This window comes from Papaver somniferum, chromosome 11, assembly GCF_003573695.1.
Source record: "Papaver somniferum cultivar HN1 chromosome 11, ASM357369v1, whole genome shotgun sequence".
NCBI classification, from domain to species: Eukaryota; Viridiplantae; Streptophyta; class Magnoliopsida; order Ranunculales; family Papaveraceae; genus Papaver; species Papaver somniferum.
The window spans coordinates 18,629,077-18,701,165 of NC_039368.1; the positions used below are offsets into that span (position 1 = coordinate 18,629,077).

At 40.2% G+C, this 72,089-nt stretch overlaps 2 protein-coding genes and 1 long non-coding RNA gene across 3 annotated transcripts; 2 read left to right on the forward strand and 1 right to left on the reverse strand.

The window, feature by feature from the left end:
- The first annotated feature begins 34,971 nt into the window (after window positions 1-34,971).
- Window positions 34,972-36,165, forward strand: LOC113325405. The gene is made up of 2 exons (XM_026573599.1): window positions 34,972-35,278; window positions 35,380-36,165. Exons 1-2 carry the CDS (start codon window positions 35,114-35,116, stop codon window positions 35,866-35,868), a joined length of 654 nt encoding a protein of 217 aa, XP_026429384.1. The 5' UTR covers window positions 34,972-35,113; the 3' UTR covers window positions 35,869-36,165.
- A 1,191-nt stretch (window positions 36,166-37,356) lies between these two features.
- Window positions 37,357-40,544, forward strand: LOC113325406. The gene is made up of 4 exons (XR_003348027.1): window positions 37,357-37,380; window positions 37,634-37,801; window positions 38,258-38,358; window positions 39,269-40,544. It is a non-coding gene; the product is annotated as an uncharacterized LOC113325406 (long non-coding RNA).
- Window positions 40,545-42,092: 1,548 nt separating this feature from the next.
- LOC113322609 (trans-cinnamate 4-monooxygenase) lies at window positions 42,093-45,097 on the reverse strand. The gene is made up of 3 exons (XM_026570737.1): window positions 44,227-45,097; window positions 44,012-44,139; window positions 42,093-42,914 (listed from the first exon to the last, which is right to left on the reverse strand). Exons 1-3 carry the CDS (start codon window positions 45,009-45,011, stop codon window positions 42,319-42,321), a joined length of 1,509 nt encoding a protein of 502 aa, XP_026426522.1. The 5' UTR covers window positions 45,012-45,097; the 3' UTR covers window positions 42,093-42,318.
- Between the last annotated feature and the right edge of the window lie 26,992 nt (window positions 45,098-72,089).

A 72,089-nucleotide genomic window follows, 5' to 3' on the forward strand; every position in this document is an offset into this window, starting at 1 on the left:
GATACTGCGCACTTGATTCCCTTAGCTGATCTCACCCACAACTAAGAGTTGCTACAACCCAAAATCACAATCTTTGATAATAAACAAGTCTGTCTCACACAGAGAAGTCTATCAAAGGATAAATCTGTCTCCCACAGATAAACCCTAGGTTTTGTTCCGTCTTATGATATGAAATCAAGGTGAACAGGAACCAATTTATAATTCGGTCTTATATTCCCGAAGAAAATCCTAGATTAGTCAATCACCTCACAACAAACTTAATCGACTAGCGAAAGAAGATGTTGCGGAATCACAAACGATGAGACGAAGGCGTTTGTGATTACTTTTATATCTTGCCTATCGGAGAAATCTCACGATATCAAGCCAATCAATATGATTGTACTCGTACGATAGAAGATGCAAGATCATATCACACAACTACGATAAAATTAGTATCGGTCTGGCTTCACAATCCCAATGAAGTCTTTAAGTCGTTAACCTGGTTTTAGAAGAAGAAAACCAAAGGTTAAAGGAGAATCGACTCTAGCGAGCGTACTAGTATCACACAGACGTGTGGGGATTAGTTTTGCTCAATGCTAGATGTTTCCTTTATATAGTCTTCAAATCAGGGTTTTTCCTTAGTTACAAAGCAATCCATATTCACCGTTAGATGAAAACCTGATTTAGATTCAAGCTAATATTTCTCAACCGTTACATCGAAAACTTAGCTTGTCACACACACTTAAGGTATACGTTTACTGGGTTCGTGAAAACCATGCCCAAATGTGTACGTGTATGTTGGTTCAACATAGCAACCCAAAAGGTTAACCATATGAGCTTTTCATATTAACCTTGTTCTTTTTAACCATAACTAGTTCAATTGACTTCAAATGAACTAGTTAGAGAGTTGTTCAATTGCTATGAGATCTTATGTAACTACACAAGACACAATTGAAATAAAGATGATTCGATTCGATTGAATCAGCTCATGAACTTTAGCCACGGTTTGCATAAAGCATTCCTTAGTGATTTAAGTTTCATGTTCAGATCATATCTTTAGATCATAACCACTTAAGTTCACAAACAAGTTTGTGGACTTAAGATAACCGGCAGACTTTTCCAAACACAGCAGAAATTCTCGGGTTGAGAACTTCCTCCAGGTCGCGGACTTAACACACAAACGAGTTTTTGGAAATCCCGGCAGAAATTATCGGTACAAGGACTTCCGTCAGTTCGCGGACTGAGTTCACAAACTGAGTTCGCGGACTTGGCAAAGCCAATTCCTCCGGATTCTCTCAATCAACAAAGTTTGAAAAACTTCGGATTAAGAAATAGTACTTATGCACATATGTGTTACCACACAATGCTTATATCCATCATTGGTTATATATACCTAAAATGAAACATTCTTAAAGGACGTTAAATAGTTGTTACACTATTTCTCGTCAAAGCGATTTTCAAAGTGATTGAAATATTATGACTTTCGTCACTAGGTGAAGATAAACCCGATCAAAACGAAACGCTTTACCAACACACGATTTAGAGAAAAAGATAAGTAGAGTATACTCAGCTCGAAATATCAAATGTGTATGATCCAGTCTATATAACATACTACTTTTGTCTCATAAGAAGTAGGAGATAGAATAGATAGACTTTTGAGTGATAGATAAGTTCAAGTCTCCACGTACCTTTTTGTTGATAAATAGAGTATACTCAGCTCGAAATGTATTGTTACTCTTATTACTTGAATAGATCTTCGTCGTTGTATGATGAATCGCCATGAAGTCCTTGAGCTCAAGTACACTTTTCTATCCTAGTCTGAGACTTAGCTATAATAGACTAGAAATCAAGTCTCATAGTTTTGTTCACTAACATTGACAAACATACTTGATATAACAACGCATGCGAGGTTGACCGATCTATGCTCTAACAGAATGAACCCGAAACTCAAAAAACATGTTTTGGATCCGACTCCAATCTTTAGTGAAAAATCGTCTGAAAAGAGACTAGTCTACCGAAGTTCTGGTTTTCGTTAAATGTTAGAAATATTTTCCAAACATGTAGAAAACTATTCAGAAAAGGAAAAACCATTGACAGTCTAGATGATGTCCTAGAACTTATTGTTCGACTGATGTAAGAATTTGTGAAGGAAAGCGAGAAACACTCAGTCTTCAAAATAATCTGGCAGATTATTTGGGACAAAAATTGGCTCTATGCAACGAAGTTCATCAACAGACTACAGAGTGTGAAATTCTTACTCAATCGCTGAAGTATTCAGATCCTTATTGAAGATCTTCTTACAGAGACATGTCGAAGGGTATATCTAGACAAGTGTTTAGAAAAAAAATCCAACAAGGAATGGATACCTTAAGAGAACATATATAATGTCTTGAACAAAAGAGATCAACAATTTTGTCTGTTGGCAGATCTAGACCACACGGGTTCAAGTTCAAGGAACATACCATCCTGGGCACAAGATGTAATCAAGGATATATCATCTCGTAATATTCCTAATGAAGAGGATGGATTCAAAACCTACACAAGGGATCATGATAATGTCCTTAAAAGTAAGGAGGAAGAAGTTCCTCAAAAGGAATCTAGTGAGGAAGATCCCCACCTCAACGTTTAATTACGTTGGAATGTGCATCCTTATAATGCCAATCTATTGATGTAAGCAAGCACACATATCTGGGCAATCTGTATCCTGTCAATAATATCTTATTCAACATAGAGAGTTTACGCAATCTACCTGAAGATGCTTAATCTGTCTCCATGTGTAGAAAAGTTGTCTTATAAACAACTTGTGTAAACATGATAAGTTTCCCTATCTAAAGAATTTTTAGATACGTGATCTAAAAGTTTGATTCGTCAACAGAAACTTTGTGATTTTCTAACACATTAGATGCGAAAATATTTTCAAATATAGTCAGAAATATTTAATTAAGGCTGACTCCTATGTTTGGAATGTGTTAAATGTTTCTCGAATATATGAACTCATATTATTTGAGAACCTATGGTAGCAGGATGTATCCTCAAACCAGATATCAAGCAATACTTCTGAATGCCTTGAGTGGAATGACTTCTAAGGAAACTGTTCATCTTGATGTTACCTTCAAGAAATATGGTTGTGAAGATATAGATGTTAGAGCACTTCTCGGTCGAACTCGCATGCGTTGCATTCTCAAGCATGTTTGTCAATGTTAGTGACCAAAACTATAAGTCTTGATTTCTAGCCTATTTATAGATGTCTCGGACTAGGACATAGATAGTGTAGTTGAGTTTAGATTTCACAGAGTTCATCATTTGAAGACAAAGAACTACTAAGGGGAGCTTGTGTAACTTCTTCGACAAAAGGTATGTGGAGACTTGAACTCATATATCACTTGGAAAGTGTATTTCCACTATTTCCTATATTGAGACATAATTCGTGTTAGATATAGTTTTCTCTATACACATTTGATATTTCGAGTTGAGTATATCTCGCTTACATATTTCTCGAAATATGTGTTGGTAAGCTTTCGTTTCGACCAATTTTATCTTATATCATTAGAAAGTTTCCGAGTAACATTTTACATGGTTTCTTTGATACAATCATTTAATGTAGGCTTGGAATGTTTCGATAATGATTATTTCAATATCTTGAAAATTGCTTTGATGCTAATAGTGTGTGAAAACGGCTATTGTCATTAAGAAGAATGTTTCAATGATTGAAATAAAGAGTTGAGAATGTAACCATGTTTGGATATAAGCATTATAGAGTGTTCGCACATTAGTGTATAAATCCACAAACCGGGAACCAAGTGTATGCATATGTGTGTATACCAAATTGGTGAAGGATACAAGATAAGTATACGTACCCGTCAGCATACTGGCGGAAGTTTTCGAACCAAAAGTATCTGTTGAGTTTGGGAATTACAAACTCCCAAAGTAGTCACCTTAAGTATGCGTACCCGTATGCATAATGACGGAAGTTTTCGAACCAAAAATTTCTGCTGAGTTTGGAAACTTAACAAACTCAAATCCGGTTGCTTAAGTACGCATACCCATACGTATACTTAAGCTGGTTACTTTGTCAAATCGGTCAGTTCATGGACTTAAACATTTAAATCATAAGGAATGCAATCTTTGCAAACTGTGGCTATAATGTTCATGATTGATTCAAGTGAATCAAAACAATTTGATTTTAATTGTGTTTTCTATAACAATTGAACAACTCTTTAACTAGTTTCATTTGAGTCATTTGAACTAGTTATGGTTGAGATGAATAAGGTTGATATGAGAGTAATCATATGGCTAACCTCGGTTAACTATTTGTGAACCAACATGGTGTACACGTTTAGGTACGGCTACATAAACCTAAATAAGGGTACATTAAACAAGCTAAGTTCGATCTAACGGTTGAAATATATTAGCTTGGTTGAATCAGGTTTTTCATCTGACGGTGATTATTGAATGATTTTTTACCAATGTAACTTGGATTGCAAACCATGATTTGAAAACTACATACTGGAAAACTCTAGCAACTGGGAAACCTAATCCCCACACATCTTGTGTGTTACTAGTTGCATAACTAGAATCGATTCTTCTGTAACCTTAGGTTTCTTCTCGAGACCCTGTAGGTTAACGACTTGAAGACTTCATTGGGATTCTGAAGCCATACCCAACTATTATCTTTGTAATTGTGTGATCTGATCTTGCTGTTTCTATCGTATTGAGTACAATTGAAATAATTGGCTCGAGATTTTATATCTCTGATAGGCAAGATAGAAAGGTAATCACAAACACCTTCATCCCATTATTTGTGAATCCACAATAACTCGTTTCCCTAGTCGATTAAGTTTATTGTGAGGTGATTGATAATACTAGGCTGTTCTTCAGGAATATAAGTCCGGTTTATCAATTGGTTCATGTTCACCTTGATTTATCAAAAGACGGAACAAAAACTCTTGGGTATTTCTGTGGGAGACAGATTTATTCAATCCTATAGACTTTTCTTTGTGAGACAGATTTTTCTATCAAGTCTTCGACTTTGGGTCGTAGCAACTCTTGGTTGTGGGTGAGATCAACTAAGGGAATCATGTGCGTAGTATCCTGCTGGGATCAGAGACGTAAGGAGCGCAACTGTACCTTAAATCAGTGTGAGATTGATTAGGGTTCAACTACAGTCCAGTCCGAAGCTAATTGGTAGTAGGCTAGTGTCTGTAGCGGCTTAATAGAGTGTGGTGTTCAATCTGGACTAGGTCCCGGGGTTTTTCTGCATTTGCGGTTTCCTCGTTAACAAAATCCTGGTGTCTGTGTTATTTATTTTCCGCATTATATTTTGTTATATAATTGAACTATCACAGGTTGTGTGTTAAGATCAATCAATTAGAATATCCAACCTTGGGTTGTTGATTTACATTGATTGACATTTGAACATTGGTCTTTGGTACCGTTCAAGTACTTCCTCTTATATTCAATCGGGTTGCAAATTTCTATTTGCTGATTGCAGATTGAATTAACAGTTAGAGATATTAAACTCTTTGATATACTTTACTCTATATTGAGTCTGACTGTCTAGTTGATTCTCTAGAAAGAATATTGGAGTAAGTCCTCTCAGATTACTAAACGAATTGTTGGGTGTGGTTGTTAGACCCCCGCATTCTCAATTGGTATCAGAGCAGACAAACATATTAAATACCTTACAGGATCCCAGCCGATCAAGGTTTGTGCACTAAATTCTCAAGATACGAAAACTAATAAGAAAATCTTTTTCGTCTTCAAATCTTCAATTTCCTTCTCAATAACCTGCACAACACAACCTGAAACCTCTTGTGATCAGACACACACAAAACATAGCTTATTAACAATGGATTATCACAAGATGTATTTAGATCCTAAAATTGTTCTAAAGATCCCGTCAATACTTTGATCTAGTTTAAGTGACCCTTATGTCAGAAGAGAATGCTCTTAAGAATAATTAAACTAGGTGCAATCAAATTTTCAACAAATGTTAGTCAATTAAATCAATGATCGAAAACTAAAATAACAATTCAATTATCTAGTTTCCCACCAACGGTAATCATAGAGCTTCTTGATCCCACAGAAGTCTTTAAACGAGCGGTTGTAAGAGATTTCGCCTAATTAGGGTACTTTCCTCTCCGGATAGACGACTCCACCAGAAACAACACGAATGAAGTTTACCTGGTTATTAGGATAGTTTGCAAGGAATGTAAACTCAAGTATTTATAGACCAAGCTTATTTGGACAATGATGAGCGCCAAATAGTGCATATTTCTACACCTTTTTATTGGCATTTAACTCATCTTTTGCGCGTTAAAATCATATATTATCCCAAATTCTGTATTTTCTCTGTTTTCAAGAATAAATACTTGTACTAATTAATTTTGTGTTTATAGGTACTAAATAAAGCTTGGTTGAATTGTGAAGCCAAAACAGCAGAGAATTGGTGATAACGGAAGGGACGCAACAAAGACTCACGCTAGACGACAGTGAAGAATGTTGTTTGCACCTCGTCCGCAAGTGAAGAATTTTGTTTGCAAGAATCAAAGACTAGAAGTGGGATTGAGATATTATCTTTGAAGAAGGTTTTGTCCTAGAAGAAGATCTTCCAAGAGATAAAACCCAAGATCCTATACCCAAACCCGTTATCAATCTGAGACGTCAGGTTCGATTCATCTGCAGAGCATCCAACGATATCTCTATACTGCGCATCAATGTTTGACACGCCTGCCTAACACCCTAGATCCCTATCTCCTTCCCTTGTACGAGCATAAGCCAAACACTCCTCTTTACTTCGTATTCTCATCTTCTCTCCAAACTCTGCAGAACCATCACCTCGCTCCATCTCTCCATCAGTCAACTTCATTACTGACAACCTCTGAGCTCATCCACCCTCTCAGCAGTCATCAATCACACTCAAGGTCCTAATTTCCATCTCTCTCAATCTTATCTTCTTCCCTATCAAAAACAGTAGCCCTAGAAGCTAGGATCGAGAGTGATATAGTTAGGGTTATCCTCAATGGCAAAAAGCAAACATCAAATCAAGAGTTCCAGGTCTGATTTGCAGAAGGGGTTTGTCGGAAAACATCTTTTGGGTGAGTGGGTATTCTCTAATTATCGAATTCTAAGTGACTTAGTGAAAATTGTGTATAAATAGAGGAAAGGTTTTGATGTAAAATTCATGCCCGGATTAGCCGGTGCACCAAGTAGTAGTTTATGTTTGTATTCTCTTCATCATGTTTTAAATTACTTTGATAGGGTTTAGATGAAACCCTAACTCTCTGTTATGTTATTCATGTTGTTTGTGTTACTCTTGAATAATTAAATTATCTTAGGATAGGTTCAATATTAGTGCTTCAATGCTTTGCTTTCACAGTGTATTCCATGTATCCGTTGTAGTCAGGATAAAACTGTGTTGATTGTGCTGCAGCTCATGCCTTAGAGACTTTTGTTAATCCCCTAACTAGTTGTGCTTAATTAGACAGTTAGTGCTCCGGATTGATACTTTAGTTGCGATTGAACTATCAATTGGTGAAACACCTTAGGTAAGTTGTAAACTTGACACTTCTCCCTTATCTATTACAAGGACAAGAGTAATATAATTAGCTGAATATGTATGGTGTGAGTTAGTGGTGGACTTGACAATCCTAGTACCTTCATTCTCAGTATTTACACCTTGTGTTATTTGCATCTTTTACTTCTATTTACTTTTCGTTGTAATCTTCACCAACATCTCGTCGTATCGACGAAACAACCCCCTCTTTTGGTTATTCGTTTGAAATCAGTAGTAGTAAGACCATAGCTTCAACTTACATCCACCTTGTCTCTGTGGGATCGACCTGTATTTGCTTTGTCTCCAATAGATGTTGTGTACTTGCAGTTTGACATAGTCGTAGGCTTGTTTATAGTCCTACCAAGTTTTTAGCGCCGCTGCCGGGGACTCGGTAGCGGTGTAGCTGAAGTTTCTATCCTTACCTCCCTGATTTTTAGTATAACCCTGTATATATGTGTTTCGATTTTTCTTTTTCATTTTTTTAGTGTAGTCTGTTTGTCTTCTGTTGTATTCTTTTGTGTCGTTATAGTATAACTTAGTAGTTAATCCATTTGTTGTATAGCCTGCATCATTGTATGTCCTGCATCTTGTTCTAGTTAAAAGCTTTCGATCATTATAATTTGTAGATGTAATGATTTAAGTCTATATATAGTTAGATTGTTCCCTGTAGTTTATTTTTTATTTTATGTATAATATGTTTAGGAACTTGTTTTTCTGTAGCTGGTATTTTATTTTTCTTTATCTTGTAGCTTTAGGCATATTTATCTTGTATCTGATATTCCATTTTTGTGGTACTAAATTTTTTTATTAGTGGTGTTTTAGGATTTGATTATTTGACTGGTGTTAATGCTTCAAGTGTTCACTGTATCTGCCGTTAGAAAGACGAATGCAATGGCAACAAATAAATAAGAAAAGGAAGACGTGTTTGTTACGCCTGCTCTATGATGTCGCCGGAGGTAAGTTTCATACCTCTTTTAGCTGAATTCTTCCCATGGTAGCTACACGGCCTGAATGGTTTTGATGTTTGGTTTGATAAAGAGATCCATATTTTTGTTAGCATACGGACTGGCAACTCGTTAGTTAACAACATTTCCATTGCTAAATCCAAGAAGACAAAGCACCCTGTACAAGTTAATTATTTGTGATTAGAGTAGCCTAGTATTAGTGATGAATACACCCTGGGTGAAATATCAGACCAGCCATTTGGCAAACATGCTTTAATAACCAAGAACACCTTTTTGTTTCATTTTTTTTTTGTGATAGGTCTGTTGTATTTTTGTAACTATTTTATCGCATCATTCTGTTTAGGATTTGTTTGTTTCATTTAGGATACTACTTGTTTCATTTTATTTTTTATTTAAAAAAAAAAATCATGACAAGATTTTGGTCTGCAACAGGGGATGAGCACAAATCCATTAGAGAACTTTCTTATGAGCATGCTTCACGTTATGAGCCTCCCACAGACCATGATGTCAATAGTTATAGGGATTGTTATGGACATTTTCATAGTCTTGAGCCTCAATACATGGACCCTAATAACTATTCACACATGTATCATCCATCACAGGGTGAAAATGAACATCTTTACAGTGCCCAACTCCCACATTCGTCACTTTGGGATCAGTTAGAAGCTCAAATTACATCTTTAGAAATGCAAATACATGAGAAATCTGTCGCATCTAATTCACCTAGGCAATCTGAAATCTATGCTTGTACCTTATGTGGTTGATTAGGCCATCCTGTTGAGAACTGCTATATTTTGCATGATTTTAGACAATCTAGAGAAGGCCATGAAAATCCAAGGTGTGAAGTGCCCACAGATTATAATGTTGGTAGTCATTGGGACTATTATCAACCTTTCGAATGTTGCGATCAGTATTTTATAGACCCTAACGACCATGCACCCATGTATCAATCAATACAATGGGAAGTTGAACAATTTTGTACTTCCCTGACCCCTTGTATGCAATCTGTGGAAATCATTGAACAAGATAATGCTAGATTTGAATTGAATGCATTTCATAATGAACCATATAAGATCACTTCTGAATTTTATTTCGGTAATGAACCTCATGCGCAACCATGTACTGAATACCAGTATGCTATGAGGATACCTACTGTTGAAAACTCTCTTTCCATTGAACAACTTAATGTATTGTTAAAAATGAATCCGCTTCGTTCACAAAGTGAGGAGAGGGAGGAATTTCATGATGAAATGACCGTTAGTCCTAAAGTAAATTTTGAAAATAGTGTCTATGTTCCTACTCAAGCTACTAATATTGAACGTGAACCTAATCTAGAGGTAAATGAGTGGCCTAGAGACACTATTATCGTGAATAGGGCATTGCATTTCTGTTACGATGATGACGATAATGATGTTATGTTAGAAGAACATGTTTATGCTGAAAATATTGTTGAACCTTTGGGTTCAGAGACATTAGGCTTCTCTTCCCCGACCTTCATGAATGATGTTTCTTCTAGTATTCCATATTCTTATACATGTGATGTTGATGCTAATCTGGGACTCGTGCAATCGTTCTGTGAAAGTGAGCATGACAGACAACTTGTGTCTGACTTAGGTAAGGTTGAATTTTCTGTTGACACTAATGTTCATATGCATGAAAATATAATTGATGTGTATGATTCTCTTCCTAAGTCACAGTATGATGTCTCATTTGATTTGCCTATGCACGAGAATATAGTTTTGAATGTTGCTGATGATTCTGAAATGTGACTTGATGAATTGTTCTTTGAATGTGAGCATGATTTACCTGTTTCTGACTTAGGGAGAGTATGTGATGGTACTAATGACCTTTTACATAACTTAGATGTGCCTACCTCCCTGCCCATGTCACAAACTGAGACTATTCCACCAACCTGTATTTGGTTTGTAACAAAATTGTAAAACCAACTTTTCTGAGAATACTGAATCTAGGATTGGAACTGTGTGCCTCTCAAGTACTCTTGGACCATTTTGCAGCTAAATATGATATATTTGATGAGCCATAGTTGGAATGCATATCTCTTTCTGTCCATGCCAAAATCCATTCCGAATTAGACCTTGTGCACGATGAACCCCTAAAACTGTTAAATTTTGTGTCCAAAAGCTTATATGTTGAAGAATCTAGGTTTGGGGGTAGCTCATTTGTTTTGACAGCCTCGCTTAAATTTCTTTCTTGTTATAATTGTGTGAGGCTACTAAAATCTTTGCATACTATCTTTTGGGTTGATCCTCAACTCTTTAGATTGTTGATTTATGGTGAATTTTTCTTGTACATAATCCAGTAGGTAATTATATTTTCTAGATCTGCTTGTATACATATGTGCTAAACCAATGTGACATCAGTTGAGTTCTCGTTGGGTTTTGGCTGTGAATAATGAAGTTATGAACTTGATTTCGCCAACATCCGGTAATCTCTTCCCTTTTCTCTAATCAACATGGTTCTCATGGTATGCTACTGTTTAAATTCTTATCATCTTGTGAAACATTGAGGACAATGTTAGATTTAGGTATGGGGGAGTATTTTACATATAAAGTTTTTAGTCTTTTCTTTTCCTTTTATTCAAAAAAAAAAAAAAAGATTGCATAAAACCTCCAACTTTTAGAGATCTTAGAGTCACTAGCATGCTTCTAGCTATGTTTACACAGAGAGTCTGGCCGAAATAACTGAACTTAGAAGTACTGGAGAACACAATCGGGTTTCTTGGTTGTTAGAGCATTAAAGTTGGATTTAACCATGCCGGTGGGCAAATTAGGTGCTGCAAAGATATTTGGTAGTAGAGTTGTGATCACCCTTAATGGAGACTACCTATTTTTACATCAAGCGAGGCACCGACCTTCAATTTTTGTGACTATTTAAAAAGTCATTTTAGAGTGTGTGTCACCATACGTAAATTCCGGGTAGGAATGGTGAGCTACCCAACTTCGCACCACTTTCAGCACTATTTTTGATCTCTTGAGTTCTAATTCCGTCAATCATGAGGATGACGTCTAAAGATGAAAACTCCTTCTTGTAGTTTGATTTGCAGTTAGCACCATTCTCTCTCTCGACAACATCAACGAATCCATAGAAACACATCATCATCAACGAGCAAAGCAACGTCATATTCTATGAAGAAAGTTGAAATAGTCCGACATTTACATGCATCAATTTAAGGAAAAGTAAAACTTATTATTCAAAGTGAAGATACAGTACAAAGAGAAGAATTCTATATACATTTGAAGAGGTATTTTACAAGATCAAAGAAAACAGAAACAGACGAGAATAAGTGAAGTTTATGAAATCAAGACAATATAGGTTATGAAGAATTAAGTGATAAAGTCCTTCATCCATGACTTTAGTAGTTTCATTATTTATTTTGTTATTTGCATTCGTTTTGTGTTAATTAAGAAAAAAAATCAATTATTGTAGTTATTTTCTTAGTTTGTTTTAATAAGCACCATGGTAAAGAAGAATTTAAGAGGAAATTTCAAACAACAAGGAAATTGAGGAGAAAAATCAGAAATTTTCAAGGTTCTACGAAGTCCAGAAGTTCATCATCAATAGTTCAAGACCGAAGACCAAATATTGAAGACGTTTCTATGGATGCTGTGAGAGTGGTGTTGATTGCCGATCAGATGTGAAGGTAAGTGACTACTCCCATCCTCCTATAATAATTGATTTTCTTTCTTAGAGATCACCAGAAAAAAATTCTTTTTGTCCACAATTTTGTGGAGTCTCCAAAAATTATTTCGTAAGGTTCTCTTTCCCATCATTTAATGTGTGCAGGATTTCTCTCTTTATTCCTATCTGCATACATGAGAGACTAAAAAAACGGTCTTTTTGAGCACAATTATCATAAAACCTTATTGGTGAGGCAGAAGTCGAGGCTTGTGATAACTCTCGAACCCGAATTCTTTCATATGGTATGGTTATTTCTTGCTCAACTCTTAAGGATTAGAATACGTTCTTTAGTATTTCTAACTTCGTGTTACTAGAATGTAGAAACTCTATGTCCTCATAGCTCCTTGGATTCTTAGGGCTCTATTACACTCTGAAGTTGGAGAAGGTTTTGTGGGTACATCTCTGGTAGGCCCTCACGAGACTACAAATCGTCCAACTAGGGACACCTAGGGGTTTAAAGGCTTAGTGCATACGCTAAATGCATTCGATAGACCAGCGATAGTGGTATAATTAGGATTTCTTAATTTCTGTTTCAATTGAGGACAAGTAAAATTCAGGTTTGGGGGTATTTGATGAGCGCCAAATAGTGCATATTTTTACACCTTTTTATTGGCATTTAACTCATCTTTTGCGCGTTAAAATCATATATTATCCTAAATTCTGTATTTTATCTGTTTTCAAGAATAAATACTTGTACTAATTAATTTTGTGTTTTTAAGTACTAAATAAAGCTTGGTTGAATTGTGAAGCCAAAAGAGCAGAAAATTGGTGATAACAGAAGAGACACAACAAAGACTCACGCTAGACGAGAGTGAAGAATGTTGTTTGCACCTCGTCTGCAAGTGAATAATTTTGTTTGCAAGACTCAAAGACTATAAGTGGGCTTGAGATATTAGCTTTGAAGAAGGTTTGGGCCTAGAAGAAGATCTTCCAAGAGATAAAACCCAAGATCCTATACCCAAACCCGTTATCAATCTGAGACGTCAGATTTGATTCATCTGCAGAGCATCCAACGATATCTCCACACTGCGCATCAATGTTTGACACACCTGCCTTACACCCTAGCTCCCTATCTCCTTCACTTGTACGAGCATAAGCCAAACACTCCTCTTCACTTCGTATTTTCATCTTCTCTCCAAACTCTGCAGAACCATCACTTCGGTCCATCCCTCCATCAGTCAACTCCATTACCGACAACCTCTGAGCTCAGCCACACTCTCAGCAGCCATCAATCACACTCAAGCTCCTAATTTCTATCTCTCTCCATCTTATCTTCTCCCCTATCAAAAACAGTAACCTAGAAGCTAGGATTGAGAGAGATATAGTTAGGGTTATCCTCAATGGAAAAAATCAAACATCAAATAAAGAGTTGCAGGTCTGATTTGCAGAAGGGGTTTGTCGGAAAACATCCCTCCATCAGTCAACTCCATTATCAACAACCTCTGAGCTCAGCCACCCTCTCAGCAGCCATCAATCACACTCAAGCTCCTAATTTCTATCTCTCTCCATCTTATCTTCTTCCCTATCAAAAACAGTAACCTAGAAGCTAGGATTGAGAGAGATATAGTTAGGGTTATCCTCAATGGCAAAAAGCAAACATCAAATAAAGAGTTGCAGGTCTGATTTGTTGAAGGGGTTTGTCGGAAAACATCTTTTGGGTGAGTGGGAATTCTCTAATTATCAAATTCTAAGCGACTGAGTGAAAATTGCGTATTAATAGAGGAAAGGTTTTGATGTAAAATTCATGCCCGGATTAGCCGGTGCACCAAGTAGTAGTTTATGTTTTTATTCTCTTCATCATGTTCTAAATTACTTTGCTAGGATTTAGATGAAACCCTAACTCTCTACTATGCTATTCATGTTGTTTGTGTTACTCTTGAATAATTAAATTGTTCTAGGGTAGGTTCAATCTTAGTGCTTCAATGCTTTGCTTTCACAGTGTATGCCATGTATCCATTGTAGTCAGGATAAAACTGTGTCGATTGTGCTGCAGCTCATGCCTTAGAGACTGTTGTTAATCCCTTGACTAGTTGTGCTTAATTAGACAGTTAGTGCTCCAGATTGATACTTTAGTTGCGATTGAACTATCCATTAATGAAACACCTTAGGTAAGTTGTAGACTTGACACTTCTCCCTTATCTGTTACAAGGACAAGAGTAATATAATTAGTTGAATATGTATGGTGTGAGTTAGTGGTGGACTTGACAATCCTAGTACCTTCATTCGCAGTATTTACACCTTGTGTTATTTGCATCTTTTACTTCTATTTACTTTATGTTGTAATCTTCAACAACATCTCGTCGTATCGACAAAACAACCCCCTCTTTTGGTTACTCGTTTGAAATCAGTAGTAATAAGACCATAGCTTCAACTTACATCCACCTTGTCTCTGTAGGATCGACCTGTATTTGCTCTGTCTCCAATAGACGCTATGCACTTGCAGTTTGACATAGTCGTAGTCTTGTTTATAGTCCTACCAGACAACAAGGAAATTCCAAAACCGAAAATATTCTCAAAATATGCATTAAAGTACCTAATTTAGGTTTTTTCTATTTCCAATAAATGTTAACCATTATTTCCGAAAACTCTCTTAGAAAATTTCTATTATTAGTGTAGCATATGTTTTAATTGCTGGTAATTAAAACATATATTATGAAAATCATAATTAAATGCTTTTCAATATTTCGTTTCGGGATCACCTTGTGTATCAAGGAATATCTTTGAGTAATTAATGTATGTACATGTTCAAATAATGTCGACATCTAGAAGTTTCTCTCAGCAAACCCTAATTCCAAGATCACACTAAACATAAAGAGATATGTGAATATTGGAAACTCGGTTTTGCTTATTGGGATCAGTTATACCATGACTCACAATTTAAGTTGTGACCGGTTATACCATGCTTCCCAAATTAGGTTGTGACCAGTTACACCATGCTTCCCAAAGTAGCTTGTTATCGGTTACACCTTACTTCCCAAATTAGCTTGTGATCGGTTACACCTTGCTTTCCAAGGTAGTTTGGGACCTATTACAACTAACTTCCCAATATAGCTTGTGATCGATTATACCTTGCTTCACAAAGTAGCTTGTGACCGATTACACCTTGCTTTCTGAATCAACTTGTGAGTGGTTCCACCTTGCTACATATCATAAGCTATAACCGGTTATACCTCAATTCTCAACATAATATAAGATAGGTTCTACCTTTTCATCTTGAATTGGTCATTCAAAAGATATTCAATAAAGAACCGGACCAATCATGATTTCCCTTTCGATTATGAAACAAGTTCATACATCTACTTCCTTAAACCAATTTAATAATACGTAATTTTCTAGGATGAAATCACACCTATATCTTACACATAATCAAGTAACTAAATACAAAGATTATGTTGATGTCATATTTACGAAGTTCCAAAAGATAAGTGTTTATGCTTCGTAATTCAATAAATTCCTTGACACTTTGATCATAATGATATGACCAAGTCTAACCACTAGAGTATTATATATATACAACTTTGCATTTTATGTTTTCAATATAATACGACTTGAAAGATACGTTAGGAATGGAAACAAGTCAAGTCAGTACTACTTAGTCGTTACTTCTTCTCATTCTTCAGGTCTTCGGAGTAATACTTGTACGTCTCAACATTCCTAGACTTTCTAGTCTAACCTAAACGAAGTTGGCTCTAGTATTTAATCAAGTGACTCTAGATGAGTTTTGATACTAAAATATGACAACCAGACTTGACATACCAACGCTTGGTGGGTTCAACCGATCTATGCTCTAACAAGAAGGACCACTTCCTACTAACCATCTTATTATTTCTCTCGCTTAAGCATTCCGATCCCATTTGGGACCAAGTCAAACAAATGAGAGATCAGTTTACTATGGAGTATGGAAATTGGAGATTATGAGAAAGTCATGAAAAAAAGAAAGAAGAAAAGAAATGAGTCGTGCAAATTATTAAGATGCTTGGCACATGGACAACACATGCACAAAATATACTAAAACAATGACATACATCATACATGGTGTATCCAGACAGTCATTAGAAAGATATAGGACTTCATACTGCTACTCCGAGCAACCAATATTGAATATTTTTGTTGTCCAACATCAAGACATCTCAACTTTTCGACAACACAATAAACTAAACAAGACTGTGCTTAAGAATTCATTTCAAACTAAAAACTAGATCTGCAAGCACACAAGCGATAATTGATTCTTGTTCTATACCATAATCGTATGATAGAACGCGCATTTATGAAATCCTTCAAATAGAATTTGAAACACAACCAACACAATGAAGCAAACAAAACATATACTGATGGAGATTGGAGAAACATGCACCTCTATATATAACTTTTATTTCTAATATTTTGGTGGTAAGTTAGAAGTATTTATGAACCGTTAAAAGGTCACTAATAACAATCTTATATATTTTGATTCAGTTCACAAATTCTCGGTTAATCAACACTCATAAGATCCAATTCCCATCGATTAATTTTACTAACTAGCTAGATAATCACATATTCATAGTTGTCATAAATAATTAAACTAAAATAAAACACACATTTTCAATTATACAAACACTACGGAGTAACCTAAATTAAGAAAATTCATACCCCCTTTCATGAAATTAAGCGAGTAGTTTGATAAACTCATTTGTCGAATGCTTACCTAGGTTTTCCCTCTTTCTTTCTCCTGCTCGGGCTGGAACTAATTGGAAACAGAGAAAAACTTTTACGCGTAGTCACATGACTCACATCTCTACCCAGGCTTGACTTTGAATTCCTACATTGGCTTGACCATAAATTCCTATCCTGGCTGGGCAGTAGGTGTAACTGGACTGGACTAATTTGGGCATAAGTTCGGTTACTACCTTTCAAAAATCAATTTTCTTTGATTGACCCATGGCTTTAGTCAGGGAAAGCCTGTGCATACATCCGCCCTTGTTCTTTGGGAGTCTATTTTGGAATAATATATCATACAATCAAACTCAGCCTTTGATATTATAGCCTTTGATGCTTTTAGCAGTCTGTTGGGCCTCGTGGAATGAAAGAAATAGAAGAATTATGGCCCGGAAACGACCACAAGGAGCAGGTGAAGTCATTATTGAGGTAAAAAATTTAGTCTCTCTAGGGGGAAAAGAAAATTTTGTCAGAACTACATTTTTCAGGGAGCTTGTTTACTTACTCACTAAAAGATAGTTATAAAATGTAAATTGTACAGTAGTTAAATGGGCCCTGATTTTATGGGTCTTGTTACATTTTATTTTCAATACAATCTCAACCTTTAAAAAGAAAAACTCCAAAAAAGTTTATTCTGGAAGTTCCACATAAAATTAAACATAAGGGTCTGACAAGAACAAGTTTGATTCAACAAGGATAATTATCATTAAAGAAAAATAGCAAACAAATTGTAATAATTTACAGTTATGATGGTGGTCGTGGGCCTCGTGGTGGTGACGACCATCTTCAATGCAACCAAAGCATGTCAAAAGAGGATAGAAAAACACCAAAAGACAAGTTCCCATCCCTGCGAAAGCGGATGAAACTAGTAAACATGGACAACAACATAGGGCACAAGCTATATCTCTATTTTTGCTATCATGGTGATGATGGTGCTGCTGACTCCCCACTAGTTTATCGCTTTCACGGTGATGATTATCGCTTTCATGGTGATCATGACCCATTATAATTTTGATCCTTGACTTCAACAAGATTATTCCAATTCAATGAATGCCGATAATCCGAGACAAGATAGTTTTCCTCTTTGTGTTGTTGAGAATAAAACTTTGTATTTATAGAGATGATTAGCCGGTTATAATTTGAGAGTCCTAATCATACTAGAAAACCTCAAAATATAGAGAACAAAACATAATTAGAACTCTAAGTTGTGTGCTAATTCTTAGCTCACGGTTTCTAAGGTACACGGTTCGTTTTGCAATATTTGTGGTTAAATGTGTCATGAATTAGCCAATACGGGCACACATTATTAGGCTTTTGGCTGACTGAGAAAGGATTCGCAAAGGTCTGGTAATTCAGCAATAAAATCATATTTAATTCTTATAACTATGAACAAAGATAATTATCAAATCCCATAAAAGAAAAACAACAGACATCAATCACAGTCTAACAATGGTGGTGGTGGTGGTGATGACCATATTCATCCCACCCAAAGCATTGCAAAAGAGGATAACAAGCAACAAAAAGACAAGCTCCAATACCTCTAAAAATGGATGAAACTAGTATACATGGACAGCAACAACAAGCTATCATTGGATTATCAAATGGATTATCGCTTTCATGGTGATGATGATGGTGGTGATGACCCATTAGAACTTCGATTCTTGATCTTCAACGAGATTATTCCAATTCAATGAATACCCACAAATTAAATTCTCCTGGTTCCTAGATCAATAACCTATTGAGAGATCCGATGCAATGGGTTCCGTGGACTGATTCCCCCGAACAAAACTAGATGTTTGTGGTCAATGTGACTGGAGATCGGAAATGAATTTGGAATTTATGCTGCAACAAATCATTTACGGATTCAAGTGGATAATCTTATGAGCTAAGAAAACGAAATTGGGATTGGAAGATGTGGTACAGATGTAGATGCCGCGTATATTGTGTGTATGTCCAAAGTCCAAACATGTACCCAACAAACACAGCTCACACTCTCAATTCGCCGTTGATTATTTACACCATCATTATTATTTTGGTGACTAGCGCGAATGTCATCTAGGCCAGGAGGTTGGCCGCTGATCCTCCAAACAATAGTAAGTGTCACACGTTCATTTAATCGCCTAAAATTTTCATGAGACATGACCAACAATATTATGTGGTTCAGCGAATCAATTTCACCCACAAGTACTCAGCCTTGCACACTTGCATCAAAATATGCATTTGTCTTCACTCTTAAGGCAATACGCAACGGAAATCTTTTCTTCTTTCTCTCTAACTCTTCATGCCTCCATAAGCATAAGAGGTTCCGCCATGCATCAAACCAGTATACCAACTCACACAAATCAGCAACACAATGAACACAAAGAATACTGCAACAAACCCATTTTATTGCACTAAAGGAAGATTACATCAAATAGTCCATCACATGGACTAAACAAGCAATCACCCTCTTGGTGATGCCTTATTTTCTCAAGTATGAGACTACATGTCTACAAAATTCTCTCTTATGTAAGCCTACTGATTTTTTTTAATGTCTCCACGCTATTTATACAGTGGTTACAAGGGCCAAAAACCATGCACAACACTTGCACACTCATGGAACCGCCAATCTGTTTTTCAACTGCCACCTTTTGTGTTATCATGCAGATTGAAGCACACTTCTCTTGAACGTTTAGGGACACTCTACTAAGGTTATAAACTTATTTCATAACCTTACAACTTGTCTCGCACCTTTGGCATGCTTGTGAAGCCAATAACCGCCACTTGAGACGTATTGCACAATTGTTGCGCTTTATTGAATTCGTCCTTGATCCAATGCTCATCCATCTTGGCCCTGCAAACTTGTTGCTCCAAGTTAATGCACGTACAATCCTTGTGCTTCAATCATCAAGAACAACTCCTAGAGATTATTCTGGTTGCTCATGCGTCATATGCTTCACTTAGCCAATTTGCTTGACAATAACAATGCCACTCTTGCATTGCTAGCTTGTTTGCACTGTTCAAACTTTGGTCAGCCATGAACTAATGCCATAAAACAACTCTTTGTCTGTTCTACCTTCTTGCATCATCCTTGAGTTTGGGCCAACTCAATTCCACGAATATGCCTTAATGCGAACATCACATATCTTGCCAATCCCTCAATGAAGCTTCATTGTGTCGGCTAATAAACTTCATTAATTATCCAAATGCCTTTAAAGTGTAGCGCCACCTTTGCGCTTCACTGGCCCTGCAGGGTTATGCTATTCTTATCACTTGACAGTCTACGTAGTGTTGCGCCATCCTGGTTGTACACTGACTTGGCCTGCAACACTGTAACGCACAATCATTGTGCGCCACTTGACTGGCACGTCATAGACCTCCCCCACCTGATCCATTCAATGCCCTCGTTGAACGCAACAAAATATACTCGTATATACTTGCTCTCTGGCCTTGTACACTTCTGAGCTAATCTCAGAAATTAGCAAGCTTGTTTGGTTTTTTTCCTTGCCAAAACTTTTATGCCTAGTACCAAATGCCATCACTTAGCTTACTGCCTTGCCATTGATCCTACTGATTTGTTTTGTTGTTGTCACGTTGGTCTACGCTTCAACTCCCACTATAATCGCATATCAACACCCAAATGCAAATTGGAAATTCCTCTTGTCAACTCCCTGAATCAGGATTGAATTTCACTTGAATCATTTGTGCCTAAGTGTACACAAGCAATGGTTCTTCCCAAATGATCATCAATGATCATTACCATAGCCTTTTCCATTCACTTTCCGACTTTAGTTGCACCACGCAACATAATAAGCTGTACACTCTTGATAGTATATGAGCTGTCATCTTCTAAATTATTTTGAACTTCCATGAGAGTATTGGGCTTCTCACCTTCTGACAAGTTCTGAATACTTGTAACCTTTAAAATATCATCCATGCCCGGTACAGTGTCAGGTAAGGTACTCCTGCCACCACTTCCCGGTACAATAACAGGTGTTGTACCCTTATTGATAGAAACACTATCACTATCCTGGATAGTGACTGTTCGCCTGCTAACACCCCCTGACAAGTCCTGTTCACCTGTTACGAGACCAATTCTGTCAGTTTCTGACAGATCCTGTACCCCGGTTACTGCACCAGTGTCACCACTTCTTAGCAAATAATGTGCACTGCTGACTGGTTGAGTATCACTACCAGACATACGTTGTACACAACCAAATAAGCCTGTATGTTCTTCTAATATCACCAAACTGTCATCCAATTCTTGACATCCTTCATTATGAGTATGCAAAGAATCAACTTCAAAGGGAAATTTGTTTTCAAAGAAAACTACATCACGAGACACAAAAAATTGTTTCGTTTCCAAATCAAACAACCGCCAACCCTTTTTTCCATGAGGATAACCGACAAATATGCCACGCCGACTTCGTGGATTAAACTTGTTGCCATCACGAGGCATAACACTTGCATAGCACAAACATCCAAATACCTGAAAAATATTATAAATGGGAGGCTTTCTATGTAATAATTCATAAGGATTTTTCCCATTGAGCAAGGTAGTAGGCGTGCGATTAATAATATAAGAAGCGGTTAGGATGCACTCACCCCAAAACCGAAGAGGTAAATTTTCTTGAAAACGCAAAGCACGCCCCACATTCAATATATGACGGTGTTTGCGTTCCACTCGCCCATTTTGTTGTGGTGTATCCATACATGAGTTTTGAAGTTCTATTCCTTGTTCAGAAAAATATGGAATCAATGGACGAAATTCCGTACCATTATCACTGTGAACATGCTTAACTTGTCTATCAAATTGTGTCTTAGTCATAACACAGAAATTCTGAAAAATCTTCACCACCTCAGTTTTATGTGTCATCAAATAAACCCAAGCACAACGAGAATAATCATCAATTATCGTAAGAAAATAGTGTGCACCACAAGAAGACGAAGTACGATACGCACCCCATACATCACAATGAACTAAACTGAAGATGTCATTAGCTTTATTCTCACTAATAAGGAAACTAGTACTAGTTTTTTTAGCTTTAAAACAAGTATCGCATGGTTCATTAAGAAACTTCTGACAATCAACTTTGTTCATACCAGGAAACAAAGAAAAAATCTTATTAGAAGGATGACCCAAACGCCTATGCCATAAGTAATAATCTTCACCAGTAGTAACTCGATTTGCCATAATCTGCTCTCCACTGTGGAAGATATAGACCCCATCTCGTTCCTCTCTCACACCAATCAACGTCCTCGTAGTGCGGTCATGTATCACACACAACTTATCAGTCAAAGTGACAATACATTTCAGATCTTTAATTAAACATGCTAACGAAATCAAGTTACAGTGAAGATCAGGAACATATAAAACACGATACAATCTCATATTGTCTCCAAACACCACAATGCCTTCACATGGAGTAATTGTATATGCGCCGCTCAGAAATTTTACTGAAGTAAACCCTATTTGATATGTTGTACACAAAAACTCTTTCCTTCCTGTCATATGCCTTGAAGCCCCTGTATCAAGTATCCACTTGCTAGAAATATTTTCCTTCGAACCATTTTTATTCGAAGAATTAAGCATATTCACAATTGCTTCCCACTGTGCATCAGTGAGAGTATTTGCAAGTGGTACTCGATCTTGTGACGAAAGACACCTTCCAGTTGAATTCACATCAATATTCATGGGTGCGGTATTAACAAAAACTTGTTCATCTCGTTCATAATTATCGCCATTCCATTTCACTGTATTACTCACATCCTTCAAATCAAACGGATATGATGATTTCTCCCGTAAACTTGAAACAAATTTAGGTTTATCACTAGAAGTAGATTCTTCCCAAGCCATGACGCTAAGGGAGAGATTAACTTCTTAATTTCAATTATTTCGATTCTGGCTCAGATGCCATGAAACGAGAAGGTAAAGAATGATAGAAGTTTTCTTATTATTGAAAAGCTTGGTTTACAAAACGTGAATACCTTTGACTAAATAGGAGATTCCCAAAAAATATCTGGTTAGCTAATTACACCAAATAATATCCTTCCTATCCTATTACATAACCATAAATACAAAATATACAAATATATGTGTATCTCCAATACTTGGCCTCATTCATCAATCATATGCACTTATGCCAAATCATGCCATGCCTTAAGGTATGCATTGTATGACTTTATACCATTCTTGGTATGTGCCAAAACCTATAGCCTTTGTTGCATTTTGCAAACATCAGCCCTTTTACTAGATTTGGCCTCCAAATCATATTGCAAACTTCACCTTCTTGGACTTGCACCATTTGTATGCCAAAGAACCGGCACCTCGCTGTTCTTTGCTTGCATTGTCGCAACATCATGATTGAAATGCATTACTTTGGTATAGTCATGACTTAGGATTACCCGGACATCCCACCATCACTTTGGACTAGACATCCTCTTCACGCGCCTTTGAAACCAAAAATTTAAGCATCACTTGCTTTTTGAAACTGCTACGATTTAATGTGGAAGAAAAAAACCATCGTGTTCTTCCAAACTATGAGTTACTCTTAACTCATATAATTGATGGACTTACATCTTCATTTTTGCTGCGTTACTCCATCCTATCACTGCCAAATATCGTAGCACTTTCACATAACTCTCAACAACAAACTCAACTATGCCACCAACTCTAAATGCTCCTTTCACTTCCAGCGTCTTCAATTGCATATTTTTGCTTAATATGCTATGTAACATATTCTGTGTGAAATAGCTTTACTAGAACGAAAGAGACAAGAACTCTCGTCTCAAATACCCTCACTCACTACTACCTTAGATAGAGAGACAATTCCCACCACCATGGTCCACTCGACCCTACACTGAAAGTATACTCAAACCTGAGCAAATACTCGCGCAAACTGATTGCAACTTGTATGACCTAACAAGCCTTGTAATACTGACTTCATCTTCGCTTCTAAGCAACAAAAATGGAAGTGAGACATCACCTATTGTACCCAATGTAGCAATTAACTTTCCCACATGTACTCTTCTACTTATCAACGTTCTTATGCTACTCCCATAACGAAGCATAATATAATTGACACTTAGTTGAATACTTCATCTAACTGATGTTATCATGTTGCTTTAGCTTTCATGAAGATTTCTCCAAAAATGACCTCATGTCATTCTTATGCATCACCACTACTCTGTCCTTCCTTTTCCACGCATCATTAATACGACCTAAATTGCATCTCAAAACGCATTATGCATCTTGGCAATGCCCAAATCCTATTTGGCACATGTTACTGTTGCATACCTGTTATGCCAATTAGCACTCAAATCTTGACACAAACTTTTGCACCTTTGCACAACTGGAACAGACTTAACTTGGTGATTCTCAGCATCACTATAGGGCTCAGCAAAGTCATGTTACACAATGACTTTCTTGGACAAATTCCTTGGAATACCTTTATAAGGCCATAATCCTTGCAAATGAGACACTTACTGCCTACGTTCCATGAAGCAAGAAAACCGCATTCTTCTTCAAACTTAGAACTCATTTTTACTGTCCATACACAACTGGTTACTCTTGTCTTTCCCCTTCTCCAAAGTCATCTTTGTAGCAATACTGATTTTTAGTGACAAGAACATCCGCTCATAGATATGATCAAATGCTGGTCTTTGGACACCCTTGTCTAAGCATATTGATCTCACTCATAAACCAGGTGCAAGCACACTCCTTGTGCACATCTAGCATCAAAGAAGAACTATTTGCAAACACAAGACCGTGGTGTATCGGTTTTTGACTAAATTTTGTTTCTTTCTACAGCCTTTCCATAAGCTTTATGCTAGATAAGAATTGGCCAAACAATTATTATTTAATGACATCACATTTCCACAAAAATGATGGTTCGCAACCAGACTTTGAATTACCACCAAGGTATATGCTTCGGGAGAGATAACTTTAATCTTCCACCAAACTGGATACGGTGAAAACACCTTCAATCTATCGCATAGAAAGGTTCTACATCTACTTTTACATTTCAAAGGCCATCAATATCTTTTAGTTCAGGAATTTTCCCAAAATTCCCATTACAACTGACATTACATGTGGTAATATACTTGTTATTGAGAACACCACAAAGATATGCATTTCAAATACGTAATATTTGCATACTTGTGAGAAAAATGGACTTCAAACACCTGACTTGCACCATAGAAGTCAGCATACTCCTTAGTTTTGTCATGTAATCACTTGAAAACCCAGTTTTCAATGACTATCGCACGTTCGTCTAACACTGTGGGTAGGAATTTTGACACCTTTGTCATAAACTTTCATGGTCTGTTAATACCTGAAGCTTCAAAGTTCATTCCAATTGATCTTTCCACACAAGACCAACTTCTTCTAGCCTCCATACTAGTGAAACCCAAGAAATTCACCATTTAATTTAACAAACAAATGACACCAACTTGAGTGAAATAGATAAAATATCAAGAATTGTGTCCCCAAACACGGCTTTGATACTTGCTGTCACACACCCATTTAATCGCCTAAAATTTTCATGGGATATGACCGGCAATACTATGTGGTTCAGTGAATTAAATTTACTCACAAGTACTCAGCTTGCACACTTGCATCAAGTATGCATCTGCCTTCACTCTTAAGGCAATACGCAACAAAAGTCTTTTCTTCTTTCTTTTTAACTCTTCATGCCCCCATAAGCATAAGAGGTTATGCCATGCATCAAAGTGATTGACCAACTCACACAAATCAGAAACACAATGAACACAAATAATACTGCAACAAACCCATTTTATTGTACTGAAGGAAGATTACATCAAACAGTTCATCACATGGACTAAACAGGCCATCACCCTCTTAGTGATTCCTTATTCTCTCAAGTATGAGACTACATGTCTACAAAACTGTCTCCTATATAATCCTACTGATTTTCTAATGTCTCTACACTATTTATACAATGGTTACAAGGTCCAAAAATCATGCAGAACACTTGCACACTCATGGAACAGCCATGTGTCCCATAGGGTAGTTTCCATAACCACCAATCTGTTTTTCAACTTCCACCTTTTGTGTTGTCATGCAGATTGAAGCCACACTTGTCTTGAACAGTTACGGACACTCTACTAAGGTTCTAAACTCATTTCATAACCCTTACAACTTGTCTCGCACCTTTGGCATGCTTGTGAAGCCAATAACCAACTTATAACCGCCGCTTGAGCCGTATTGCACAACTATTCCACTTTACTGAATTCTCCCTTGATCCAATGCTCAGGAATCTTCGCTCTGCAAACTTCTTGCTCCAAGTTAATGCACGTATAATCCTTGTGCTTCAATCATCAAGGCCAACTCCTTGAGATCACTCTGGTTGCTCATGCATCATATGCTTCACTTATCCAATTAGCTTGACAATAACAATGCTACTGTTGCATTGCTAGCTTGTTTTCACTGTTCAAGATTTGTCCAGCCTTGAAATAATGCCATAGACCAAATTTTGGCCTATTCTACCTTCTTGCATCATCCTTGAGTTTTGGCCAACTCAATTCCACGGATATGCCTTAATGCCAACATCGCATGTTACATCTGACAACTTTGGCCATGTCTTTCCAATCCCTCAATGAAGCTTCATTGTGCCGGCCAATAAACTTCATTACTTATCCAAATTTCTTTACAGTGTAGCACCACCTTTGCGCTTCACTGGCCCTGAAGGTTTATGTTATTCCTATCACTTGACAGTCTACGTAGTGTCGCGTCATCGTGGATGTACATTGACTTGGTCTGCAATACTGTAACACATAATCATTGTGTGCCACTTGACTGGCATGTCATAGAACTACCCCACCTAGTCCGTTCAACTCCCTCGTTGAACGCAACAAAGTATACTCGTTATACTTGCTCTCTAGCCTTGTACACTTCTGTGCCTATCTCAGAAATCAGCAAACTTGTTTGGTCTTTTTCCTTTCCTAAACTTTTATGCCAAGTACCAAATGCCATAACTTAGCTTACTGCCTTGCCATTAATCCTACGGACTTGTATTGTTGTTGTCACGTTGTTCTACGCTTCAACTCCCACTACAATCACATATCAACACCAAATGCAAACTGGAAATTCCTCTTGCTAACTCCCTGAATTAGGCTTGAATTTCACTTGAATCATTTTTGCCTAAGTGTACACAAGCAATGATTCTTCCCAACTGATCACCAATGATCATTTACAAAGCCTTTTGCCTTCACTTTCCGAATTTAGTTGCACCGTACAACATAACAGGACTTATACAAGACTTGGCTTCATTCATCAATCATATGTGCCTATGCCAAATCATGCCATGCCTTAAGGTATGCACTCTATGACTTTATACCACTATTGGTATGCGCCAAAACCTATAGCCTTTGCTGCACTTTGCAAAAATCATCCCTTTTACTAGATTTGGCCTCCAAATCATATTGCAAACTACACCTTCTTGGACTTGCACCATTTGTATGCCAAAGAACCAGCATCTCGCTTTTCTTCGCTTGCATTGCCACAACACTATGATTGAGATGCATGACTTTGGTATAGTCATGACTTAGAATTACCTGGGACTTCCCACCGTCACTTTGAACTAGGCATCCTCTTCACGCGCCTTTGAAACCATAAATTTAAGGATCACTTGCTTTTTCAAACTGCTACGCTTTAATGTAACAGAAAAACAACATCAGGTTCTTCCAAACTATGAGCTACTCTTAACTCATATAATTGATGGACTTACATCTTCATTCTTGCTGCGTTACTCCATACTATCGCTGCCAAATATTGTCGCAGTTCCACATAACAGTCAACAACAAACTCGACTATGCCACCAACTCTAATTGCTCCTTTGACTTCTAGCGTCTTCAATTGCATATTTTGGCTTAATATGGTATGTAGCATCTTCCATGTGAAATACCTTTACTTTGAACGAAAGAGTCAAGAACTCTCTTTTCAAATACCCTCATTCACTACTACCTTACATAGAGAGATAATTCCCAACACCATGGTCCACTCGACCCTAAAATGAAAGTACTCAAACTTGAGTAAATACTCGCGCCAACTGATTTCAACTTGTAATACCTTACAAGCATTGCAATACTGACTTCATCTTCGCTTCTAAGCAACAAACAAGGAAGCGAGACAGCACCTACTGTCCCCAATGTAGCGATTCCCTTTTGCCACATGCACTCTTCTACTTATCAAAGTTCTTATGCAACTCCCATAACGAATAATAATATAATTGACCCTTAGTTGAATACCCCTTCAAACTGGTGATATCATGTTGCTCTAGCTTTCATGAATTTGTCCAAAAATGACCTCATGCAATTCTTATGCATCACAACTACTTTGTCCTTCCTTCTCCACGCATCATTAATTCGACCTAAATTGCATATCTAAACGCATTATGCATCTTGGCCATGCCCAAATTCAATTTCGGCATGCTACTGTTACATACCTGCTATGCCAATTAGCACCCAAATCTTGACACAAACTTTGCACCTTTGCACAACTGGAACAGACTTAACTTGGTGATTCTGAGCATCTCCAAAGGGCTCAGCAAAGTCATGTTACACAATGACTTTCGTGGACAAATCCCTTGGAAAATCTTAATAAGGCCATAATCCTTGCAAATGAGGAACTTACTGCGTACGTTCCATGAAGCAAAAATACCGCATTCTTCTTCAAACTTAGAACTCATTTTCACTGTCCATGCACAACTGGTTACTCTTGTCTTTCTCCTTCTCCAAAATCAACTTTGTAGTAATACTGATTTTTAGTCGACAAGAACTATTTGCAAATACAGGTCTTTGGACACCCTTGTCTAAGCATATTGATCTCACTCATAAACCAGGTGCAAGCACACTCCTTGTGCACATCTAGCATCAAAGAAGAACTATTTGCAAACACAAGACCGTGGTGTATCTGTTTTTCCCTAACTTGTGTTTCTTTCTTCAGCATTTCCATAAGATTTATGCTAGATAAGAATTGGCCGTCCAATTCTTCTTTAATGACATCATATTGCCTCTAAAATGATGGTTCACAACCAGACTTTGCATTACCACCAAGGTATATGCATCGAGACATATAAATTTAATCTTCCACCAAACTGGCTACGACGAAAACACCTTCAATCTATCGCATAGACAGGTTCTTCATGTACTTTACTACTGCAAAGGCCATCAACATCTTTGAGTTCAGGAATTTTCGCAAGATTCCCATTACAACTGACATTACATGTGGTAATATACTTGTTACTGAGAACACCACAAAAATATGCATTCCAAATGCGTAATTTTTGCATACTTGTCAGAAACATGGACTTCAAACACCTGACTTGCATCATAGAAGTCATCATCCTCCTTAGTTTTGTCGTGCAATCACTTGAAAACCCGGTATTCAATGACTCTTGCACGTTCGGCTAACACTTTGGGCAGGAATTTCGACACCTTTGTCATAAACTTTCATGGCTTGTTGCTACCTCAAGCTTCGAAATTTATTCCAATTGATCTTTCCACACAAGACCAACTTCTTCCAGTCTCCATACTAGTGAAACCCAAACAATTCACCATTGAATTTGACATACAAATGACACCAACTGGAGTAAAAGAGATAAAATACCAAGAACTGTGTCCCCAAACATGGCTCTGATACATAATATCACACGCCCATTCAATCGCCTAAAATTTTTATGGGACATGACCGGCAATACTATGTGGTTTAGTGAATTAACTTCACCCACAAGTACTCAGCCTTGCACATTTGCATCAGAGTATGCATCTTCCTTCATCCTTGGGGAAATACGCAACAGAAGTCTTTTCTTCTTTCTCTCTAACTCTTCATGCCCCCATAAGCATAAGAGGTTCTGCCATGCATCAAACTAGTTGACCAACTCACACAAATAAGGAACACAATGAACACAAAGAATACTGCAACAAACCCATTTTATTGCACTAAAGGAAGATTACATCAAACAGTCCATCACATTGACTAAACAGGCCATCACCCTCTTGGTGATGCCTTATTATCTCAAGTATGAGACAACATGTCTACAAAACTGTCTCCTATGTAAGCCTGCTGATTTTCTAATTTTTCTACACTATTTATATAATGGTTACAAGGGCCAAAAATCGTGCACAACACTTGCACACTCATGGAAAATCCATGTGTACCATAGGGTAGTTTCCATGACCATTAATCTGTTTTTCAACTGCCATCTTTTGTGTTTTCATGCATATTGAATCCACACTTGTCTTGAATGGTTAGAACACTCTACTAAAGTTATAAACTCATTTCATAACCCTTAAAACTTGTCTCGCACCTTTGGCATGTTTGTGAAGCCAATAACCAACTTATAACCGCCACTTGAGCTGTATTGCACAATTATTATGCTTTACTGAATTCGTCCTTGATCCAATGCTCAGCCATCTTGGCCCTGCAAACTTCTTTCTCCAAGTTAATGCACGTAAAATCCTTGTGCTTCAATTATCAAGGCCAAATCCTTGAGCTCATTCTGGTTGCTCATGCGTCGTATGCTTCACTTAGCTAATTTGCTTGACAATAACAATGCCACTCTTGCACTGCTAGCTTGTTTGCACTGTTCAAGCTTTTCCTAGCCTTGAACTAATGCCATAGACCAAGTCTTGGCCTATTCTACCTTCTTGCATCATCCTTGAGTTTGGGCCAACTCAATTCCATGGATATGCCTTAATGCCAACATCGCATGTTGCATCCGGTAACTTTGGCCATGTCTTTCCAATTCCTCAATGAAGCTTCATTTTGCCGGCCAATAAACTTCATTACTTAGCCAAATGTCTTTACAGTGTATCTCCACCTTTGTGCTTCACTGGCCCTGCAGGGTTATGCTATTCTTAGCACTTGACAGTCTACGTAGTGTCGCACCATCCTGGTTGTACACTGGCTTGGCCTGCAATAATGTAACGCACAATCATTTTGCACCACTTGGCTGGCATGTCATAATAAGCTACTGGTGGAGAACGAATGTAGCAGGTTTCGAATGCGCGTGTGTTTTTCTACTCCGGTTTGCTACATTTCCTTAGCACAGAGACACCCCAACTGCCGTTGAGTATGGTTGATGGGCAGATAAAATCTTTTTTGGTGCATTAGATATTTGAATCATAAATTTGAAACATGTATTTTGACAGTTAATATATTTTTTTTATTACTCCCTCCGTTCTTTTTTAATAGGTTGGTTTCTATAAATAAATGTTTCAAAAAATAGGTCGGTTTCCTAATTGGGAAAGTCAAATATTATTTTAGTTTTTCTAGGACCACTTTCTCTTAACTTCTTTTGATGACATGTGTCATGTGGACCATTTCTCTTTACTTATTTTGCTGACAAGTGTTATGGGGACCATTGCACTTCACTTCTTTTATTGACAAGTGTCATGAGGACCACTTTCAATGATTAGTTCACTTAATTTCCTTAATTTTGTCTAAAAACAAAACCAGCCTATTAAAAAAGAGCAGAGGGAGTATTTTTTATTGGAACTCTATCTAAATTTTGAAACATGTATTTCCCATGGCCTCATTTACTGCAGCCTGCAAGTGCCAACCAATCTAATAAACACGTAAAGACTAAGGGTGCACACGGTACGGTTCGGCTCGGTTTGCCGAGGCCGAGTACCTGTACCTCCCTAACCTTGGTTCCAAAATTTTGGACCGGTACTTGTACCCTGTACCTCAGTTCTGGTACCATTCAGCACACGTGCGGTACCAGGTACGGTTCCGGTACTAGTTTCGGTTCCAGACCAAAAAAAAATTATGCTAAAAACTTGTTTTACTGAGCAAAATTTCCTGTTAAAAACCTGTTTTACTGAGCAACAATATATTAAGAAATACCTTAAAGAACAATACATAACAACAAGTAGCAATAATATTAATACTAGTAAAGAAAAGTCTCAAATACCAAGTCTTGAAAAACTGAAAAAGTAACAAGTAGCAAAGAGTCATAGACTGGCAGTATGTAACAAGTAGCAAAGTAACAACTAATCTAACAAGTAGCAGTAGCACACAAGCATTGGTGGCAGAAGGCAAAAACAAAGTCTTGAAAATCTATTCCATGGCAGCAGCACTGGTGGTGGCATTATTGTTGATAGGACCAAGTATCGCTGAAAAATCTATTCTATGTCTATTAGTGCCAAAAACAAGTAATAATGTAATATGTATACAATCAAAAAGACAAAGATTACCTGAAAGTTCAGCAACTAATCAACAAGCAGAAATCAAGATTACCTGCAACAACAACCGAAGTGAATGATGAGAAAACAAAGACAAAAATTAGTTGCATTCTATCAGATCAACCGTATATGTTGATAGTATATATATATATATATATATATATAAGACTTTATAAAGCAAAAATGATGAGAAAACAAAGACAAGTTTCAGTTAATTACATTTCTGCTACATATGGACACCCTTAATAGATTGTTAGAGATTTCAGTTCATTATATGTACATTAACACAAAACATCCCAACTGCAAATAAAGTCACTCTTGACTAGAGCTGTCAAACGGGGCAAGCTAGGGTCAACCCGGCCCTAGCTTTCCAACCCGTATTAGGGTTAGGGTCAGTCCTAATCCTAGTACTATTCATGAACAAGCTTAAAACCCCAACCCTATTCCTAGGCGGGTCAGCCCTGGCGGGTTAACGGGTTGGCTGGTTAATGGTATCGATTCGAAAATGAAAATAAAAACTAAGGACTTTGGTAAGGGTCGAATTTAGCTTAGGCTTAGGTCAATTTGGTGTTTAGTTAACAGCCCAACCACTGGGATGTGTAGTGGACGTCCATAGTCCCACTTAATCAACACTATAACTAGCGAGTGCACTTTAGCTTCTTAGGAACGAAACCCTAACATCAACTGAGCACTTCATTTTTCTATCATTTTATTAGTTTAATGTCGGTGAGACTAACCACGGTTTTAAGTTTTTTTCCTGTGGTTGTTCTCTTTTTCTCATTTGTAAACAATCCTCCATCACTTAATATCTATTCTCCTGTCTCAATTTTATATTTCAACTTTTACAGTCGATAATTATATATATATATATATATATATGAGCAAGATCTGCATCAATCTTTCATCATTTAATATTTCCCCTGCCATTGATCACTCCTCCGCTCTACTAAAATCAACTATCAGGAATATTGAAAGCACCTGCATAGAATAAAATATGCGCTTATGTGTTTATTAAGATCTTTCTTTGTTATGCTACTCTTCTTATAGATTTGGGGCATCCTGAATAGATATGTGATTAATGAATCAAAGTTTTTATTTGATTTATTGATTGATTATTTGATACCTAAAATTGTAATATATGTTTGGTTAGATCTTAAATTAGCTAAATTTATTGATTTAAAATGAACTAAATTGTAATATATGTATACAAGTCAGGGATTTTAAACAGTTGGTGGGGATGAAGGATGTATTTATTAATTTTGACGGGTTGGCGGGTAACCCGCGGGTTAGACCTAGCCCGGCTTGTTTTCGGGTTGTATATGCCAACCCTAACCCGGCCCGTTTAGACAACAAGCCAAGCCGGGTCGGGTTGAAACAAGCCGGGTTAGGGTCAACCCGCGGGTCGGGTTACAAATTGACAGCTCTACTCTTGACTAATGCAGCTAATCAAATGCATAAGATCAAATCAACTCTCCACTACTCCTAATTCAGTTGAATTGAATCCATCCAAGATTATCAACTTAATTGACTATTCAACACTCATTTATAATTACAAACCAAACCATTTTAATTGACTATTCAACTCCTAATGGAGTTCACAATTCACAAAAGCTACAAACTTGCACAAGACTAAGCAGAATTGAACTGATTAAAAGCCTTCATGAATCATGATGGAAAAAAACAAAAAAATCAATAAGATTACTGAAATCAGTCACAAAAGTTACAAATCAATTAGAGGCAGAGCAAATCAACTTCAATATTCTCAAAATCAATTAGAGGCAGAACAAATTCAATTCGAAAAGGTAAGATTTTTCATTCATTTTCCAACAGATCTAGATTGCATCTTACCAAATCAAGCTTAAATTAAAAGATTCAATGAACCCAGTAGTCCAAATCGAGAAGTGGTGTAATGAAGTTCGTGGAGTTGAAGTCTTGATACAGCAGAACTCTGCACATAATGTAAATCTGTCAATCACAGGCATAAAAAACTTAAAAACAAATTAAACAAAAAAGAAATGACGAACCTGGTTTCTAAGAGTAAGAAATTAAGAGATGGATCTAGACTCTAGAGAAATGGTCGAAACAAAGAAGAATCACAAGATGGATTTAGTCAAAGAATAACCCCCATCTGGTGTGGTGTTCGCTCAGAGAGGGAGGAGGAGGAGCTGTAAAGAAGATGAAAAAAGAGAAAAGAAAATAAGAAATCCTAGTAATTTTTCTATATATACCGACACCATCAGATACTCAGATTAATCCCTAAATCTAACGGGTATTACTAACCGGTACATTCGGTCCCGGGACGGTACGGAACTGGGATAGGACCGTGTACCTGTATCTCCCTAGTCCCGGTTCCTATTTTTTGGACCGGTACCTGTATCCCCTTTCTCGGTTCAGTACAAAAACAGGTACAGTTTCACCGGTTTCGGGACGGTCTACCGGTCCGGCTCGATTCTGTGCACCCTTAGTAAAGATTATTGATGTCTACCCTGGTGGCATCAAGTGAATAGGTAGAAAGAATTGTTTGAGTATGGATGGGTGTTCTCTTTTTTATGCTACAGCTCTTACTTCCCAAGAAAAATAAGTTACTGAGTACAAGATTTACCTCTCTTGTGTGCCTAACGTATTAAAGTCGTGGAACAGTGAACATGAAGAATATGCCCACAAGGGCCATAACTTTAAAGCAGTGGAACATTGAACATGCCCCTATTTCTCCATTTGGTTCATTGCACAGTACAGTAAGTCGCAAAAGATACCTTTATGCTGCAACTTAGTGGTGAGGCCATTAGCGTATAGGTGGACTTATTTGTTTAATTAATGCGTCGAAAATTCCTTAATGCCCATTACTTCCGCACTTCCGCAAGAAATCGTGTCCTACAACTTTCCCTGACCTAACTAAATCACAATAAAAGTTAATATCTTGACGCAAATGACTTGATATATGTAAGAAGGGCCGGTAGCTAATCTTGGCAATGAACACACTCAATTCTACATACCTAAATTGTGATAGCCGACTGCAAAGTTCCATATACTGCAAATGATTGTTCTTCTTCACCTTGACAGGATATTGGTGCCTTTGAGTATGGTGCTTTCAATTGGATACCATGTTTATCTAGCGTATTGTTTCAAGAACAAACCCCATGTTACTACCCTTGGCGTTAACACAATCAGGAGAAGAAATTGGGCGCAGACCATCATCGAGGTAAGAACAATTCATTCTCACTCTTTGAAGCCAGCCAGTTGACGTTAATTTCAGAGATAAGATTTCACAGTGATAACCTTTTTTGGCTACCAAATATGCAGGATCAAAACGAGAAGACGGGAAATCTAGTTATCCAGAGCTTAAGAAATTCACAGATGGGATCCATATTAGGTGCATCAGTCACAATACTTATGATTTTAGCATTGTCAGCCATAACCAACAATGCATACAATGCTAGTGACCTACTCAGCAACTCTTACTTTGGATCACAATCCATCAAAACCGTACTTCTCAAGTATTGTTTCGAATACAGTTTCCTGGTATTTAGTTTCTTTTGCAGTTCCATGGCCGTAATCTGTTTTGTACAACTGAATTTCCTCTTGAGTGTAGCAGATTTTTCACCGGGTTATGTTCAGGACATGATCGAGAGAGGTTGTTGGTTTGCGTTTTTAGGCAATAGATCATTCTATGTCACTGTGCCATTGTTGTTATGGATTTTAGGACCGGTACCGATGATGTTATCTACGTTGGCACTAGTATGGGTGTTATATCAGCTTGATTTCGGTATGGTTCGTTGCCCAAATGGTTAAGGTGCCATTGTTATGAGGAATAAGTACTGAATTATGTAATTCTAACTGAAGAAGATTGACATGTCACGTTTTAAAATTCGAAGTCCACCCATATATGAGTGCTTGATCCTTAATAGAATTTTTCTCCTAGTTTGTGAAATTCAAATTACGCATTTTCTTACTGATAAACATTTTCTCTGTATCTAATGCATTATCTTTTGAATTCTAAGCCATTTAGTGAAATTGTTTGAGTGAACTCATCTATGAAAGTCTTCCCCTAGTCAACTGAGATAATCTCAATTGGTTAGGAATGCAAAGTGTTATCTACGGTTGTAATATGATGTTATGAAGGACCAACTCGCAAGGTGGTCAATACTATCTCTGCTTGAGTAGTTGCAATAGGCCGATATCACCACTTTAAGTCTTTATCTGTGGTACTAATTTCCAACTACAACTTTAAAGCCAATATCAAGTAGTAGGAATTACCTATAGATCTTATTATAGTGTTCTTAGTTAGTGACAGATCCACCCACTAAAGCCCAATAACCAGAGGTCCATAATTAAAAGAAAGAAGAAAAATGGACCTAATTTTTTTATCACTTGGTCCTGTACACGTGCGAAACTAGGAAAATATTCTCGATAAATGTCTGGATTACCCTTCATACATAATAACGATAAGACTAAATCAGTCACAGAGATTTTCATTTTTATTTTCATTTTCTCTTTCCACGACTCCAGCTCTGCGTTGAAGATCGAAGAAACTCCATTTGAAAGCATCACCGACGAGTTTTATTGAATGAATCATCAATAAAATCCAACAAACAAGATAAGCTTCATCTATTTTGATTGTTTAATTCGGTCGTAATCCTTGATTTATCAGTTTGGATAAGAATTTACAGAAAAATCCATGGTTTCAAAAACCCTAATAGCACTAAATTCACTTTGAATTCCTAACTCGATTCACAATTAGTTTTTAGATCTGTAATCTCATTTCCTTTCTCGGTGATTTTAGCTAAAGATTGGTTGTATAGATCTGAGTAGTTGATGTTTGATTGTAGATCCGTGGTTGCAGGATCCGGTAGTACATATATGTCGTACTGATGGTATTATAATTGTTGTATATGTTTAAGATGTGTAAAATCCATCTCTTTGTTTTGAATTTTTCTTGTTTATGAATCTGTTTTTGTAATTGATATTATTTTGATTGGGTGGATTGTCAATTTGAGATAATTTTCCGTTTTTGGTAGATTATTTTTTTTCCCAGTTAAAATCATACTTTTTCTTGTTGTTTTAATTTCATAATCAGGAGTACATATGTGATGTACTGAATATAATACGGTCGTTGTATGTCTATAAAATGTGTAACATCTAAATTTTGTGTATATGTGTGTGCTTTGTGTAAAAAAAATAAGTATCAGTTTGATAATCTAATGAATCAGCATTGGTATATGTCTTTCTTTTAATTTGGTGCAGGCCTTTGTCGTTGGATTCATGCTCTGTTCTTATTCGGATCTAGAGACTAACATAATTCAGGTAGGTAGCTCTTAAGTTTTTTATTATGATTATTCTTTTATAGTTGATTCTATTTTCAGTTGATTTTGGGTGTGATCCAGCAGTGCATATATGATGTACTGTTTATATCAGTATGTTATATATGTAGTGTTGCAAAAGAATTCAGCAGTGCATATATGGCGTACTGAAAAAGAATTGTTTTGCTTTTGTTATATTCATTACTTGTTTTGATATGCAATTTATTTTAATTTTTGAATCCGTCTAGTGGATATAGGTCGAAGAAGAACGATTTGTCTGTTGGTAGTTTAGTTCGGGTTAGGCGTAGGAATGGATCGTGGTGGCCGTGGCGTATAATGGGATTTTCTGAATTTCCTGATGGTTGCGTCCTTTCTCTGAAGGATCAAACTCCGGTGAAGTTCTTGGGACGATATAATGCAAACATGTAAGTGTTTTGATATTCTTGTTTATGTAATCTGGTTTAGTATGAAGTTTGTTTTAATGGGTGTGCATAATGTATGTACTGCATTCTCATGCATTTTTAGTGTGTTTTGATGAGAGTGTGTAATGCATGTATTGCATTCTCATTCATTTTTAGTGAGTTTGATGGAGTCCATAATGAATGTACTGTATTATTCCCAGATAAGTATTGTAGAAGGTTTTTGCAGCTTCATTTGGTATAATTTGGCAGTGCGTATATGCTGCACTGCTGAAAATTCAGTTTATATACGCTACACTGACGAGAAATCAGTGTATAAATGTTGCACTCTGTAAAAATCACAGTCTACACTTCATAGAACATTACAGTAGCTGCTGGTTTTTTGCTCCATAACTATTATTCTGCACTAAGCATAACCAAGTAATCCGCTTGGAGTTTTTATACATTTTTTGATCATCTCAGTTGGTCACTTAGCACGGGGATCAACAAGACGTGCTAGTTGATATGGTTGCATAAAGTCATTCTTACAAGCAGAGATTGGTACACCTTATCAACACAACTAAGTAAGACTCTTGCTTAAGTTTCTTTTTTCGCATAGAGGAATAACAAAAAAAAAAACTAATAAACAGTTTATCTCCTTGCTATACCTTTTTCTCTTAGTATACCAGCACCGTCGTCTATCCGCTGGACAACCCATAACGATTTTAGTTTCAATTTTTAAGTATATTCACTCTATAATTACCCAAGTTGGACTAAGTGAAGTATTGTTCATTATGGGGACATTGATAGGATCCTGTACATATTTTTCTTAACATTAAATCCGTGTTATTATGTTTAAAATCCACTGAAAATATGAGTGCATCCAATATGTACTGATAGTTGTGAAACGAAGACTTTCCTTTCTTAGCATTACACATAGGTTTAGATAGAATTAGTTGTGTGTTGTAACGCAATCACTGTCATGGTGTGAAAGGAAGAATTTTGTTTCTTAGCATTATCCATTGGTTATATGATCTTTTTGGGTTGGTAATGGAATTGGCTTATTAAGCAGTTTATGTGTCGGTTCGAGAACGATTTTTTTTTTGGATTATACAGTATGAATTGAGTTTATTCAAGGATGATTTTTTTAGATGTAAAACATGAACTGAGTGTAGGTATACTGTCAATAAATTGGGTGTATAATTACTGTCAAGAAATAGTTATTTGTTGCCTTCGAAAAAGAAAGGACCGAATAAATTGAGTGCAGATGTAGTGTCAAGAAATTGAGTACATCATTTATAGACTGGAAAACATTTTGCAGGATTATTACTCTTCGTTAGTTGGTATGGTTTGCTAAACGCCTACACGTCTTAAGAGTTTTCATTGGTAATGGGTGATAAGTGCCTTAAATACATCTTTTGAATGTCAATTTTTTATGCTTTTCTTAGTTATTTCTCTTGTATTTTTGTATATTACGTTTGTTTTATTTTGCAGGCATTTTGGAGTCATGTTACATGAAAGAAGAGGAGAAGAGGCATAATTCATCATTTTGGCTACGCTAGGTGCTAATGGATTTGAAGCCAAGGCAGTCACACTTATTAATCGGGGTAGCCACCTGCTGTGATAAGGGCCAGTCTTATATGGAGCAACAACAAAGCTAGGTCCTAATACACTCGACCAGTTCCGCTCATTTCATCTCAGTCTACAACCAAAATACGAAGAGCTGCTTCCAAGAGTTCACCGTTGTCCAACAAAGTCGACCAGAAGCTTGTCACGATTCTTGTGGTCGTGTTTGAGGAGGAAAGGCGTGATCCAGAAGCTCAGAACAACACGACAGAGTGAGAGATTAATACCGAGAAACCATTTGGGAAAGAGTTGTTGTCTGTCATTGATTGGAATGAAGATCAAGGGAGATCAGGACTGGGATCTCGAAGCTGAGAAGGAAATAAAGATTGGGTATTCAATTTTGGAGAGTTTGGTTTGATTTTGAAGTCGTTTTTCTGCCAAGAGAAGGAAGTGAAGAGAAGACAAGTTGCTGCCGTTATGATGATAAGTGATGATGAATGTTTCTGATTTTTGAATGAATTAGAAATGTGGATGCTTGTGTAATTTAATTATTGTCGCAGGGAAGGAGATTGAAAGAGCTTAGGATTCAACATCAAGCTCAGAACTGTATATAAGCAAACTGCACACAGGTTGTTTGTAGAAAGGCCGGAAAGAGCATTTCTTCACAGTTTCAAGATCAGCTGCGACCAGCTTAGTATGTCAGATGTAGGAGATGTTAAAAATGCAGACAAGGGATTGTGCAACCAGTATTCACAAATCCAACTAAGTCTTTTGCAGTTATCATCCATGGTTACATTGGTTGTACAAGGGTTCGACCAGACTTTCGACAAGAGTTTGAGGCGAGTAATCAGTGAAGAGGGCAACAGTTCTGCCCAAGTATTGTGTAGCTGCTAGTCTTGGCTCGAGGCTGTGCACAAGGGCTGTCTGGCAAAGGCAAAAGCTTGATTTAGAACTTGAGATAAACATGGAAACATTGGTCGAATATTCAAAGATTGGGTTTGTAAAACTTGGACGAAAAACCAGTTAAGAGAGTGAAGCTTGTTGCCGTTGATTTTGATAGTTAACAGTGCAGAAGATATGTACTCGAATTTATAAGTATATAAGCTATGTGTACTCAAATTTGTAAGCAGTGCAGCGGATATGTACTCAATATAATAAGGGTGTAGACACGCACACGTTTGGTAGTAGAGGGTATTATGGTCATTTCAATGTTTTCAATTAATTTTGGACCTCCAGATAAAAGAAAATTCTGGTTGCACCCTACTATAAATAACTATATGGGCCCAGGACCAACCAACAAATTTTCCTATCAAGTACTTACAACACCACTTCTGAAAGAGAAGACACATGTTTTGAGGCATACTGATTTTTTTTGAGGCATACTTATTCATTATCCCATCTAGGGTGGGTTTATAAGGGGTGTCTAAAGGTAGTGCAATTATCTATATATCCTTAAACAATTTAAATTACTAGAATGCCCTTATCCTCAAAAACCTAAAATCAAAAATCAAAATAACCTTTAAACTTAAACATTTTTGACTTCAATTCAATCAAGCAATTAATCAAGCAAAGGAAACATGAATCGTAGTGAGTGATGTTGGAATGCGAAATCCAAATCTCAATTGTTCTCAGATGTATTTTAGAATGTATTTGTAACAAACTCATCTTGTTTTTGATTGATGTTATTTTGTTTGATCGATAGAATATGATTTCAAAGATGAAATTAGGGTTTTTAGAAGATCAGTTCGGCTGATCTTGGAATATCAATTTTGAGCCGAACCTAGCATATGATTTAGAGAAACACTATGTTCAGCTAATGCGATTTTTCTAGATTTTGTTTGAATCAGCCAAACCTAGTCTTCTTTTTCGTTTTAAATTTTCAGAAGATCAGTTCGGCTGATCTTGGAATATCAATTTTGAGCAGAACCTAGTACATGATTTAGAGAAACACTATGTTCGGCTGATGCGATTTTGCTAGATTTTGTTCGAATCATCCGAACCTAAAATTCATCAGTTACAGTGTGAAGTTCGGCTGACACTTGTCAGCCGAACCTAGGTATATTTTCAAAAACAGAGGTTCGGCTGACAAGTCATCAGCCGAACTGTTCATCTGGTCAGTAAATCTGGGTTTTAAAAATTCAATTTTTTGATAGATTCAACTTATAAAAATGACACTAAACCTCGTATAAAAGTCTACCTCTGATTTGAATCACATAGTTTGGTCACACTTAATCACTTAAATCTCAAAACCCAAGTTTTTTTTCACTTCTTCTACTTCTTTCTCTCAAAAATCTCAACTTCCTCACATAAATTTGATTTCTCTACTAATTTACCACTAATAATTTAATTTTTAATCAATCCTTAAAGTTCCTAATTAACCAAATTTAATCATAATCATTAACACTAATTATGTAAAGGTAGTTATGTCATTATCAAAAGGGTGAATAAGGGGTGATGTTGTTTTTTATTTAGTGACCCTATTTTGGTATTATTTAATATGTCTCAAAAAAATCCAGTATGTCTATTTTAGTATTATTTAATATGTCTCAAAAAAATCAAGTATGTCTCAGAACAGGTTTCAAACACAATATACCTTGAAAGTACAAAAAAGGAAGAAAAAGCTCGAAGGACACTGCACAGTGTCCACTGTCCACAAATAGATCCACTCCAACAACACACAAATTTTGAAGCTTTATGTTAAGGGATCAATCTGAATCTCATAATTACGAAAATTTACTGCAAAGGGAACCGATTTTAATACAAAGGGGAGAAAGTTTATAATAATCACATAGAAAAAAAAAACATTTTGCTTTATTTCAGATCCCAGATTACCCTTATACTTCCCTTCAACCCCGCCCACCCAAAATCAAACTAACGGAAACAAACATAACACAAAAGGGTTTTAAATAAACGAAAAAATAGAGGACGAAAATTTGTCAAGTTTTCATGGAACCATATTATCTTGTGCCTCTGAATCTTCAAAACACCCTTGGTTTTGCAACAATGTTGGAGTGATTGAGTATATTCATACTGAACTGACCAGCCCTCTCGGTAGTATCGATTTGCTTCTGTCCTGGTGGTGGTAAAAGTTCAAAGTTCTGCACCAAACGCCCAAGTGTAATACCAAGAATTGGCATTGCAAGAATAATTCCAGGGCAGCTTCTTCGTCCAGCACCGAAGGGAAGGAACCGGAAATCATTTCCATTGGCTTCAACATTTGATTCTTCTTCAAGGAATCTTTCGGGACGGAACTCTTCTGGCTTCTTCCAGTGTTCGGGGTTGTTTGCGAGCCACCAAGCATTTACTAGAATTTTGCTTTCAGCTGGGATATCAAACCCGTTGAGCTTAGCATCGTGAAGGTTCATGTGTGGTACCAACAATGGAATTGCCATTCTAAGTCGAAGAGTTTCTTTGATGACAGCATTGAGGTAAGGGAGTTTGTATGTGTCTGGCTCAGTGATTTGTTGAGATCCAAGTGCATCATCAAGCTCCTTTCTTAGCTTACTTTGGATCTCGGGATGGTTTACGAGTTCAGCAATTCCCCATTCAATTGACCATAATGTTGTCTCAATGGCTGCATTAAAATAGCACGTTAATTATATCGGACAATTCAATTCAATACAGATTTCAAGTTTGCTTTAGATAAATGTGTCATTAAGTCAAACAATGAAAACATTGGTATCTACAGTCTCCGCACTTAGAGGTCAAACCTTGGCTGGATCAATTTTACTTGATTGTCAAATTGCAAAGCATACCAAAATTCAGTGCAAACCGTACCTAACCATCAGATTAAACCAGTAGTTGGCTCCAAAAAAATTTCTAAAATTAAAGACATTTTTATCCTGAAAATGGAGTGTATTCGTGGCACAATTGGAACCAGCGAGTGCAAACTCATGACCAAGACAAATAGGTGGCGACGTGGTCGGCCCAGAGAGTCAGAGATAAGGGAAAAACTACAAGATTGTGTAGAGCGTACGTTAGCAGTGACCTTTATGCTAAGGATTATGTTTGTCACCTACCACCTGGACCCACCTAACCATTGTGTAGTCATTTTGGTAACTACCACCAGTCGATTTGGTGGTAGGTAAGGAAATTCTGGAACTGTTTAGGACTATATGATTCTAAAACAAAGGTAATATACAAGACAAGCTTAGTTTTTTTTTTTGGCGTGCGTGTGCTAATATGTGATTGACAAATCAGGTGTTGGGTGTGACTGTATAAGCAGCCCTTGGCTGGTGGCTGGATTTGTGATGGTGCTGGTGCTACTCACCTATTAGCAAAGTGGGTGGCAAAAGTAGTGGAATTCTGACCAACTTTTATTTGTTCAACTACTTCATCATCGTTGCTATGGATACTAGATTGACAAATTTGCCCATGTTTTACCTAATTAAAAGTCTAATAATGGACTGCCAAGAGTGGCCACTTTTAGAAGCAAATCTAGATATTAATTAAGCAAAAGTAAAAACACGAATCGAGTTTTTCAAAATGAGTCGGATTAAGCACAAAAATAAATGCCTGCCGCAACAATTGATGTGAGAATCCAGAGGATGTATAGCAGTAGCCATATCAGCAAACAGTTATGGCGCATTAAATGAAATTCACTAAATATGACACCGCCGTTAAATGAACAAAGGTGAAACCGCAAAAAGGGTGTCAAATGTAAATACGTACCAGCAACATTGATGTTTTCGACGATGTAAAGCACATTATCTTCGTTGATTTCACCCTTCTCTTGAGCTTCAACGATGTGATCGATGGCGCATTTCAATCCATCACTTCCCTTTGTACTTGTAAGTTTCCTATGGACGGACAGTTAAAAAAAAAAATAGTGATTTTCAAGAAATTAAACCATTTTGGTGAAACAGAAATTGAGGAAAAAAACTTACTTTCTTTCATCAAGGAAATAATCTTTGAAGAGCTTGATTCTCTTATCCTTAGTTTCCTGACATTTCTTCAAATATTTACCCAAAAATGGTCTCAAAATAGGAATGAAATCACCATAATTGTATTCAAAACTTTGAGCCAATCTACTTCTTTCACCATTCAAAGCTCTAAGTTTCAAGAATAAAGGATCTTCTTCACTTTCAAACCTTCTGTCAAACATCATTCTGTACATGTTATTGTACATCATCAATTGTAATCTTCTTCTAATGATAGTCCCTTTAGTACTTGCTTCAGGATTATTTCTGACATCTTCAACAACTGCACCAATTTCCATTTCCCAGCCATGTCTATTTTGTTGAACAACTTTGTTGGTGAAAAACGGCACTGTCATAATTCTTCTCATTTTTCTCCAGTGTTCACCATAAACAGTGAAAACCATATCCTGACCTTTTCCTGTAAATATATCAAAAACAACATTTCTGGTTCTTGATCCAAATTCAACACCTTGTGTAAACAATACTTCTCTTGCTAATTCTGGTGATGAAACTGTTACTAGATTTCTTTGACCCATTCTCAACAAGAACATGTTTCCATATTTCTTAGCTAAATCTGTGAGATTTCTATGGTTCAAATCATCACCGACTTGAAGCCAATTACCGAAAACAGGAACTGGGAATGGACCTGGTGGGAGTTTGAATTTCTTTCCTCTCAATTTTGAGACAGTAATCCCTACAATTATTGCCACGAAAAGCCCTAATAGAGCTTTCTCCAAAAGGAGAAGATCCATGTTGCGTGTAGGTTAAGACAGAGCGGGGTGTAGGTTAAGGTGAAAGAACAAGAAGAGGAAGAAGAAGTGTACTGATGAGTGATCCGATTAGTTGGGTCTAATGGGATTATATAGAGGATACAATATTTAACGGAAGACGTTACGGGGTAAATGAAATCTATGGGCAAATGAGAAATGGAGCAAGTAATGGCCGTTAAATTTGACAGTTCGAATTTGGTGGCTGATAGATAGAGGGAGTAGGTAGGATGGGTGGGTGATGGAAGCCATCGTTGAAATTAAAAATGAATTTTGAGAATTTCAACTATTTATTAATTTATGTTTTCTGTACCATAAATGCTTACAAGAAAGTAAAAAATATGTCAACTTCGATTGAAGATAAGAACGTGTTTCCAGTAGGGTGAACTAATACAATTTTTTAAAATGTAAAATTAGGTTAAACAAGTTGTAATTGTTTTTTCTAGTCTAATTGTTGTTGGTAGGAAATAGACATGTACTTGATTAATTGAAAATTTGGTGAAAGATGGAGACCCGGATCATCTCATCTGATATTCGTGCAAGGAACAAAGTCTACTCTTGGCCGGTAATATTTATTGCTTGGATGTCTTTATTATGGCTATGATGCCTACGATCAACTCCACTGGTATCCGTGTAAGGAACAACGTCCACTTATATATCATGGGTGTTTTTACACCACAGGAGTTAGCAAATTCCAAATCCACATGAAATCAAACACTTAATCACACAATCACTGCTGATAGTTTCCAGTTAAATTTGGTAATTCCTGTTGTAGCCTTATTGTTGTCATTAATTTCATAAGATTATCATATTACATTATTTAAGGGCTTGGGATTATTCTAATTTCCATGTTAACTGGGTAAAATATGTGATACAGGGTGAGGTGAAACAAGACAATAATCTTACATCGACTGGCGAACATTTCTTAGGAAATTTTTTCATGACATCCAGTGTAAAATCTAAACGGCAATCCAAAAAAAAATCATCGACGGAAAATTTACGTTGGTTGAAACAAGATAGATTATGTTGGCTACTTACAAACGACGGAAAATTTACGGTTAAATCAATCTACCAAAAACTGAAAAATCCTTCATTTGATTCCATTAATACTCATATAACTACATTCTGGAAATTCTTTTGGAAACTGAATGTGTCGCAAAGAATTAAGATCTTCTTATGGAAGTGTATCCATAATGCATTTCCTGTTAGGAAAAAACTAAGTGAACACATGGATGATATAAATACAAAATGCATTTTCTGTGAGCATGAATGTGAATCTTTAAAGCATTTGTTTTTTGAATGTCTTTATGCTAAATATGTTGCTTTACTGTCTCCTGTCGTCGATATTAATCATAATAGTAATTTAGATTACTCTTTTGCTCAAATGTATTCTAACTGGATAGCAGGCATATACGATAACTCTGAGATAGAAATCATGGCTACAAAATGTTGTTTGATTTGGAAGGAAAGATACCTAAGAATCTTTCAATCCAAATCAACTACAATCATTCAACTATCTCTTGCTGTCAGAGGCACCTGGTTTTTTGGTCTCCCCTGAGACAATTAAAACAGGGAGTTTCTTCTAATTCTCTCTCCGTGTCACATAGCCATATTGATTTAACTGCTAGTAGATGGTCAAAACTCCAAGTAAACCAACTCAGAATAAACTTTGATGCTTCTTGGATGGATTCTTCTACTCCTGCTGGATATGGTATAATTATGCGATGTGATACAGCTGGTGCAACCCAAGCTACAACTGGGACTTTCAGGGCCTCCACATCAGAAGAAAGCAGAGGCTCTTAGCATGCTGGAAACAACGAACTGGGCAAAAAGAATAGACTTAAAGAATTTTTGGGTGGAAGGTGATTGCCAGAGGATAATCTTTTATGCCAAGGACAAGCAGAGCAACATCTTTTGGAGAAACCAAGCCATAGTCTATGAAGCAGTGAATATTCTGAAGACTTGTGAAATTCTTTTGGGTTTTATGTTTAAGAACAGGAAAGGAAATGAAGTGGCAGACATTTTGGCAAAAGAAGCGCGTAAACAAGGAATTTATAAACAATAATGGTTGTTGATGCCACACTTTTTAAACACTGCTTTACTACCGGATGTATGTTTTTCTAATTCAGTTAATAGTTATAGTTTGCAAAATGGGGTTAACATTATGTTGGTAGACACCAATATCTCAAATCAGTTAGATGGGATAAGGGTAACCAACATTTTGGAAAACCCAGTATAACTCTTTTCTTTTCAATATAAGTAACTTTCATAAAATAAAAAAAAAATCATCGAATATCTTTCTATATTTTCCACGTTAAGTGTAAAGTGATTGTAAATCAAAGCAAACACTATAATCCAAAATATGGATAAATTTTTGATGAGGTGCAATATTTGATGGGGGCGTGAGGAACAAATAGGGAGGAGACATTTTTCATTTCGGCTACTGGTTTTTTACGTCAAGTTCTGATCAGTGGAAGGAAAGGTATTTCGATGATTCTAAAAACTTTTGGTAAAGCCTGTCGTCTGCTTGTCTCTTCATCTTCTCTAAAAATATCATGTGCTAGCCTTCTACTTCTAGAGATTCCTTTTTTTAGAAAAATTAAAGAAATGAATCAAAAAACTCGCTGATTTCCCCGCATCGATCAAATTCATATAAGAAGAAGCAACACTCATAATTTTGATAATCTAGTAAATTATCTGACAAAGACAAGAGAGTTTTTTCAAATCTCCTGAAAACCCTAATTTTTAAAAATGTAACCATCAAATTCAGATCATCAATAGCCATTACTTTCTGGAAGTAGAGATTTTTTTTAATTAATTTCAGATCTATGTCAGTTAATTCTTGTACAAAGTAGGGAGGTATATGACAAATAAAACTTATCAATTTATCTCAATATTTGAGGGTGAAAACAGTTTCTGCTGATTTTGGTAATTTCGAGTGTGTGGGTGAGAAACGAGTCTAAACCCTAAACAATGTACTGCAAGGGAGTACTTTGATTCGAGAGATCAATCTGTACAAATCCGGTCTAAACCAAGAAATGGCCATTCCAGACTTGCTTCAGTCACAAAGTGAAGGAGAAGGGTTGGTCTAGGGAGGGAAGTGAAGAGAGTGTTGAGACCAGAATAGTTTATTCGGGAAGAGTAGTTGTTTGATGACTTGTATCAGAAAGTGGAAATCTAACAGATGGGAAAGCTAACAAGTGATTTCTGAGTGTTGTATTCTCCTGAAAAAAACTTGTTTTTGGTGGAAATAGGTGAGACCTATTTATATAAGTCGCAACGAAACATACTCTAGTCTCGTAAGAAGTGGAAATGGTTGAGTAAATGGAAGAAATCGGTAACAAGTAACGCCTGGAATTGATGTTTCCATAATGAAGAAAAAGTTTCACCATTACTCCTTGTATTTACTAACCTCTTCACTCTTATGTCACTTTCTTGTAACTGGCGTAGTGTACGCCGCACGCTGTAAACCGCCAGGCCAATACCCTGATGAGCATCCCCCAGTTTGTGACATGTTTTGATGTCTCGAGTGTTTTCGTGGAAAACGTGTAGCATATGGATATTGTTTTGCAAGTTAAGATTTAGAGGCTTGCCGGTTCGGTGGTGACTTTCGATGGCCGAGATTTCGCATCTTCAGAGGAAGGTTAGCCGTTGATTGTGGTTACCTTCCGTTGGTAGACAGTGGCATGGCCACGGTGCTGGCATGGATTGCGCATGCTCTTGGCGTGGCTAATTAGGTTTGGTGTCGTGACCAAAGAATTGGCATAGCTAAGTATGTGTTGTGGCCAAAGAGTTGGCAGCATAGCCAAAGGTTGCCACAAGTCGTTTGGTGGCAAGTTTGTACGGCTGATAACTGCATCTCAGGAGGAAGGATAGCCGTTGATTGTTGCAACCTTCCGTTTGGCCGCCAGCGGCTGAAGGCATGGACGGCATGACTTTGGCGTAGCCAAATTAGGGATTTGGCACCGTATCCATGAGATTGCCACAAGTCGTTTGGTGGTAAGTTTGTACGGCTGAGATCTGCATCTCAGGAAGAAGGATAGCTGTTGATTGTTGCAACTTTCCGTTTGGCGGCCAGCGGCATGGAAGCATGGACGGCATGGATTTGGCATGGTTTAGGCGCGTCTAAGCTAGGATTTTGGCAAAGTTTTAGGCGCGGTCATAATTAGGGTTTTGGCATAGTTTAGGCGCGGCCAAAATTAGGGCTTGGCATTGGGCCAAAAGTTTCCACGCGTTTGGTGGCGAACTTGGAAGGCTAAGATTTGTATCTCAAAAGGAAGGGTGGCCGTTGATTGTTGCAAACCTTCGTTTGGAAGCCAGCGGCATGGAGGCATGGCCGACATGGATTTTGGCGTGGTTTAGGCGCGGCCAAGCTAGAATTTTCGCATAGTCTTAGACACGGGCAAAATTAGGGTTTTGGCATAGTTTAGGCGCGACCAAAATTAGGGCTTGGCGTTGGGCCAAAAGTTGTCACGCGTTTGGTTGCGAACTTGGACGGCTGAGATTTGCATCTCAAAAGGAAGGGTGGTCATTGATTATTGCAACCCTTCGTTTGGCAGCCAGCGGCATAGAGGCATGGCCGGCGTGGCTTTGGCATGGTTTAGGCGCGACCAATCTAGGATTTTGGCATAGTTTTAGGCGCGGACAAAATTAAGGCTTTGACATAGTTTAGGCGCGGCCAAAATTAGGGCTTGGCATTGGGCCAAAAGTTGCCACGCGTTTGGTGGCGAATTTGGACGGCTAAGATTTGCATCTCAGAAGGAAAGGTGGTCGTTGATTATTGCAACCCTTTGTTTGGTAGCCAGCGGCATGGATGCATGGTCGTCATGGCTTTGGTGCGGAGGTGTGGCTGGTATGGCATGTCATTGGCACTATGGTGCGGCTGGCATGATTGGTATACCTTTGGCGCGGAGATGTGGCTGGCATGGCATGTCATTGGCACGGTGGTGAGCCATGGCATGGTTGGCATGCCATTGGCACGGTGGTGCGCCATGGCATGGTTGGCATGCCTTTGGCGTAGAGATGTGGCTGGCATGGTATGCCATTGGCACGGTGGTGCGGCTGGCATGGTTGGCATGCCTTTGGCGCGGAGATGTGGATGGCATGGCATGCCATTGGAAAGTCTGACTAAGGTTTTACGATTTTAACCCTAAGCTAAAAACCACCATCAACATTAAGTCCCCTGCTTAGCTCGGAACAGGGCATTGTTGCGAGGTAAGCATAAGATGGTGACAGACAAGGACAAAATCGAAATGGCAAGTCATGAAAAAATGGTCAGAAAGATCCGTCTAACCTTTTTCGAGAGGTAAGGAGAATTCGTGATTCTTGTGTTGGTGGATTTGCGTAGATTCTGCTCGTGGTGCTGCTAGCTAGGCCGCGGAGTGGTAGAGGTGGAAACTGTCTTCGGTCCAGGTGGAAACTGGCTCCAGTCCGCAGAATGGTGGAAACTGGCTCCAGTCCCGTGGAAGGATGACGAATGGCTTCAGTTCCGTGGAAGGATGACGACTGTCTTCAGATCCGTGGAAGGATGTGAACTGATTTCGGAACTTCGGCTACCAAATGGTGGTGATGGCGCCTGACAACTATGTCTAAATTAGGATTTGGCATGCCGAAACCCTAATTAGCGTTCCTTACTAAAATCGTTGTATAATTCTCGTACGAACTAGGATTTTGACGGTCCGAACATCCATTCTGAACGGAAAAGAATTTCCTATCTCTTGGAGATGGAATATTTAGGTTTTGAGATCGTTTAGGAGGTGAAAACAGTCCGACAGCAAAACTCAGGAAGAATTCAGGAGGGATGTTGCGGGCCCCGAGGTGGCATAGTCGCGACCAGTCATCTATTCTTGTTCATGGAGCAAGAAGGAATCTTCATTCTGTTCAAACTCTAGAAACTCTGTCTGCATGAAAAGAGGTATCGACCCTCTTCTGTTTTCTATTGCTCGCCTGGATCCGTGCTTTCGCCTGCAGTGTCTCTCCAGTGGATTCCAAAATTTTCCGAACTCCATTGCATTCTTGGGATGGATGGATGAAATATATGCTCAGCAACGATCATGTCAGGGCTAATCTTGGGGATTGTGGTTGCGTTGTCGATCCATCCTTGACTTTAGGTTATTCAGTGTCTGGACCTTCTGATCGCGATGATGATATGTTGTGGATGATTGGATGGTAGAAATCTTCCGAAGCCATAGGATGAAATAGATGAGTTGGGATACATTATGTTATCGATGTGCTGCTATCAAGTCTTCAAGGACTTTGTTCCAAGAGACATCCTTCAAACCAGCTTCTGAATCTTGGACCATCGCATGGAATGGGATGCGGTGAGCAGTCCTAAGTTATATTTCTGTTATATCCGATGGCATGGCCGAATATGTGAATGTATCTTTGTGGAGTGATTTTGGAGTCTTCGATGCACATGTACGTCTTCATGTTGAGAAATTCCCACGGCTCGTAAAACTTCGGCAATGATGATGTTGAAATCATAAATAACCAGGTTAAGGGGAGTGAAAGCATCCCATGCTGGTAGTCCCCATGTGTAGCCTACTTTCATTGCATCGCCTTGAATCCATGTCCATGGGATTTAATACAAGCTTATTGTACTCTTCTGGATGTGACGCTGGGATGCTCAGGATATCACATGGACGAAATATTCTGGATATCGAAGAGGTAGGAATGAGAGAGTTATATTGTTTATCGTGGCTCCCTCTGTTTCTTCAAGAAAATATTTCATCCGCGTCTCTGGAGTTATCTCATGAGTCTTTGATGGTCGTCGGGATGGACTGCGATGAGCAGTCCCCAGTCGCATTTTTTATTAGTTTCCGAAGTTGTTTTCCTCTGAGCAGGCTTGGGATCAACCGCGGCCTCGTAAAGTGTTGAAGGCGTCTTCTAGACAGAGAGGTGATGATATTCTTGCGCTACACCCTTGAAGAGTAGATGACCTTGTTGTGTCTATGGCCTTTGGTTGACTGTGTCTTCTTAGCTTTGATAGTGAAGGGATTCCGTGTAGATCCTCAGTCCCCGAGTATGGTTTACATGTTTCCATCTTATATGGTCAGTGGGTTGACCATGATAAACACATCACCATCATGCGTTCGTACTGGTGATTTTGTTACTTCTTCCGCATGAAACTAAAATATAGAGGAGTACGGGTTACCTTTGTAGTGATTACTGTTGCGGTGAAGCTCTGTATGGTATCAACAAACAAGCGGCAACAGTTCTTGGTAGCAGATGTAATCAGAAAAGACTACATTGTCATGGAAACAAAGTAGGTTGGCTGCAATTATATGGGCATCCATGGAAGTAAAAGGATTGGCTGGATGTGTAAGCGAGCAAACTGTCCATGATCACAAGTTTTGGGGAAAGGATCAAAAGGTGGCCATGACTACGAAGATTGGCTGGCTGCGATCATGATCTTTGACATGGGGAGTGTGGTGGCACGACCCTTTGCAGGAAGGAGTGGCGGACACGGTACGATCCTTGGCAGAAGGGAGCGGCGTTGAAGCGGCTTCGGCTCTTGGCGAGGACGTTGAAACTTAAGGATCCAAACGATGAAGCTTCGGTTTCGGATCCTGGAGCAGCTTATGGAGAGAACGCTGAAGTGGAGCGGCCGCTGGAGCGAACGTTGAAGCGGAGACGCTGCTGGAGGACGTTGAATCGGAGCGGCTGCGTCAATCAGCGTGCTGTCAAACTGGCCACCCTTCAAGCGAATAATGGTTAGGAGTCCCCAGTTCCATATATCAATTGTGCTTTCCAGGAGAGGTTGGGGTTTGGGAACGGCTTCTCTGGCTGGAAACAGCTGCTTTCCAGATGCAGTGCGGTTGAGGGATGTAAATATGTCTTGACGCTGCTCCTTGGGGAAATATAGAATCTCATATAAGTGTTTCATCATAGACATCACGATTTTGTGGGCGAAGTCCCTGAAAATCATGCATCTCCTGACAAGAAGAGAATCTTTGTGAACTCAGGAGGGTTGCTGATTTTCTTTTCCTCGATTTTGGAAAAGTCGTTCCTGATCTTCACGTGTGATGAAATTGGTTTGCTGATTCCCTTATACTTGGTGTTCAAGAGCAACGCGAGCCTCTTCGTCTATAAACGCACGTCCTGCTGAAGTGCCTGCACCGGATGTTAACAGTATTCCTTGCCATCTTAATCTGGGGTTGACGTGACTCTTGTGGTGGTGTTTGAGGGTGAAAACTATTTCTGCTGATTTTGGTAATTTCGGGTGTGTGGGTGAGAAACGAGTTTAAACCCTAAATAATGTACTGCAAGGGAGTACTTTAGATTCGAGATATCAATCTGTACAAACTCCATCCTAAACCAAGAAATGGTCGTTCCAGACTTGCTTCGGTCACAAAGTGAAGGAGAAGGGTTGGTTTTGGAAAGGGAAGCGAAGAAATTGTTGAGACCAGAATAGTTGATTCTGGAAGAGTAGTTGTTTCACGGCTTGTATCAGAAAGTGGGAAGCTAACAGATGGAAAGTTAGAAAATATTTTCTGAGTGTTGTATCCTCCTAAACTGAATTTGTTACTCGGTGGAAATAGGTAAGACCTATTTATACAAGTCGAAGTGAAACGTACTCTGGTCTCGTAAGAAATGGAAAACGGATAAGTAAATGGGAGGAGGTGGTAACCGGTAACGCCTGGAATTGATGTTCCATAAAAGAAAGAGTTTCACCATTACTCCCTGATTTACTAACCGCCTCATCCTTATGACACTGTCTTATAAAGGGCATAGTGTACGCCGCACGCTGTAAACCGCCAAACCAATACCCAATGAGCATCCCCCAGTTTGTGACATGTGTTGATGTCTCGAGTGTTTTCGTGGAAAACATGTAGCATGTTGTTGTTCGGCAAGTTGAGCTTGGGAGACTTTCCGGCTCGGTGGTGACCTTCGACGGTCGAGATTTTGCATCTTGAGAGGAAGGGTAGCCGTTGATTATTGCAACCCTTCGTTTGGTAGTCAGTGGCATGAAAGCATGCCCGGTACAGCTTTAATATAACCTAGTTTAGGCGCGGCCAAAAGTTAGGGTTTTGGCTTTGTTTGGGCGCGACCAAACTAGGGCTTGGCGTCGGGACAAAGGTTGCCATGCATTAGCTAGTAACCTTGGACGGCTAAAATCTGCATCTTAGATGGAAAAGTGGCCGTTGATCTTCTCAAGCCTTTGTTTTGGTAGTCGCATAGGGAAGGCCGGCATGGTATGGCACGGCAAGGTGGTTGTCATGCCATTGGCACATGTGGCATGGCTGGCATGCCTTGGCGCGGTTTGGGCGTGGCCAAAACAAAGGTTTTGGCATTGGGCCAAAGGTTACCATGCGTTGGTTGGCGATCTTGGACGGCTAAAATTTGCATCTTAGATGGAAGGATGGTTGTTGATCGTCGCCAGCCTTTTTTTTGGTAACCGCATAGGGAAGGTCGACATAGTATGGCGCGGAAAGGTTGCTGGCATGCCATTGGAACATGTGGCATGGCCGTCATGTCTTGGCGCGGTTTGGGCGTGACCAAAACTAGGGTTTTGGGCCAAAGGTTACCATGCGTTGGTTGGCGACCTTGGACGGATAAGATTTGCATCTTAGATGGAAGGATGTCCATTGATCATCGCAAGCCTTTGTTTTGGTAACCACATAGGGAAGGCCGGTATGGTATGGCGCGACAAGGTTGCTGGCATGCCATTGGCGCATGTGGCATGGCCGGCATGCCTTGGCGCGGTTTGGGCGTGACCAAAACTAGGGTTTTGGCGTTGGGCCAAAGGTTATCATGTGTTGGTTGGTGACCTTGGACGGCAGAGATTTGTGTCTAATATGGAAGGGTGGCCGTTGATTGTCGCACTCCTTTGTTTTGGCAGCCGTGAAGGGAAGGCCGACATGGTATGGTTTAGACGCGACAAGGTGGCTGGCACGGCATGCCATCGGCACATGTGGCATGGTCGGCATGCCTTGGCGCGGTTTAGGCTAGGCCAAAGGTTACCATGCGTTGGCTGGCGACCTTGGACGGCTAAGATTTGCATCTAAGATGGAAGGTTGGCCGTTGATTGTTGCACGCCTTCGTTTTGGCAGCCGTGAGGGGAAAGCCGGCATGGCATGGTTTAGGCGCGGCAAGGTGGATGGCACGACATGCCATTGTCACATGCGGCATGGTCGGCATGCCTTGGCGCGGTTTAGGCGTAGCCAAAACTAGGATTTTGGCGTTGGGCCAAAGGTTACCATGCGTTGGCTGTCGACCTTGGACGACTAAGATTTGAATCTAAGATAGAAGGGTGGTCGTTGATTGTCGCACGCCTTCATTTTGGCATCCGTAAAGGGAAGGCCGACATGGTATGGTTTATGCGCGGCAAGGTGTCTAGCACGGCATGCCATTGGCACATGTGGCATGGTCGGCATGCCTTGGCGCGGTTTAGGCGTAGCCAAAACTAGGGTTTTGGCGTTGGGTCAAAGGTTACCATGCGTTGGCTGGCGACCTTGGACGGCAAAGATCTGCATCTCATATGGAAGGGTGGCCATTGATTGTTGCAACCCTTCGTTTTGGCACCCAGCGGCATGTAGCGGGGCCGACATGGCTTTGGCATGGAATCGTGGCTGGCATGGTTTGCCATTGGCACGGTGGCGTGGCTGGCATGGTTAGCATGCCTTGGCGCGGAGGTGTGGAATCACGGCATGACATTGGCCTATGTGGTGTGGATGGCATGGTTGACATGCCTTTGCGTGGAGACGTGGCTGGCATGGTGGCGCGGCTGGCATGCTTTGGCGCGTAGACGTGGCTGACATGGTTTTACATTGGCACGGTGGTGCGGCTGGCATAGTTGGCATGCCTTGGCGCGGAGACGTGGTTGGCATGGTTTTCCATTGGCATGGTGGTGCGACTGGCATGGTTGATATGCCTTGGCGCGGAGTGGCTGGCACGGCTTGCCATTGGCACGGTGGCGCGGCTGGCATGGTTGGCATGTTTTGGCGCGGAGACGTGGCTGGCATGGTTTTCCATTGGCACAGTGGTGTGGCTGGCATGGTTGGCATGCCTTGGCACGGAGATGTGGCTGGCATGGTTGGCATTCCTTGGTGCGGAGACGTGCTGGCATGGTTTTCCATTGATATAATGGTGTAAGAATTTAGGTTTTGGTGTACGAAGGTGATGTCGGCCAATACTAAGGGTTCTACCGTGGAACATGACACATATATATGTAAAAAAAGGTACCCTGGTAATTCTGACGTAGGCGTGTTGAATGATTCAATAAATGCGCTAATGGTCCTAGTGACGTCATGTCAGATGTAAGGTTTTACGATTTTAACCTTAAGCTAAAAACCACCATCTACATTAAGTCCCCTGCTTAGCTCGGAACAGGAGCATTGTTGCGGGGTAAGCATAAGACAGTGACAGGCGAGGACAAAATCGAAATGACAATTCGTGAAAAGATGGTCAAGAAGACCCGACTAACCTTTTTCGAGAGGTAAGGAGAGTTCGTGATTCTCGTGTTGGCGGCCGTGCATAGATTCTACTTGTGGTGTTGCTTGCTAGACCGTGAAGTGGTGAGATGTAAATTGTCGGCTTGGTATGGGAGCCGCAGGCGTTGGTCGGCTAAGAATGGGAGCCGCGGGCGTTGGTCGGCTTGGAATGGGAGGAAACTGGCTTCGGTCAGCGGGATGGTGGAAACTGTCTTCAGTCCGCAGAATGGTGTAAACTAGTTTCAAAACTTCGGATACCAAACGATGGTGATGACGCTGGAACTTCGGTTATCAAATGGTAGTGATGGCGCCTGGCAACTTTGTCGAAATCAGGGTCTGGGATGCCGAAACCCTAATTAGCGCTCCTTACTAAAATCATTGTAGACTTATCGTACGAACCCGGATTTTGACGGTCCTCCACTCCATCTGACCGGAAAAGAATTTCCTATCTCCTTACGCGGGAATATTTAGGTTTTGAGCTCGTTTAGGAGGTGAAAACAGCCCGAAAGTGAAACTCAGGAAGAATTCAGGAGGGATGTTGCGGGCCCGGGGTAGCATAGTCGCGCCGGGTCATCTGTTCCCGTTAATGGAGCAAGAATAGAACTTTCTTCTGTGCAAAGCTCTAGAAACTTCGTCCGTATGAAAAGAGGTATTGACCTTCTTCTGTTTTCTGTTGCTCGTTTGTATCCGCGCTTTCGTCTGCAGTGTCTCTCCAATGGATTCCAAAATTTACCAAACTCCATTGCATTCTTGGGACGGATGGATAGAATATATGCTCGCAACGATCATGCCAGGGTTAATCTTGGAGATTGTTAATCTTGGAGATTGTGGTTGCGGTGTCGGTCCATCCTCGGCTTTAGGTTGTTCAGTGCCTGGACCTTCTGATTGTGATGATGATGTGCTGTGAATACTTGTATGGTCGAAAACTTCTGGCGCCCCCGGATGAAATAGGGAGACGTTCCGCTGCCGATGTGCTTCTATCAAGTCTTCCAGGACTTTGTTCCAAGCGACATCCTTCGAACCATCTTCTGAATCTTGGACTATCGTATGGAATGAGATGTGGTAAGAAGTCCCCAGTTATACTTCGGTTTGATCCGATGGCATGGATGAATATGTGAATGTATCTTTGTGGCGTGCTCTTGAAGTCTTCGGTGTACATGTACGGCTTCGTGTTGAGAAATTCCTGCGGCTTGTGAAACTTTGACAGTGATGATGTTAAAATCAGAAATAACCTGGTTGAGTGGAGTGAAAGCGTCTCATGCTGGTAGTCCCAATGTGTATCCTATTTTCATTGCATCGCCTTCAATACACGTCCACGTGATTTGATACAAGCTTATCGTACTCTTCTGGATGTGACGCTGGGATGCTCAGGATATCGCATGGACGAAATATTCTGGATAGCGAAGATGTAGGAATGAGAGAGTTATGTTGTTTATCATGGCTCCCTCTGTTTCTTCAAGAAAATGTTTCAGCCGCGTCTCTGGAGTTATCTCATGAGTCTTTGATGGTCGTCGATGGAATGCGAAGAGAAGTCCCCAGTCGCATTTTTCTTCAGTTTCTGAAGTTGTTTTTCTATGAGCAGGCTTGGGATCCTCCGCGGCCTTGTAAAGTGTTGAAGGCGTCTTTTAGACAGAGAGGTGATGATATTCTTGCGCTGCACCCTTGAAGAGTAGATGACCTTGTTGCGGATATGGCCTTTTGGTTGACTGTGTCTTCTGATCTTTGACAGTGAAGGAATTCCGTGTATATCCTCAGTCCTCAAGTATGGTTTACATGTTTCCATCTTTGTAGTGATTGCTGTTGTGGTGAAGCTCTGGCTGGTATCAACAAATGAGCGGCAACAATTCTTGGTAGCATATGTAATCAGAAGAGACTACATTGTCGTGGTAACAAAGTAGGTTGGCTGGAATTGTATGGGCATCCGTGGAAGTAAATGAATTGGCTAGAGTTGTACGGGCATCCGTGGAAGTAAAAGGATTGGCTGGATGCGTAAGCGAGCAAACTATCCATGACTACGAAGATTGGTTGGCTGTGATCATGATCCTTGACATGGGGAACGTGGTGGTACGACCCTTTGCCGGAAGAAGCGTCGTTGAAGCAGCTTCGGATCTTGGAGAATATGTTGAAACTTAAGAAGCCGAACGCTGAAGCCTCGTCTTCGGATCCTGGAGAAGCTTATGGAGAGAACGCTGAAACGGAGCGGCTGCTGGAGCGAGCGTTGAAGCGGAGCGGCTGTCGTAGTGATCGTTGAAGCGGAGTCGCTGCTGGAGGATGTTGAAGCGGAGCGGCTGCGTTAATCAGTGTGCTGTCAAACTGGACACCCTTCAAGCGAAAAATGGTTAGGAGTCCCCAGTTCCATCTATCAATCGTGCTTTCCAGGAGAGGTTGGGGTTTGGGAACGGCTTCTCTGGTTGAAAACAGCTACTTCCCTGATGCAGCGCGGTTGAGGGATGCAAATATTCCTTGACGTTGCGCCTTAGGGAAATATAGAATCTCACATAAATATTTCATCATAGAGTGTACGATTTTGCGGGCGAAGTCCCCAGAAATCATGCATCTCCTGACAGGGAAAGGAGTCTTTGTGAAATCAGGGGGGTTGCTGATTTTTCTTTGCTTCGATTTTGGAGAAGTCGTTCCTGATCTTTTCGTGTAATGAAATTAGATGGATGATTCCCTTTTACTGGGCGTTCAAGAGCAATGCTGGAAGGATGCAAGCTGCTGGCGCAGGGAAGATGCAAGCTGCTATAAAGATGCAAGCTGTTAGCGCTGGAAAGATGCAAGTTGTTAGCGCTGGAAGGATGCAAGATACTGGTGCTGGAAAGATGCAAGTTGTTACCGCTGGATCGGCTTGGAATGGGCGCTGGCTTGGCGTGGATGCTGGCTTGGAATGGACGCTAGCTTGGATTTGGTATGGCGTGAACTGTCGGCTGGGCATGGCGCGGACTGTTGGCTTGGCACTGCGCTGGCTTGGCGTGGCGTGGACTTGTTCTTGCGGGCCCAGTTGCCTCTTTCCATACGTAGCTCAAATTGGAAATCATTTCCTTATTCAAATTCCAAAAGTGTTATGCGTATGAAATGGGTTTGATCTCCTTTTTATCTCGTATCTTTGTTCTCACTTCCTAGTGTTAGCGGTAGTGTTGTAGCAATAAAGTGGGCAAGCATATTCCAGCTATGTACTCCAGCGTTTCTCTTTCAATTTGTTTTCTTGTGTTGGTGCAAACCCTAGCCATAGGTATGCCTTCTATAAATCTGTAGAAATATTTTTCTTCTGAGATGGTGTAAACCCTAGCCGTGGGTATGCCTTTCATAAACTTGTAGAAACACTTCGTCATAAACAATTCCTCTTCGAATATCACCGTAATAACGTCAGCTACCTCATGAATAGTGACGGGTAATCATTATTATGCAAAGTAGGCACGTACGGGTAGGTGACTGTTTTTTTTTTGAAAGGCAAACAAAGCGCTTGGTTTATAGTTTTGATTTTATGGATTTTTGGGTTGATAGACAAGTATTACCCCTGAGGGTTTAGGATTATTATTTGGAATGATCTGTTTTAGATTATTGATGTTTTTGGTTATGAATATAAGTGGCATGAGTACCCCATGGAAGTCATGGAATTGTGAATGTTGTGCGATATTAGAAAGCATGAAACACGGGAAAAATATGGCTATCGGTTTTTTATCTCCCCTGTGAAGATTTGAAGTAGTAGACCATGTATTTTTTCTATCAATGCTTACTCGGTTTTTTGGATCTCTTGATGAAAAGTAATCTCCCGGGTGTAAGACCGAGTTTTGTCGTGTCATGACTGGTAACCCGGCCGTCTGGTAACTGAGCCGTAGATCCCTGGGCGGGTCGTTTGGATTCTATCGTCCTGACGTATGAGTCGAAATATGAGATCGAGGATTGAAATTTAACATTGTAACCGAAAGATCAATCTCCCACTGTGGTCGCCAATTGTTTGAGGGTGAAATCGATTTCTGCTGATTTTGGTAATTTCGGGTGTATGGGTGAGAAATGAGTTTAAACCCTAAACAATGTACTGCAAGGGAGTACTTTATATTCGAGAGATCAATCTGTACAAATCCGGCCTAAACCAAGAAATGGTCGTTCCATACTTGCTTCGGTCACAAAGTGAAGGAGAAGGGTTGGTTTTGGGGAGGGAAGCAAAGAGAGTGTTGAGACCAGAATAGTTGATTCTGAAAGAGTAGTTGTTTCACGACTTGTATCAGAAAGTGGGAAGCTAACAGATGGAAAGCTAGAAAATATTTTCTGAGTGTTGTATCCTCCTAAACTGAACTTGTTACTCGGTGGAAATAGGTAAGACCTATTTATACAAGTCGAAGTGAAACGTACTCTGGTCTCGTAAGAAATGGAAAACGGATAAGTGAAAGGGAGGAGGTGGTAACCGGTAACGCCTGGAATTGATGTTCCATAAAAGAAAGCATTTCACCATTACTCCCTGATTTACTAACCGCCTCATCCTTATGACACTGTCTTATAACGGGCATAGTGTACGCCGCACGCTGTAAACCGCCAAACCAATACCCAATGAGCATCCCCCAGTTTGTGACATGTGTTGATGTCTCGCATGTTTTAGTGGAAAACATGTAGCATGTTGTTGTTTGGAAAGTTGAGCTTGGGAGACTTGCCGGCTCGGTGGTGACCTTCGACGGTCGAGATTTTGCATCTTGAGAGGAAGGGTAGCCGTTGATTATTGTAATCCTTCGTTTGGTATCCAGTGGCATGCAAGCATGGACGGTACAACTTTAATATAACCTAGTTTAGGCGCGGCCAAAAGTAAGGGTTTTGGCTTTGTTTGGGCGCGACCAAACTAGGGCTTGGCGTCGGGACAAAGGTTGCCATGCATTAGCTAGTAACCTTGGACGGCTAAAATCTGCATCTTAGATGGAAAAGTGGTCGTTGATCTTCTCAAGCCTTTGTTTTGGTAGTCGCATAGGGAAGGCCGGCATGGTATGGCGCGGCAAGGTGGTTGGCATGCCATTGGCACATGTGGCATGGATGGCATGCCTTGGCACAGTTTGGGCGTGGCCAAAACAAAGGTTTTGGCATTGGACCAAAGGTTACCATGCGTTGGTTGGCGATCTTGGACGGCTAAAATTTGCATCTTAGATGGAAGGATGGTCGTTGATCGTCGCCAGCCTTTGTTTTGGTAACCACATAGGGAAGGCCGACATGGTATGGCGCGGAAAGGTGGTTGGCATGCCATTGGAACATGTGGCATGGCCGGCATACCTTGGCGCGGTTTTGGCGTGACCAAAACTAAGGTTTTGGGACAAAGGTTACCATGCGTTGGTTGGCGACCTTGGACGGCTACGATTGGTATCTTAGATGGAAGGATGGCCATTGATCGTCGCAATCCTTTGTTTTGGTAACCACATAGGGAAGGCCGGCATGGTATGGCGCGACAAGGTTGCTGGCATGCCATTGGCGTATGTGGCATGGCCGGCATGCCTTGGCGCGGTTAGGGCGTGACCAAAACTAGGGTTTTGGCGTTGGGACAAAGGTTATCATGTGTTGGTTGGTGACCTTGGACGGCTGAGATTTGCGTCTAAGATGGAAGGGTGGTCGTTGATTCTCGCACTCCTTCGTTTGGCAACCGTGAAGGGAAGGCCGACATGGTATGGTTTAGGCGCGGAAATTTGGCTGGCACGGCATGCCATCGACACATGTGGCATGGTCGGCATGCCTTGGCGGGTTGTGGCATGCTTTTGGAGTCTTCGATGCACATGTACAGCTTCATGTTGAGAAATTCCCGCGGCTCGTAAAACTTCGGCAATGATGATGTTGAAATCATAAATAAACAGGTTAAGGGGAGTGAAAGCATCCCATGCTGGTAGTCCCCATGTGTAGCCTACTTTCATTGCATCGCCTTGAATCCATGTCCACGGGATTTGATACAAGCTTATTGTACTCTTCTGGATGTGATGTTGGGATGCTCAGGATATCACATGGACGAAATATTCTGGATATCGAAGAGGTAGGAATGAGAGAGTTATATTTTTTATCGTGGATCCCTCTGTTTCTTCAAGAAAATATTTCAGCCGCGTCTCTGGAGTTATCTCATGAGTCTTTGATGGTCGTCGGGATGGACTGCGATGAGCAGTCCCCAGTCGCATTTTTCATTAGTTTCTGAAGTTGTTTTCCTCTGAGCAGGCTTGGGATCCACCGCGTCCTCGTAAAGTGTTGAAGGCGTCTTCTAAACAGAGAGTTGATGATATTCTTGCGCTACACCCTTGAAGAGTAGATGACCTTGTTGTGGCTATGGCCTTTGGTTGACTGTGTCTTCTGATCTTTGATAGTGAAGGGATTCCGTGTAGATCCTCAGTCCCCGAGTATGGTTTACATGTTTTCATCTTATATGGTCAGTGGGTTGACCATGATAAAGACATCACCATCGTGTGTTCGTACTGGTGATTTTGTTACTTCTTCCGCATGAAACTAAAATATGGAGGAGTACGGGTTACCTTTATAGTGATTGCTGCTGCGGTGAAGCTTTGGCTGGTATCAACAAATGAGCGGCAACAGTTCTTGGTAGCAGATTTAATCATAAGAGACTACATTTTCATGGAAACAAAGTAGGTTGGCTGGAATTATATGGGCATCCATGGAAGTAAAAGGATTGGCTGGATGTGTAAGCGAGAAAACTGTCCATGATCACAAGTTTTGGGGAAAGGATCAAAAGGTGGCCATGACTACGAAGATTGGCTGGCTGCGATCATGATCTTTGACATGGGGAGTGTGGTGGAACGACCCTTTGCAGGAAGGAGTGGCGGCCACGGTACGATCCTTGGCAGAAGGGAGCGGCGTTGAAGCGGCTTCGTCTCTTGGATAGGACGTTGAAACTTAAGGAGCCAAACGCTGAAGCTTCGGCTTTGGATCCTGGAGCAGCTTATGGAAAGAACGCAGAAGCGGAGCGGCCGCTGGAGCGAACGTTGAAGCGGAGACGTTGCTGGAGGACGTTGAATCGGAGCGGCTGCGTCAATCAGCGTGCTGTCAAACTGGCCACCCTTCAAGAGAACAGTAGTTAGGAGTCCCCAGTTCCATCTATCAATTGTGCTTTCCAGGAGAGGTTGGGGTTTGGGAACGGCTTCTCTGGCTGGAAACAACTGCTTTACAGATGCAGTGCGGTTGAGGGTTGTAAATATGTCTTGACGCTGCGCCTTGGGGAAATATAAAATCTTATATAAGTGTGTCATCATAGACATCACGATTTTATGGGCGAAGTCCCCGGAAATCATGCAGCTCCTGACAGGAAGAGAATCTTTGTGAACTCAGGAGGGTTGCTGATTTTCTTTGCCTCGATTTTGGAAAAGTCGCTCCTGATCTTCACATATGATGAAATTGGATTGCTGATTCCCTTATACTTGGTGTTCAAGAGCAACGCGAGCCTCTTCGTCTATAAACGCACGTCCTGCTGAAGAGCCTGCACCGGATGTTAACAGTATTCCTTGCCATCTTCATCTGGGGTTGACGTGACTCTTGTGGTGGTGTTTGAGGGTGAAAATTATTTCTGCTGATTTTGGTAATTTCGGGTGTGTGGGTGAGAAACGAGTTTAAACCCTAAACAATGTACTGCAAGGGAGTACTTTAGATTCGAGATATCAATCTGTACAAACTCCGGCCTAAACCAAGAAATGGCCATTCCAGACTTGCTTCGGTCACAAAGTGAAGGAGAAGGGTTGGTTTTGGGGAGGGAAGCGAAGAGAGTGTTGAGACCAGAATAGTTGATTTTGGAAGAGTAGTTGTTTCGCGACTTGTATCAGAAAGTGGGAAGCTAACAGATGGAAAGCTAGAAAATATTTTCTGAGTGTTGTATCCTCCTAACCTGAACTTGTTGTTCGGTGGAAATATGTAAGACCTATTTATACAAAGCGAAGTGAAACGTACTCTGGTCTCGTAAGAAATGGAAAACGGATAAGTAAATGGGAGGAGGTAGTAACCGGTAACGCCTGGAATTGATGTTCCATAAAAGAAAGCATTTCACCATTACTCCCTGATTTACTAACCGCCTCATCCTTATGACACTGTCTTATAACGGGCATAGTGTACGCCGCACGCTGTAAACCGCCAAACCAATACCCAATGAGCATCCCCCAATTTGTGACATGTGTTGATGTCTCGAGTGTTTTCGTGGAAAACATGTAGCATGTTGTTGTTCGGCAAGTTGAGCTTGGGAGACTTGCCGGCTCGGTGGTGACCTTCGACGGTCGAGATTTTGCATCTTGAGAGGAAGGGTAGTCGTTGATTATTGCAACCCTTCGTTTGGTAGTCAGTGGCATGAAAGCATGGCCGATACAGCTTTAATATAACCTAGTTTAGGCGCGGCCAAAAGTTAGGGTTTTGGATTTTCTTGGGCGCGACCAAACTAGGGCTTGGCGTCGGGACAAAGGTTGCCATGCATTAGCTGGTAACCTTGGACGGCTAAAATCTGCATCTTAGATGGAAAAGTGGCTGTTGATCTTCTCAAGCCTTTGTTTTGGTAGTCGCATAGGGAAGGCCGGCATGGTATGGTGCGGCAAGGTGGTTGGCATGCCATTGGCACATGTGGCATGGCTGGCATGCCTTGGCGCGGTTTGGGCGTGGCCAAAACAAAGGTTTTGGCATTGGGCCAAAGGTTACCATGCGTTGGTTGGCGATCTTGGACGGATAAAATTTGCATCTTAGATGGAAGGATGGTCGTTGATCGTCGCCAGCCTTTTTTTTGGTAACCGCATAGGGAAGGCCGACATAGTATGGCGCGGAAAGGTTGCTGGCATGCCATTGGAACATGTGGCATGGCCGGCATGCCTTGGCGCGGTATGGGAGTGACCAAAACTAGGGTTTTGGGCCAAAGGTTACCATGCGTTGGTTGGCGACCTTGGACGGCTAAGATTTGCATCTTAGATGGAAGGATGTCCATTGATCGTCGCAAGCCTTTGTTTTGGTAACCACATAGGGAAGGCCGGCATGGTATGGCGCGACAAGGTTGCTGGCATGCCATTGGAGCATGTGGCATGGCCGGCACGCCTTGGCGCGGTTTGGGCGTGACCAAAACTAGGGTTTTGGCGTTGGGCCAAAGGTTATCATGTGTTGGTTGGTGACCTTGGACGGCAGAGATTTGCGTCTAAGATGGAAGGGTGGCCGTTGATTGTCGCACTCCTTTGTTTTGGCAGCCGTGAAGGTAAGGCCGGCATGGTATTGTTTAGGCGCGGCAAGGTGACTGGCACGACATGCCATTGGCACATGTGGCATGGTCGGCATGCCTTGGCGCGGTTTAGGCATGGCCAAAACTAGTATTTTGGCGTTGGGACAAAGGTTACCATGCGTTGGATGGCGACCTTGGACGGCTAAGATCTGCATCTCATATGGAAGAGTGGTCGTTGATTGTTTCAACCCTTCGTTTTGGTAGCCAGCGACATGTAGCGGGGCCGACATGGCTTTGGCATGAAATCGTGGCTGGCATGGTTTTCCATTGGCACGGTGGCGCGGATGGCATGGTTGGCTTTCCTTGGCGCGGAGGTGTGGCTGGAACGGCATGCCATTGGCACATGTGGTGCGGCTGGCATGGTTGGCATGCCTTGGCGCGGAGTCGTGGCTGGCATGGTTTGCCATTGGCACGGTGGCGAGGCTGGCATGGTTGTCATGCTTTGGCGCAGAGACGTAGCTAGCATGGTTTTCCATTGGCACGGTGGTGCGGCTGGCATGGTTGGCATGGTTTTCCATTGGAACGGTGGTGCGGATGGCATGGTTGACATGCCTTGGCGCGGAGATGGGGCTGGCACGGCTTGCCATTGGCACAGTGGCGCGCCTGGCATGGTTGGCATGCTTTGGCGCGGAGACGTGGGTGGCATGGTTTTACATTGGCACGGTGGTGCGGCTAGCATGGTTGGAATGCTTTGGCGCAGAGATGTGGCTGGAACGGTATGCCATTGGCACATGCGGCTGGCATGGTTGGCATGCCTTGGCGCGGAGACGTGGTTGGCATGGTTTGCCATTGGAACGGTGGTGTAAGAATTTAGGGTTTGGTGTACGAAGGTGATGTCGATCAATACTAAGGGTTCTACCGTGGAACATGACACATATATATGTAAAAAAAAAGGTACCCTGGTAATTCTTACGTAGGCGTGTTGAACGATTCAATAAATGCGCTAGTGGTCCTAGTGACGTCAAGTCAGATGTAAGGTTTTATGATTTTAACCCTAAGCTAAAAACCACCATCAACATATGGACACTCCGTTAGTGTCTTGCGGAAAATAGGTATCTCTTTCTGAGTTGTAGCCATGTCTGTCTGAGCCTTATGAGATCCTTTCATCTTTCCATCAAATCAACAGCGGTAAAAGGAGGTCGGCTTATTCTGACTCCTCCAATCTCTCGTCCTGATGGTGGAGTAGCAGCGGATCTGGTGACGGTTGGAGCTGTCACACTTGAAGAAACGTTGGGGGTGGCGGAGCTGTTGGTGCAATCGTCTATGGGCGGAGAAGTTGCGCTGGAAGGGTGCAAGCTGCTGGCGCTGGAAAGATGTAAGCTGTTAGCGCTGGAAAAGATGCAAGATGCCGGCGCTGGAATGACGCAAGCTGTTAGCGCTGGAAGAGATGCAAGTTGGAATGACGCAAGTTGTTAGCGCTGGAAAGATGCAAGCTGCCGGCGCTGGAAAGACGCAAGCTGTTAGCGCTGGAAAAGATGCAAGTTGTCGGCGCTGGAAGGACGCAAGTTGTTAGCGCTGGAAAGATGCAAGCTGCCGGCGACGGAAGGACGCATGCTGTTAGCGCTGGAAAAGATGCAAGTTGTCGGCGCTGGAAGGACGCAAGATGTTAGCGCTGGTAAAGATGCAAGCTTCCGGCGCTGAAAGGAAGTAAGCTGTTAGCTCTGGAAAAGATGCAAGTTGTCGGCGCTGGAAGGACGCAAGCTGTTAGCGCTGGAAAATATGCAAGCTGCCGGCGCTGGAAGGACGCAAGCTGTTAGTGCTCGTATTATTGGCTTCATTTCTATGTCTTGGTGCTAGCGACAGAGTGGTAGCAATAAAGAAGGTGGACATATTCCAGGTACGTATCTCCGTGTTTCTTCTTTCTGTTTGCTCTTATGTTGTTGGTGCAAACCCTAGCCATAGCGATGCCCGCCATAGTTTTATGGGCGACGTCGTCCTGACCGTGAGAAGTCCCCAGTCACTCCTTGTCGTGTGATAACTGGTAACTGAGCCGTTTGGTGACTGAGGCATTGATACCCGAGCGGATCGTTTTCTTTCACCATCTTAGAAGTCCCCAGTCACCCCTTGTCGTGTGATAACTGGTAACTGAGCCGTTTGGGGACTAAGCCATTGATCCCCGAGCGGATCATTTGCTTTCACCATCTTAGAATCTGAGTTGAAGAATGAAATCGGGAATAATAAATTGATATTGTAACCGAGAGATTAATCTCCCACTGTGGTCGCCAATTGTTTGAGGGTGAAAACAGTTTCTGCTGATTTTGGTAATTTTGAGTGTGTGGATGAGAAACGAATCTAAACCCTAAACAATGTACTGCAAGGAGTACTTTGATTCGAGAGATCAATCTGTACAAATCCGGCCTAAACCAAGAAAATACCGTTCCAGACTTGCTTCGGTCACAAAGTGAAGGAGAAGGGTTGGTCTAGGGAGGGAAGCGAAGAGAGTGCTGAGACCAGAATAGTTGATTCGGGAAGAGTAGTTGTTTGACGACTTGTATGAGAAAGTGGAAAGCTAACAGATGGGAAAGCTAACAAGTGATTTCTGAGTGTTGTATTCTCCTGACCAAAACTTGTTTTTGGTGGAAATAGGTGAGACCTATTTATACAAGTCGCAACGAAACGTACCCTGGTCTCGTAAGGAGTGGAAATGATTGAGTAAATGGAAGAAAGCGGTAACGGGTAACGCCTGGAATTGATGTTTCCATAATGAAGGAAACGTTTCACCATTACTCCTTGATTTACTAACCGCTTCACTCTTATGACACTTTCTTGTAACGGGCGTAGTGTACGCCGCACACTGTAAACCGCCAGACCAATACCCTGATGAGCATCCCCTAGTTTGTGACATGTTTAGATATATCGAGTTTTTTCATGGAAAACGTGTAGCCGTTGATTGTGGTTACCTTCCGTTGGTAGCCAGTGGCATGGCCACGGTGCTGGTATGGCTTGCGCATGCTCTTGGCGTGGCTAATTAGGGTTTGGTGCCGTGACCAAAGAATTGGCATAACTAAGTATGTGTCGTGTTCAAAGAGTTGGCAGCGTAGCCAAAGGTTTCCACAAGTCGTTTGGTGGCAAGTTTGTACGGCTGAGATTTGCATCTCAGGATAAAGGATAGCCGTTGATTGTTGCAACCTTCCGTTTGGCCTCCAGCGGCATGGAGGCATGGCCGACATAGCTTTGGCGTGGCCAAATTAGGGCTTTGGAACCGTGGCCAAGGTTGGCACCGTAGCCAAGAGATTTCCACAAGTCGTTTGGTGGAAAGTGTGTACGGCTGAGATCTGCATCTCAGGAGGAAGGATAGTCGTTGATTGTTGCAACCTTCCTCTTGGCAGCCAGCGGCATGGAGGCATGGCCAGCATGGCTTTGGCATGGTTTAGGGGCGTCTAAGCTAGGATTTTGGCATAGTTTTAGGCGCGGAAAAAATTAGGGTTTTGGCATAGTTTAGGCGCGGCCAAAATTAGGGCTTGGCATTGGGCCAAAAGTTACCACGCGTTGGGTAGCGAACTTGGACGGCTAAGATTTGCATCTCAGAAGGAAGGATGGTCATTGATTGTTGCAACCTTTCATTTGGCAGCCAACGGCATGGAGGCATGTCCGGCATGGCTTTGGCGTGGTTTAGGCGCGGCCAAGCTAGGATTTTGGCATAGTTTTATGCACCGCCAAAATTAGGGTTTTGGCATAGTTTAGGCGCGGCCAAAATTAGGGCTTGGCATTGGGCCAAAAGTTGCCACGCGTTTGATGGCGAACTTGGACGGCTGAGATTTGCATCTCAGAAGGAAGGGTGGCCGTTGATTGTTGCAACCCTTCGTTTGGCAGCCAGCGGCATGGTCAGCATGGTCAGCATGGCTTTGGCATGGTTTAGGCGCCGCCAAGCTAGGATTTTGGCATAGTTATATGCGCGGCCAAAATTAAGTTTTTGGCATAGTTTAGGCGCGACCAAAATTAGGGCTTGGTATTGGGCCAAAAGTTTCCACGCGTTTGGTGGCGAACTTGGACGGCTGAGATTTATATCTCAGAAGGAAGGGTGGTCATTTATTTTTGCAACTCTTCGTTTGGCAGCTAGCGGCATGGAGGCATGGCCTACATGGCTTTGGTGCGTAGGTGTGGCTGGCATGGCATGCCATTGGCACTATGGTGCGGCTGGCATGGTTGGTATGCCTTTGGCGCGGAGATGTGGCTGGTATGGCATGCCATTGGCACGACGGTGCGGCTGGCATGGTTGGCATTCCTTTGGCGCGGAGATGTGGCTGGCATGGCATGCCATTGGCACGATGGTGCGGATGGCATGGTTGGAATGCCTTTGGTGTAGAGATGTGGCTGGCATGGCATGCCATTGGCACGTTGATGCAGCTGGCATGGTTGGAATGCCTTTGGCGTGTCGAAACCCTAGTTTAAAATATGTGGCACGCGTGATTGGCACGTTTGGCTAGCATGCGCGGCTGGCATGTGCAGAGATGATGCCAGTCAGTACCGAGGGCTCTGCCATGGAGCATGGCATATAAAAAAGGTATCTCGGTAATTTTACGCAGACATGTTGAATGGTTCAATAAATGTGCTAGTGGAGACATTATTATTCAAGTGTGACGTCACTGTCTGACTAAGGTTTTACGATTTTAATTAAAAGCTAAAAACCACCGTCAACACCTAAATATCCTCTACCACGGTTTTTTCCAAAATTAATTAAGCCAGATCACCTGTGAACTGAACCGAAATACGATTAGTCTTTTTCTTGATCAAGGTTATTTGACTGTGTTAGACTGGAATTATGTAATATACTTAACATCTTTCTATTGGTTTGTTATGTTTTCGTCCTTTTTATTGAAATGAACAATTGTTTTCATTGAGGATCAAATCTTGGCAAAAACCGTTGGCTACAGCACCGGGTCATAAAGATTCACAACTATTTGAATCAGTACTCTGTTTCTTTCAATTATTCACCTTCTTCCACTTATAATTGATAAGGAATGAAATTTTGATTGAATATTAAAAGAGGGGAAATTATTTTACCAAACTGAAGAAATATTTGGAGAAGAAAAACAAGAAGATGCATAAACTAAGGTAATAACTGATTTACACCGTAATACCCTTCCCTTAAATAACGAGGACTGTAATCCGTTAACACCTAGTAACCAAAATGAAAAATGACAGCTCCCTATTTGTCCCTCACACCCCATCAAATATTTCTCCCATCATAAATTTATCCCCAAAATATGTTAAACGATATTAAATAAATTCATATATTAACCATATACACATATATCCAAATTTTCTTTAAAATGGAAATTTAATAATCTCAAACAAACCTTTTGGTTGGAAACCTAGCAACAAGCTGCGCTCCAACACCTTTTTGAATAGAAATGTCTAATCTATGAAAAATAAAACTACCAAAACCACTACTAGCATCATTACTAACTAAACAATTCTTCAGACGCTTGAAAAAACACAAAGTATTCTCACTAAGTTCCCCTAAGGGAGAGAAAGCTAGGACTCCCGAACCATGGCCATGTGAAACACACTTGTCCAAGTATTTGGTGTGTTTAGGTAACACCTCACTAGATATAGCTTTTCCCAGGAAGAAAGAGCGAATACCTTCACCAGTAAAGGGCGAGACACCTGTGACATCCATACAAACATCTTGTCCATTTTCCCAATTGAGCACAAGAATATCAGTAGGTTTCAAATCTTTGTCATCATCCATCAGAAAACCGAGAGAAACTTCCTTACGCGCATGTACACCAGCTTTGTAACAAATGTCAGCAATTACATCACGAATAAGATCATGTTGAAACTTAGGACCTATATCCTTAGCACAACGAAGCGCGTGATCCCCAAAAATGTCCATGGATTTGTTACAACTTGGGCATAAACCATTCTCAACAAATAGTGGGACGCCAAGACGATAATAAAGCACAGCTCTGAACTGTCTAGGTACAAGGCACTGATTGAGCCCATTAATGGGTACAACCAATAAATAGTCTTGAGCATGCTTAACACGATTGCACTGCCACAAGATGGAATCTCTTGCAGACATAGAAAATTGGTCTGGAATTTGCATATATAAGCAAATTAAATTAGTTACATGATCCAACAAATTCAACAACCAAGAATCCATATATAAGCATTATAACCTGAAGCAATATCATAACTTAAAAACAGTTTCAGAATGAGAAAATTGACGACTTAACTCAAAATTGGGCACTACTACCTTGTAGCCAAAAATTTCCATACACAATACCTGCCCCAAGACCCAAATTATCTTGTGAATAGCGTTGCTTTTCGACGATCCAAAATCTATAATGAAATCCAGATTATTTATTTGTCAAAAATTAATATCGTGAATTAAATTTTGTCATTGCAATAGAGGCTTGTTAACAAATTGATTTGTTTTTTTTTGATAAACAAGAAGTGTTATTGGAACCGAAGGTTACA

Excerpts from the sequence above, each read along its gene's own strand:
- LOC113325405 (XM_026573599.1), top strand. The coding sequence starts at position 35,114 with ATGATTGTTCTTCTTCACCTTGACAGGATATTGGTGCCTTTGAGTATG. Across the intron at positions 35,279-35,379 it reads GGGCGCAGACCATCATCGAG|GATCAAAACGAGAAGACGGG; the intron begins GTAAGAACAATT and ends CCAAATATGCAG.
- LOC113322609 (XM_026570737.1), bottom strand. The coding sequence starts at position 45,011 with ATGGATCTTCTCCTTTTGGAGAAAGCTCTATTAGGGCTTTTCGTGGCA. Across the intron at positions 44,140-44,226 it reads TATTTCCTTGATGAAAGAAA|GAAACTTACAAGTACAAAGG; the intron begins GTAAGTTTTTTT and ends GTCCGTCCATAG. Across the intron at positions 42,915-44,011 it reads CGAAAACATCAATGTTGCTG|CCATTGAGACAACATTATGG; the intron begins GTACGTATTTAC and ends ATTTTAATGCAG.